The 69,844-nt window shown below is 40.6% G+C and overlaps 7 protein-coding genes, 1 long non-coding RNA gene and 1 pseudogene across 15 annotated transcripts; 4 read left to right on the top strand and 5 right to left on the bottom strand.

Moving 5' to 3' along the window:
• Positions 1-6,376: 6,376 nt before the first annotated feature.
• On the top strand, positions 6,377-7,428 carry LOC125313899. 2 transcript variants are annotated; one of them, XR_007197600.1, is made up of 4 exons: positions 6,377-6,391; positions 6,496-6,614; positions 7,048-7,149; positions 7,272-7,428. It is a non-coding gene; the product is annotated as an uncharacterized LOC125313899 (long non-coding RNA). The 2 variants fall into 2 exon arrangements; XR_007197599.1 differs by lacking the exons at positions 6,377-6,391; positions 6,496-6,614 and adding an exon at positions 6,772-6,981.
• A 7,128-nt stretch (positions 7,429-14,556) lies between these two features.
• LOC115743308 (1-aminocyclopropane-1-carboxylate oxidase homolog 12-like) lies at positions 14,557-16,942 on the top strand. Of its 2 annotated transcripts, none has more exons than XM_048285281.1 (3): positions 14,557-15,169; positions 15,381-15,707; positions 16,601-16,842. In XM_048285281.1, exons 1-3 carry the CDS (start codon positions 14,658-14,660, stop codon positions 16,824-16,826), a joined length of 1,065 nt encoding a protein of 354 aa, XP_048141238.1. In that variant the 5' UTR covers positions 14,557-14,657; the 3' UTR covers positions 16,827-16,842. The 2 variants fall into 2 exon arrangements, with proteins under 2 accessions (XP_048141238.1, XP_030533891.1); XM_030678031.2 differs by having other exon boundaries at positions 14,559-15,169; positions 15,381-15,702; positions 16,601-16,942.
• A 308-nt stretch (positions 16,943-17,250) lies between these two features.
• Positions 17,251-20,711, bottom strand: LOC115743310 (transcription factor bHLH104-like). The gene is made up of 5 exons (XM_030678033.2): positions 20,527-20,711; positions 20,288-20,383; positions 19,905-20,000; positions 19,415-19,577; positions 17,251-17,733 (listed from the first exon to the last, which is right to left on the bottom strand). The coding sequence occupies exons 1-5, from the start codon at positions 20,643-20,645 to the stop codon at positions 17,482-17,484; spliced, it is 726 nt and encodes a 241-aa protein (XP_030533893.1). The 5' UTR covers positions 20,646-20,711; the 3' UTR covers positions 17,251-17,481.
• Positions 20,712-21,774: 1,063 nt separating this feature from the next.
• Positions 21,775-25,150, bottom strand: LOC115743309 (electron transfer flavoprotein subunit beta, mitochondrial). The gene is made up of 5 exons (XM_030678032.2): positions 24,969-25,150; positions 24,598-24,882; positions 23,542-23,622; positions 22,644-22,738; positions 21,775-22,143 (listed from the first exon to the last, which is right to left on the bottom strand). Exons 1-5 carry the CDS (start codon positions 25,035-25,037, stop codon positions 21,918-21,920), a joined length of 756 nt encoding a protein of 251 aa, XP_030533892.1. The 5' UTR covers positions 25,038-25,150; the 3' UTR covers positions 21,775-21,917.
• Positions 25,151-27,413: 2,263 nt separating this feature from the next.
• Positions 27,414-27,932, top strand: LOC115743275 (ethylene-responsive transcription factor ERF096-like). Its single transcript, XM_030678001.2, has one exon. The coding sequence runs from the start codon at positions 27,414-27,416 to the stop codon at positions 27,873-27,875; it is 462 nt and encodes a 153-aa protein (XP_030533861.1). The 3' UTR covers positions 27,876-27,932.
• Positions 27,933-30,738: 2,806 nt separating this feature from the next.
• On the bottom strand, positions 30,739-31,274 carry LOC115743315 (ethylene-responsive transcription factor ERF098-like). The gene has a single exon (XM_030678038.2). It carries the CDS (start codon positions 31,199-31,201, stop codon positions 30,776-30,778), a length of 426 nt encoding a protein of 141 aa, XP_030533898.1. The 5' UTR covers positions 31,202-31,274; the 3' UTR covers positions 30,739-30,775.
• A 13,693-nt stretch (positions 31,275-44,967) lies between these two features.
• On the bottom strand, positions 44,968-46,371 carry LOC115743311 (annotated as a pseudogene).
• Positions 46,372-47,892: 1,521 nt separating this feature from the next.
• Positions 47,893-64,374, bottom strand: LOC115743312 (transmembrane protein 208 homolog). 6 transcript variants are annotated; one of them, XM_030678036.2, is made up of 6 exons: positions 59,810-59,814; positions 53,777-53,869; positions 50,974-51,167; positions 49,446-49,530; positions 48,397-48,462; positions 47,893-48,311 (listed from the first exon to the last, which is right to left on the bottom strand). In XM_030678036.2, the coding sequence occupies exons 2-6, from the start codon at positions 53,858-53,860 to the stop codon at positions 48,219-48,221; spliced, it is 522 nt and encodes a 173-aa protein (XP_030533896.1). In that variant the 5' UTR covers positions 53,861-53,869; positions 59,810-59,814; the 3' UTR covers positions 47,893-48,218. The 6 variants fall into 6 exon arrangements, with proteins under 6 accessions (XP_030533896.1, XP_030533895.1, XP_048130602.1 ...); XM_030678035.2 differs by lacking the exon at positions 59,810-59,814 and adding an exon at positions 64,357-64,374 and having other exon boundaries at positions 48,187-48,311; XM_048274645.1 differs by lacking the exon at positions 59,810-59,814 and adding an exon at positions 63,319-63,335 and having other exon boundaries at positions 48,187-48,311; positions 53,777-53,868.
• LOC115743307 (probable inorganic phosphate transporter 1-3) lies at positions 60,920-62,943 on the top strand. The gene is made up of 2 exons (XM_030678030.2): positions 60,920-61,699; positions 62,007-62,943. Exons 1-2 carry the CDS (start codon positions 60,920-60,922, stop codon positions 62,850-62,852), a joined length of 1,626 nt encoding a protein of 541 aa, XP_030533890.1. The 3' UTR covers positions 62,853-62,943.
• Positions 64,375-69,844: the final 5,470 nt, after the last annotated feature.

The following is a 69,844-nucleotide window of genomic DNA, read 5'->3' as shown; positions in this document are numbered from 1 at the left end:
CAACTTAGAAAGGATATTTCCTCTATCGTTCTTTGATTCAATGGAGCATCTCTTAGTTCACTTGCCTTATGAGGCCAAAGTTGCGGTCCCTGTCCAATTTATTTGGATGTATCCATTTGAGAGGTAAAATATTTTTTACATAAATGTGAATTACTTTATTACTTATAATGTTCTAGTAAACTTCTTCCTATTGTAACTAGGTTCCTATATCACTTGAAGAAAAAAGTGAAGAACAAGGCATGTGTTGAAGCTTCAATTTGTAATGCATATATTATGGAAGAAGTGACAACATTTGCATCATACTATTTTGAGCCGTACGTGCGGTGCAAGAGGCGGAGAGCAGGAAGAAATGATGAGGGCCCCATTGATCTAAACTGCAAATCATTCTCTATTTTCAATTATGTTGATTGACCAAATGGCGCATGTAAGTTTCGTTACTTAACAGATGAAGAATGGCGGGCGGCCCATACATATGTTCTCCTGAACTGTCCAGAAGTAGAGCCATACTTCCAAGAAATATACTTTTGGAAATATATTTATTGTGTGTCAAACATTTTCTAATATATAAAAGGTATTTGTAGGATTTTTCAAACTTCAATGTATGGACTACCACCAAATGAATTTGACCGTTTGTGCGATGAAGAATTTGCAGCATGGTTTGAAACACATGTAAGTTGCTTATGGACGAAAAACAAGTTATTAATATTTTATAAATCATTAATTAAAAAAATATTATTGACTTTGCGTGTGCGACTTTAGGTTCACAATAATCATGACGAAGGCGGAGAGCAATGATTGCTATATCATCTGTCATGGGGTCCACAATCAAGGGTACGAACTTGGCCATCATATTTCATAAACGGGTATAATTTTCATACTCGATAGTACGGAATGGGAAAGGCTACAATGAATAGTGGTGTGTGTGTTCGGTCATCTAATGGAAGCGATGCAAAAGATGATTTTTATGATTTGTTGGATGAAATCATATAGATAGAGTACCCTGGACCATTAATGCGGGTTGTGTTATTTAAGTGCATATGGTTCGACCCTGTGAAAGGAATGAAGGTGCATACGAAGTTTAATTTGGTTGAAGTAAATCACAAGAAAAAGTATATGAAATATGAACCATTTGTTTTGGCGCAACAAGCAATTCAAGTATATTATGCATCATATCCTAGTTTGAAACGTGACAAAGCTGATTGGTGGGGTGTATGTAAAACAAAAGCTCGAAGAAAAATCAAGAAACTCCGGAAGGATACGGCTTATCAACAAGATGAAGTTTGTAACATGGTTCAAAGCGAGGAATATAACATTCCGACTTTACGAGATCCATGTGGAGTAGTGATAGATGTGGATCCAAACTGAAATTCGTGAATCAAATGAAGAAGGTGTTGAAGAATCGATTTTGAGACGAGAAGATGAAGATGACAATGAAGATGAAGATCAAGTCGATGACGAATGTGAAGACGAAGATGATGAGGAAGATGAAGATTAGGATTTTATACCTTTTTACTAATTATGTGTAATTATTATTATTATTGCGACGTATGTTATTGTTGTTGACATAATTACTATTGTTATTTTCATAATTATTGTTATTATTAATGTAATAGGACGTCCGAAAAGTTTCGTTATTATTGTCGTTGTAGATTATTATATGGCCAGGTATGTTTTTATATTTCATTTTTTATTTTTCGGAAAAAGTTCGTCGCTAATTAGAATTTTCATCACTAAATCCGTCGCTAAATTCGTCGCTAAATCCGTCGCTAAATAAGCTGTCGCTAAATCGTTGCTAAACAATCCGTCGCTAAATTCATCGCTAAATAATCCGTCGCTAATTAGCAACGGAAAAAGTTTGTTGGTAAAATTGTCGCTAATTTAGCGACAAAATATATTATTCGTCCCTAAATTAGCGATGAATAATATATTCGTCCCTAAATTAGTGACGAATAATATATTCGTCCCTAATTTAGCGACAAAATTTAATATTCGTCGATAATACTACAAAAATTAAAATGAAGAATAATTAGTGACGAATTTATCCATGTCGTCGCTAATCTTCTACCGATCCATTTGCCACGAATGAGTTTTTTTGTGGCAAATTCGATTCTGAAAATTTAGCGACGAAAGGTTTCGTTTGTCGCCAATTAACAACGAGCGGTAATTTCGTCGCAAAATTAGAACTAAATTATTTAATTTAGCGACGAATGACTCTGTTCGTGGCTAATATGATATAAATAAAAATTAAAAAAACATTCAGCGACTAATTTGTCATTTTTGTGGCTAACCTACTAATAAGCAATTAGCAACGAACTACTTTTTTCGTCGCAATTTTTTTTTTCAAATTTAGTGACGAAGAGTTTATGTTGTTGCTAATTAATGAAGAACGTTGATTTCGTCGGAAAATAGTAGCGATGTAGCGACAAATTATGGTTTTCGTCGCTAATATGGGAGAAATGTAATTAAAAAATTATTCAATTTAGCTATGAAGAACTATGTGCGTCGCTAAGTTAGCGACGATATATATTTTTCGTCGCTACGTGTTTTAAATATAAATGAAAAAATATTCAATTTAGCGACGAATATATTTTTTCGTGGCTAATATGATATAATAATAATGAAAAAAAAATCAGTGACTAATTTGTTAGTTTTGTCACTAAGCTACTATTGAGCAATTAGCAACGAACTACTTGTTTTGTTGCAAATTCTATTCTTCAAATTTAGCGACACAAAGTATATGTCGTCAGAAAATAGGTACGATTTAGAGACGAATTATTATTTTTTGTCGCTAACGTCCTTTTGTGCAAATTTTTTTAAGTCCCGCGGGTAGCCCAATAATGGCATCTCTCCACTCTTGATTTTTGGCTACAGAACACCCTTCCTCTCTCTCCTCTTCTCATTCACCCCCCGCACGGACAGAACACACCCATTCCTCATCACGAGTTCCCCCAACTCGATCGGGATCCGTTCTGTCCTCCATCCGGGCGAGCGACCGACGTGCGACGGCGATGGTCGGCTGACCTTCAACCTTGCCCTTCCAATTTCACTTCTCGGCTTCCTTGCCTGAAAGTCATCTGACGCCCCCCCTCGCCCTGGATCCGCGACGCCCCCGAGGAAGAAGGAACGAACTCCGGCTCGGCGTCGAGTAGCCTTTTCTCACCCGAGCTCTTGGTGACATTTAAGGCAAGTTATTTTTATAGGTCGCTGCGTTGGTGCTGTGGTGTTGTTCTTCTTGCTTGTGGATTTAGATCCAACCCTCGTTTGGTCGGGTTAGTCCTTCGTGCTTGTTTGTTTGCTTGTTTATAGCATTGCGGTTTTCGTAGATCTGGTTTTTCTCTGGATTTGACTTGTTGGCTCAAGAATGCCCACGAGATCTCCATCCTCCGTGACGCCTCTCCTCCACCGAGGGCAAGCTCTTGATTCCTGGTAACGTCCCCCGCTCCATCACCATTCCTTCGTTCATCCAGGGTCGTCCGTTCTTGGACACGTGTTGACCGCTTTGAGTATTGTCTCGCCTTCGTGGTTTTAGTGGGTTGTAGTTCTACTTCGATTCTTGATGGGTTAGTCCTTCGTGCTTGTTTGTTTGTTTGTTTATAGCATTGCGGTTTTTGTAGATCTGGTTTTTCTCTGGATTTGACTTGTTGGCTCAAACTTAAGGAACGAACTCCGGCCTGGCGTCGAGTACCCTTTTCTCGCTTGAGCTCTTGGTGACATTTAAGGCAAGTTATTTTTATGGGTCGCTGCGTTGGTGCTATGGTGTTGTTCTTCTCGTTTGTAGATTTAGATCCGACCCTCGTTTGGTTGGGTTAGTCCTTCGTGCTTGTTTGTATATTTGTTTACAGCATTGCGGTTTTTGTAGATATGGTTTTTCTCTGGATTTGACTTGTTGGCTCAAACTTAAGGAAATTTATGAGTGAATGCTCCAATTTTTCTTGCCGATGGTGTTTAAAAAACCACTGTCTAGAGTGTTTAAAAAAAAATGGAGGTCACTATCTTCATGATTGATCATAGAGGAACTTTTGAATGAGTCTATCAAGCTCATGCTCGTATTTTTGTTTTAATCTTTTCGATGGTTCTAGATTAGAGAATGTGTTTGATTTCCTGGAAAACCATTACAACCCAATGACCTTAGCTTAGGAAGGGTAAAATTTGGGGGAAAGAGAAGACTACATGTCATCCGGTATTGCATTCGGACATTTTCCTACTGAATATCTTCTAATAAATGGAGAAAACCCAACCCATTTCTCTCTTTAAAGATGATATACTAGGGCAAAAGTAGGGGTGAGCATGGTTCCAGGGTAGAACCGGAACCTGTAGGATCCGGTCCGGTTCCAGGTTTCAAGGTATGTAGGGTAGGTTCCAGGTTCCAAAAATTTAGGAACCTGTTCTAATGGGTAGGTTCCAGGTTCCACTACTTGGAACCCGGAACCTGGACTCTAGATTTTAAAATAATTTTTTATATTTTTCTTAGTATATATTTTTGCATGATCCTACAATGTTCTATGGCGCCCGATGATGAATATATAATCTAGAGCCAAACAAAATTTTAGGTTTCAGATTCCAAAAAATGATAAACATGTTCTAATGTATTGGTTTCAAGTTCTAAATGTAATTTGTACGGAACCTAAAACCACTTACATCTACTTTCTCTTAGATGTTGTAGCGTTCATTCTTATTTTGCTTAACTAAAAATGAAAAAATAAAAGAAATTGATAGGTTCTCGGGTACCCTAGAACCGACCCTAGAACCTGTGACGGGGTAGGTTCCAGGTTCCAAGGTATGATGGGTAGGTTCCGGGTTCCAAAAAAAGAGGAACTCGTGCGGACGGGTAGGTTTCGGGTTCCGGGTGGAACTCGTGAGGAACCTGGAACCGCTAACCCCTAGGCAAAAGTCACTCACACTCTATACGCACCCAGCTAACAATATGAAAGCCAATGTTTATACGTTGTCCTAGTAGTGGCCAATACAAACTATGCTCTCTCACCATCTTTCCCAGTTTTCCTTTTCTTTCCTAAATATAATCGCATAAAAGAAAAGACAAAAAAATGGGAATAGGAAACTTGTCTCACTTATATAAATGAATGCAAACAGAATTTTAGACAACAATGTTGTTGTCTTCCCCTTGTCCCCCCTCATATTCGTGCGTTCCCGTCCTTTGCAATGCTTCCGATATTTTGAGGACTTAAGTTAGAGATTCTGTCGTCATTACAAATTTTGGACAAACAATGAACTTGTGATGACTTCGAAACTTTGACATTTTCACTCATCCGGACATCTATGTATGACTTCAATATTTTTTGCAAGTAATTTTCATTATAATGCTTCTTTTTATTTTATTTTTTTGGTTTTTGGCCATTGTCTTCTGTTAACTGGATTGCTAAACATTGCACAACTTCCTTTCCCTATCCCTTTGACTTTCAATATTCCTTGATCTTGGTAATGTCCATTGGAGGACATTACCAGGAATGAATTAGTAGCTATTTTCATCTGCGGAATACCCCCCTATACCACATATCTAAGCACCCTTCACATGTCATTAGTTAAATCATGGTTGAATGCTTAATTCCCATTATACATGGATGAAATGCAGCACGTTCTTGTATGAACACCGCTAAAATTGAGTGTTTATTTATCGTCTTCTTCAACGGTTTAAGCTGTTATTGAGTGTTCCTTTTCATGCACTCGCCGATACCAGAGATGAATCGCTCATCTCCTAAAATCATATATGACTACAATAACAAAGGTTTCTTGTTTACGCAAAGCACTTGATAGGCCCAGGTTCGGGATGGTTAAGAATGTCCTTCGTAGTGAAATCATCAAATGGCCTAGGAATTTCATGTAGCTGATGCTGATGATTTGATGTGTATGTTGGGCACTAATAGATGAGATTTTGTTCATGGATTGCAGCTTTTCATTTGGAGATACCATCTCGAATTTTTCTATAAGATAGCTTTTTGCTCTCCGAAACAAAATGGTAAGCTTCATGATATACGTTATTATGTGTCCCTAATACATGTTCTTATTCTTGTTGATATTTGTCTAACCTTCCTATGTGTTAGCCTCGTGGAGGTCACATCCGTGGTGCGGTTTCACAAGGAAGACCAGCCCCTTGCCCTTCTCGCTTCGCTTCCCCTCCCTCGTGCGCATCCCTTTCCTCTTCTCCTTCCCTTTCATCTCACCCTCAACCCCCACATGTCGATGGATAACATGGACACATTGGCCCTTCCTCCGACCCTCGAACACATTTCGGGGGACCACTTGGACACATCCGAATTGAAGGTACTTCGGTTCCATCTGCTTGAGTTCCACCTTCTTCGGTGGCACAATCGAATGATGAGGGAAATACAGCTGAAGAAGATAACTGGTTCATGATATACCCATATGGAGATTCGTAAGTAGTTCATTTTTTAAGTAAATGTAATATTTAGGGTCGTCCTTTCATTTGGGTTTTTCATATGGATGTGTACTGAATTGTCTATGTTTGCAAATTCACAGAAGCTACGTATGTTGTCCGGGAACTTAATAAAATAGTGAATAACTATTGGAGGGGGCCGTTGATTAGTTATAGTGGCGCTCCAAAACAAGTGAAGGATTTGTGATGGAACGAGTTCAAGGTCGGTTTTGTCATTCTATCTTCTCATAAACTAAGTTCGGCGTAAATAAAGTCGGTTGTTTTTCTATTGATTACAGCAAAAATTCACTTGGGATGAATCGGAAGAGGATGAAATTAGAAGAGTTTTTAAGAAGAAAGTCGGTGATCACATACGCAATGCGATGAATAAAGCAAAGAAAAAAGATGTGAAGCCAGATTTTATTACTGGTGACGATTGGGCTGAAATAAAGAGAACTTGGGAAAGTGAAAAAATTAAGCAAAGGAGTGAACAAAATGCCAAGAATTGAGCTTCTAGTTCTAGTGAAGGGTCTGCGTCTGCGACATATGCTGGGGGCTCTATCAACATTAGGGAGCATAGAAAAAGAATGGTAAGTCCGTTAAATATGTTGTAAGTAAATTTAATTCGGTTACTCATTTATGTTTCAATTTTGTAGGCACATCAATTGGGGACCGAACCGACATATGCAGCTACATTTGAACGCACATTTCAAAAGAAAGATAAGACATGGATTGGCGATTGAGCAAAATCTGTTAAGGTATGTAAGGTTATACTTTTAACTTTATGAAAACTAGAATAAAAGCCATGAATGCTTTCAATATCTATGGGAGTTCTATATATGAAGTTAATTTTTTTTTCATATCTATTTTGTGGATGTAGGAAAAATATGACGAGCTTTTAATGAGTACTGCTAGTGGCGGTGATGGTGGAGCTGCGTCGGAGCCAGCAGCTAACAATATGGCATTATGGGTGGAGGCATCGGGTGGAATGAAAAGAGAGAAAATATTTGGCATGGGATCCTTGTCGAGGATATACACAGCAAAGGCTGCTGGAAGTTCATCATCCAACACGGCTATTTCAAGGACGAAACGAGTCGAGGAGGAACCAACCGAGACATATACTTGTAGAGAAGGACGAAGAAATAAAAGCGGTCAGAGAACAAATGTCACGAAAGGATGAGCAAATCAGACAGGTCAATCGGCGACATAAATCTCCGGAGACTCGACATAAATCTCTGGAGACCGAACATAAATCTCTAGAGGCTCAAATGCAATTGGTCCTGCGACACCTCAACCTAAATCAACATCGGCTTCCTCCTGTACCTCCCACTCATGCAATAGGTGATGGCCACGATGATGGGCAACACAATGAGGATGAGATTCTCGCTACTAATGATGATTTTGTCGATAGTATCATGCAGCCCGATTTGGGCTAATTAGCACACGGGAGTTTTGCATGGTTCTTCTTCTTCGCATGTCGCCGATTGGAGGTTAGGGTTTCGAATCACTTTTTGCCTTGATTTGCTGATCCCCCACCCTTTTTTTGTTGTTGAAATTTTTGGCTGTATTGGTTGACGTGTGGATGGGTTGTGCGGGTACTCATATACGGACGGATGAAGAGGTCGCCATCAAGCTTGTGAGTGGTCTATAATCTTCTTCGGGCTTTGTCATTTTTGAACTTGTTTGACAAACTTATTACAACATAGTTTGATTGATTCATTTATGTTTCTGATTGATTGATTTTCAGGAGACAATTAAAAAAAAAAGCATCCTCAATTGCTACATGAAACAAAAGTGTATCGGATCCCGCAAGGAGGAAGTAATGGTTCCTTCTCCACGGCTTTAAATTCAATGTTGTTCCGTCAATGCTATTACCATAACTACTCATTCTCTGCCTTTTGCAGCTGGGATTCCGAATGTGAGATGGTCTGGTGTCGAGGGACAATTCAATATACTTGTGATGGATTTGTTTGGACCCAGTCTTGAGATCTATTTAACTTCCGTGGTAGAAAATTTTCCTTGAAGACCGTTTTGATGCTTGCAGATCAAATGATTTGTTCTCATCCAAGACCTTCAAAAGATGTCCTGGTATCCGCATTTACAAAAGCATCTCTTGAATAGAGCATATTTACATGCCTATAGCTTCATTTTCTTGAATAAATTTAAATTCCCATATCGCAAGCATGTTATGAAGATTAAGATGTTCTAGCAATTAAATCTTTTCGAGCTTGCTTGTTGATGGCCTGGCACGTACTTCCGCATATTGGGCATACAAATTTTGTACCTAGGGAGCTCCCCTTTTATGTTCCCTTTGCTGTCTTTCTGCAGACTAATTTGTTCTCTCAATATGGGGCTCAGGTGAAAATGGACTTAGGCGGTTGTCAAATTGTTGCTGCAGAGTGGCCCCAAGCATCATACCTTGCACCCGATGCAAAATTTTGTTCTACGTGGACTAGCGGGATGGCACACACAGAGGTGCGGAAAAAAGAAGAGGAAAGTAGGTTGAAAGTGGATTTTCTTTTCCTTTTTTTTGGGGGTGGGAGGAATTGATTGGTTAGAGAGCTAATAGGAGGGGTCATCAAGAAATTATTTTATTGTATGATCACAAATTATAAAATTTCATTGCAAAATTCGTTCCATGCCCGGTCGTTGCAAAATTCGTCGTTGAACAATATTTCTCGTGAAGTTCGTTGCTAAATTTATTCCCGAACAACGCTTGTGGCAAAAAAAAAAATTTCGTCGCTACATTTTCATGCAAGTCGTCGCAAGTAAGGGTACGAAATCAACTGCTCTTTGTCCGACAAAATTTAGCGACGGATTCAATAATTCGTCACTAAATTTAGGGACGAAATAAACTATTCGTCGCTAAAATCAACTATTCATCGACGAAATTCACTTTCCTCGTAACTGTTCCTCACTAAATTTAGCGACAGAAAAAATTCTTTGTCGCTCCATTTAGCGACGAATACAAAATGTTGTCGCTACACTTAGCGACAAACAATATTTTTCCATCATTAAATATAGCAACGAAAAAACTTTTTGTCGCTAATATTTAGCGACGAAATAAAATTTTTCATCGCCAAATGTAGCGATGACAACGAATATTCGTTGCTAAATTTAGCGACGAAATAATTTTTGTCGCTAAGTTTAGCCACTAAAACATGTTTTAGCGACGAAGAATGTTTGTCGGAATTTTGCGACGAAATACGCTTTTCGTCGCTAAATTTAGCTATGGATTGTATTCATGGCAAATTAGCGACGCAAATTTAATTGTTTCATCGCTATATTTTGCGACGCCGTATTAGCTACAAATACATTTTCGTCGTAAAATTCATGGCAAAAATAATTTAGCGACGAATTTTTCCAAAATTTTTCGTGGCAATTTTGGTCGCTAATACGGTCTAAAACTTTATAATTGGCCTTAGTTTTGCGACAAACGCCATTGCGACGAACTCTTGTAGTCGCAAATGTCGTCGCAAATTTGCGATCAACTACGGTCGTCGCAAATATCGTCGCAAATTAGTGACGATAATGTTTCGTCGCAAATTGGCCACAAACTGTGTTCGTCGTAAATTTCGTCACAAATTGGGGACGAAATTAAATTTTTTCGTTGCTAATATTTGCGACGCTGTATTAGCCACAAATTTTTTTTTGTGGCAAAATTCGTCGCAAAATCCATTAGCGACGAATTTTGCCAAAATTTTCGTGGCAAATTTCGTGGCTAGAGGCTTGTTTTTTTGTAGTGGTGTAATATATGTAAGCCGAATCGATCAGTGAACTTGTCTCGTATAGAAAGTATAAAAATGTTCACAATCATAAACAGACCCGCAAAGTCGTGAATCATGAGGAGGATTAGGTGTGCAACAGTCGACGTGATCTTTGTGAAAATAATAAGTGGACCTGCAAAGTCATGAACCATCGTGAAATTTTCAAGAGATATTTTAGGCCCACGGCATCACTGATGTTTTCGTTGGTTGTGTTTAGGGCGCTTCCTCATTCCACAAAATCATCCTCTCGTGAATATTGAGATCGAAAATCAAGGCTCCGTTTGTTTCGTGAATAATATTTCCCGGGAAAATATTTCGCTCATTTTCCAGCTTTCAGTTAACGGAAAAGGTTTTCCTAGCAAAGCTTGAATTTGGGAAAATGATTTCCTCTTTAAAAAAAATTGGAAGTCGTTTTTCAAAATATGACTAGGTATCGGCGCTTAGATCGGGAATTAATTCTTTGCTTGGGCACAAGAGCCCCAATGCTCGTTCCTAAAAATATTTTCCAAAAATGTCACGTTTTCTTCGAAACAACCTGAGCCTAAGAAAGAGTCTTAAGTTAAGACCAATCAACGGTTATGCTCCATTTATTCCGCGCAAAATATGATATTTTTGAAAAATATTTTTCAAGAGGTCATTTTCCAGAATACACCAGATTCGGCTCACTTATTGATTTTGTTTCATCGTTCGATATGGAAAATCTAATTTGATTTTCATAAATAAATATACATTATTCATGCGCTAATAACATGAGCATGGGTAGCAGAGGAACTAGGTATGGGCACTAGAGTCACATGTTCACTTCGATGGGCCCTCACCCGAGGGACGGCCTCGATGGGCTTGAGCACAAGCACCGGGGTCCAAGGTACTTGGGTCTCGAGCACGGCCTCGATGGACATGGATGCGGGGTCGAGGTCTCGGGCTTGGCCTCGATGGATCCACGCATGGTCGCCCCAGGATTCGATCGGGATCTGGACATGGGTACTGGGTTCTCGGGCCTAGGCGCCAAGGACTTAGGGACTAGCATTGGGATTTCCATGCTCAAGCGTAGAATTGATATCTAACCATATTTTGAAAAATGATCTCCCACAGCGTTCTGTCGAGAAATGGATAGTCTAACTTGGTCGAGCCTTTCCCCTAAATTCTCTTGATGATTCCGGCTCAGGCTCCGCCAGCTTTCAGATTGTATGATCTTATGGGCACAGTACCGGCCGTATTGTTGCAGTGGAAGCGAAAATTTCAACTACGCCTGCCGTTGGAGATTTCCTTTCCTTTTCTTTAGACTGAATTGGATGACGTTACAAGATATCATTTGATATATTATTTGCTATTTTGTTATCTTTAAGAATTCATAATTTACCCCGTGTGACTTAATAAATCACACGAAATCGTATTGCTATAAATCATACATCTAGTTTCTCGAGTCTGTCGCGAGCATGCATCTTGTCATGTCACCGCTCCTTCCTAAACTAGCAGAATGGGCATCCTAAATGCTAATGAGTTCGATCGAATGGAGGGGCTGAAGGACTTCGACATCACGAAAACCGGCGTCAAGGGCCTCGTCGATGCGGGGATAAGGAAAAATACCGAACATCTTCATCAGACCAGCCGATGAGCTCGCCGAGGATGACATCAACTTTTCCTTAGGCGACGTCCATCGCCCGGTCGTCGATCTTAGGAAAATTCAATCGCCTGAGAGGCGTGAAGCGATCGTTGACGAAGTCAAGACTTTCTTGAACTATAATTTCTTCAGGTTTGCAATCGGATCCCATGCACGCACAACTCTTTCTTGAACTATAATTTTGTGTTCCTGTCACACAATCCAACTCCAAAATGTTCTGAGATTGGCTTAGCTGTCGAGGTATGGGCTTGCGTGTGTGGATTACCAAAAAGCATACTTCCTTTGTCGGGGATAATTCTCATAAACATTGTGGGATGTGAAAAGCCGTGGAATAATCCCTTGCGACAGACGAAATATCGAATGCGACATGAAAATTTAACTCCGATCCTGTGTTAAAATATCAATCAAGATCTTGAACTTTAGCATGAATATATAATCATGGTACCCTAAAAAAAAAGAAAAAGTCATGCGGGTTCAACCTGTGATTTAGGTTTCGGATCTTCTTTAAATGAAGATTGAGATCCTCATCAGATCGAGAACTCGTTGATATATTGATGTGAGTGCGCAGCAGAAGTCCGCTAGTTTCGTCGGGGGAGATCACCAAAAGGGAGCCTAAATCCGAACCCGTTAACATATCTAATCAAACTCACCTTCACTCAAAAGTTTAAACTAATGAGTTATGGGCTAACATGAATATATTAACTGCTCTACACCATATCGATTCTTTGACGTGGTATTTCTTTAACACAACTCACTCACACGTGTTTCCTAACGTTAATATTAGTACAAATATCATCGAAGCCAATGGCGCTCTCCTTTTGACAACTTGAAATCAACAAGTAAACAAGGCACAGAAACACGTACTTCTGACCTAGCTGAAAATGCAGATCATATGGAGCAACAAATTCAGGAGCTTAGAGCACCGGGTACAAGCGAGTCGAGTGGGCCCAAGAGTTTCAGTGGCATTGGGCCCATTGGAGAAGGTCTTCGGCCCAATCAGAGAACTCATACCCGGAGAAAGCCCACCTTTAATGCAGAGATTTTCGACCGAGTGAATGTGCTTCCATGCATGTATCATCAGAAGAAGATTTCTTAAATAAGAGTGCAAGGGTATTGTTCCAATAAGGTTGTCTGTGTGCAACCCTAAAATTTTAGTGGATTATGGGGATGGTTACTTGAATGTGTTGATTCTTATAGGTTTTGTGAATTATATGAGGTTTAAGTGAACAATGAACACATAAGGCTTCACCCACCTTAAAATCAAGTGATGCAATCTTGAATTAACACTAATTAAGCCACTCAAACACATAATTTTCAAGAAATTTTTGGTTATTTTAAAAATATAATTAAAAATATATAAAAAAAATATCCACGTCGGCGCCAAATGTGTCACATAAAACAATCGATGTCTACATCAGCGATCGCAAGCCAAAATTGATCGAATTAACTCAATTGGTATAAATGCAAAATATTTATGATTGAATTGGTACTAATGCAAAGGGTTTGGGATTAAATTGACATCAATAAAAGTTTAGTACAAAACTGGTACCAATGCAAAAAATGTATGACTAAATTAGCATAACAAAAGGTTTAGAATTAAATTGACACTAATTCAATAGTTTAAGACTTTTTGATACTTTTTCCAATGCCAGCCTATTAACGTGGCTACTATAGTTTGCATAGTAGTAGAATTGTTAAACGAATGGATTGGGTTGGGTTTGGGTCGAGTCATAATGATCCGACCCAAATTTAACCCTTTAATCCGTTTATGACCCGTTTATGCGTAGTTTAAATTTCTTAACCCATACCCGAACTAATATATATTACTAAAACACTTTCATATTTAATACAATCTAAGAAAAATCATTTCTTATAAATTTTGGAAATATTATATTACTAAATTATTGGGGACAATTTTATAATTTTAAAAAAAATCTTAATCTTTTATTTCTTTTGAAAAATCTGAATTATTATTATTATTATTATTATTATTATTATTATTATTTATTTTATCTGAATTTTTTTATTTGAAAAGGTCTGATTTTTATTTTATTTCTTTTTTTTCCTTCTAAGACGGCGAAGGTCACTTGGTCACAAGGGCGGGCAAGGTGGTCGAGCTCTTAGGGGGAGGTGGGAAGCTCGATTCCCAATCTTCTCGGTGGGGTTGGGGATAGGAACACGTGAGTGAAGGAGCAGGACCTCGCAACTTGCACATAACACATAATGTATAGTAGGAGGGGGGGTGGAGACGAGTGAATTAGGGAGCAAGATTTCGCAACCTGCACACAACACATAACGTACACAGTGGAGTTTGTAAAATAAAATAAGATGGGATAGAAGTAAGAAAAGCTTTCTTAAGTTGGATTATTTTCGAGCTGACTTAGGCGCCATTTGATCCATCGGTTTGAAGGGTCTAGAAGTAAGAAAAGCTTTCTTAATATTATATAGCCAAGACGAATGGGCTAGTGAACTTGCCCGTTATATAGAAGCATGAAAATTGTTTGACTGACTGACAAAATCGCGAGCCGTGAGGAGGATCACGTTCAAGAGTCGACAAGATCTTGGCATGACATGAGGTGTATCCATTTTGGGAATATTTTAGAGTTTTTTTTTTTTTTAAAGGAATCTTTTTAGAGTCATCTCTTATTGATGGGGAGACATTGTTCGTCACCAAGTTCGTCACTAAGCTTAAATTATTGGAAAAAAACAATAAATTTATTGGGAAATTTCCAGAGTGTATACAGCTTGTCAACTTACGGTAAAGTTGCACGTTGTTTAACATATTTTTCCCCATTCTTTTTACCTTATGATAGATATAATTTGCACTTCATAAGACAGCAGCACGCTCACTTGCCATCGCTCTTCCTGAAACACCGTAATGGACATCCTAGATGCTAATGAGTTCGATCGAATGAAGGAGCTAAAGGACTTCGACGACATGAGGACCGGCGTCAAGGGCCTCGTCGACGCGGGCATAACGAAAATACCGAACATCTTCGTCCGACCGGCGAATGAGCTCGCTGATGACAAGATCGATTTCTCTTTACGCGACGTCCATCTTCCGGTCGTCGACCTTAGCCAAATCCAATCACCCGAGAAGCGCAAAGCGGTCGTCGACGAGGTCAAGGCAGCGTCGAGCGAGTGGGGGTTCTTCCGGCTGGTCAACCATGGGGTCCCGCACGGTCTGATGGAGGACATTCTGGAGGCGATCCGCGAGTTCCATGAGGGCGACCCCGAGGAGAAGAAGCGGCTCTACTCGCGAGACACGGCGAGGAACCTTGTATACTACTCCAACTATAGCTTCTACCATGCGCGGAGCTTGAGCCGGAGGGACAGCTTCGCTGTGATGTCGAATATGTCCGACCCGCTCGAGCTTCCGGCCACTTGCAGGTATCGCAAATTATTGAACTGTCAGCTCAGGCAGGGCTTTTGGTCGCTAAAAACCCTAATTTCTTATACACAAGGAAATCTCTAGGAGCGTTTCGCAATGAGAATAATTGTCACTGTGCAGTTACTAATACTAATTACCCGGGCCGTTATTCGAACTCGCTTGAACCGAAAGAAGTCGCAACGAGCTTACCTTGATCCGACGCTTGAACAGGGAGGCAATATGGGAGTACAGGAAGCAGATGAGAGAGCTTGGAGATCTGCTCTTGGAGTTGCTGTCCGAAGCTCTAGGGCTCAAGCCACGGCACTTGATAGAGATGGAGTGTGGCAAGAAACACGACTTGGTGTGCCATTATCATCCACCATGTCCGGAGCCAGATCGGACCTGGGGATCAACACAGCACAGAGACCCCTTCTTCCTGACCGTGCTCTTGCAGGACCAAGTCGGTGGCCTCCAAGTCCTGCATCAAGATCACTGGGTTGATGTCAAGCCTGTCCCTGGGAGCTTTGTGGTCAACATTGGGGACTTTCTACAGGTAAGGCATCGATTCACACACAAACTTTTCTTGAACTCTTGTTTGTGCTCCTGTTAGAGATAATCTAACCTGGAAGCTTATGAGGTTGGCGAACCGGTCGAGGCATCAACTTGTGTGTGGGCATATTAGTTGCAGGCATAGAGTCGATTGCTCGCTCGTACTGTATAGGGAAAACGGTGGTACGTGCAGGCAATTCATCTGGATTTTGGCTCGTGTCTTATCTAATTTTTGAAGTTAGTGGGGGTATATTATAAGCTCGAAGTTTACCTATTAAAAGCATACTTCCTCGTCATTAAAAGGGAACAAGCATTAAGTGAAATAAAAACATTTGTGAAGTTGAAGAACATGGAACAATCCATGCGACGGATAAAATAATAAACGCGACATGAAAACTTAAGTCCGAAAGTCATGTTAAAAAAAAAAAAAAATCAACCAACATCTTGAGCTTTCACATGAATGTAAGATCATGATACCCTAGAAGCAAGTCATGCGGGTTCATTAGGCCTTTTTGAGTTTTGCACCTTCCTCAAAAGAAGATTAAGCTGTTGGTCTGATTAGCGGCTTGTTGAAATTTGGGAAATAATTTCATAAAGCGGTAGCTAACAATTTTATAAAGCGGTAGCGTAGGAACTTGGAAAAGTGGACAGAAAAGACAGCTCTTTTCTTTTCTATTCTATTACTACTAGATTAGTATACTCTGACCCCAAAAAAAGTATTAGATTAGTCTCAGTTAGTCATCCTGGCTTAGTGAGTCCTTTCTTGATTCGATATTTTGGTGTTGGCGCGTCAAGTAAATATTACTACAAAATCATCAAAGTGCTCTACTTTTGTTAACTTGAAATCTACAAGTAAACCAGACACAAATACATGTATTTTCTGACCTAACAAAAAAATGCAGATCGATTATATCGAACAACATATTCAGGAGTGTAGAGCACCGGGTGCAAGCGAGTCGAGTGGGCCCAAGAGTTTCGGCAGCCCTCTTCATCACCACGGGATCAGGCCCATCGGAGAAGGTCTTCGGCCCAATCAAAGAGCTTGTGTCCGAAGAAAACCCCCCTTTATACGGAGAGTCTCGACCAAGTGAATACTTTTCCTTGTTTCAGCAGAAGAAGATTTCCTAAATAAGTCCAAGGAGCGAGAGCAACTCTTGCTCTTGCCTCCTGGAGAGACGGAGAACACAACAACATAAGTGCGGCTACTGTGATCATGTTCTAATAAGGTTGCTTGATTGTAATGTTCAAGTTATAGTAGATAACGGGGATGGCTGCATAAGCGTATTGGTGGCTGTAACTTTCGTTAATCATGAGGCTACTACGTACTTTCTTTTTTACTATTAAAGGCAAGATTGTGATACCTTGCGAGGAAAACTTCAGACTTCCATGCTCTTATAAAACTTTTATCAAGTTCTCCACATCCTTAACAACCTTGCGAAGATAAACGATTTGTCATATATGCCCTGTCAAAATTGTGAAACACTAGAGCAAATCGTGTTCCACCAGTATAGAAGACCCCATCTCATCATAATAGGCAGTTGGACAACAATGATTTACAAGCAAAAGAGACTTCATTTCTGATAACGATGAATCAATTGTCCATGCAATGAATGTCAGGAAACAGAAAAGGGGTGCAAGAATCCATTAGATGTTCTTTGAACAAAATGCATGCCTCAACTATCAAAAATGGGGCACGCCTTGAGCAATATATACATGTCAGAATATGAGGGAACCACGAGATTATTGTACGGCGAAGAATCAGCGAAACGACCAACCACCTTAACTAAGCAGCAGGAGGCCTCAGCTCATGATCGGATGACGTATCACGGGCAGCAGGGGGCATATATTGCCACATTGGAATGTATCCGTAGCTGGGGAATACGGGCATCTTATTCGCCCCAGCATGATATGCCGTGGCCGGATGAGGTGGTACAAACCCGGCAGGTGGGACAGTCATGGCTTTCAACTGCTGCTCCATCCTTTCTTTATCAGCCTTCAAGGAAAGTTTCTCTTCTCGAAGCTCATTTTTCTCGGCCTGTTATAAAGGAGAACAAAGCATCAGAGGCCAGTCAGCACAAGTGTGCCCTTTCAACTTTTCAGTTCTCGAAGGAAAAGTACAATCGATGAGATTTTCATTGAAACCACAAAAAATTCACGGAGTATTGAAGAACATTGATTGCTATGCTGCATGTGCTTAGAGTTTCAACCTATGTCACAATTGAAAATACTTAAAGAACTTCTAAGTGCAGGCCTCCAAGCAGTTAGGAGTAGTTGTCAACAAGACCCAGCTGTAATTTGTTCTACTTTCTAGTCAACTTTTTTCTGCATGTAGGAGAGGTCTTCGTTGACCATTCCAACGCATGTTTAAGACCCACCTTCAAATGTTCCTTGGGATGTGGCTGTCATGTGAAAAGGTGAATCACTTAGCCTCACAGTGTCAATTCAAGGACTTGTTTTAAGTTTTAAGGCAAACAACAAACAAAAGATAAGGCAAGTGAAACTAGTGCCTCATTTAATAACCTTTGCCTTGAGGTTCTTAAGGTTTTCTGCATCAAGTTGCAAGTGACAACTTGGAGGACCTGTGTCACTTAGCTAACTGTATTCCGTCTTATATCAGTTAGAAATCTTGCCATTGCATTTTCTTCAAGAAAATTGCCACAGCAGCCATAACGGCTTCCTATGAGCTGGAAACGATATTAGAAAAGTCAGACTAGCAATATATCACACTTCAGCCCAAACTCAGTCCAATAGGATCGCTAAACCATCCTATTGTTCTGAGTTTGCAAAATCCTACAGAATTTTCTGCTAAATAAATCAACAAAAAAGCTAATGTGCATGCTTTTTGACTAATTTTATGCGAACACCTTCGAATCTTTCCCTCATCACCAATAAATTGACAGGGAAAAAGGAGAAAAGAGCAGGAAGAAGCTAGTCCCGTACAAAACAGAGTGGAATATTTTGTATTCACTACAACCAAACTATAGACTTCCTAGCACTAAGTTGGCACAAACTTTTAAAGATAAGATTGACGACATCTGTTGTTCTAGCCAACAGTGATCATAAAACATCATATGCAATTTGACCATGCTATCTCCTCACAAAGTAGCATTAGGCATCTGTTGCTCTTGCCAACAGTGATCGTAAAACATAACATGCAATTCAATCTTGCTATCTCCTCACAAGGTCACATTAACGTTTAATTACTACTAGAACTTTAGGGGTCTAGCCAGTAGCTCGGCCCAAATTTCTGACCTATAAAATGTAAGAACATTTGTAGCTCTCGCTGACAGTGAGCATGAAATGTCATAAGCAAGTTGACCTTGCTCTCTCCTAAAAAAATATTTTGATTAATATTAAAAGATAAATAAAACACGCAATTTCTTCTAGTACCATTACATATTAGCTGACTTCTTCAACTATGTTGTTTGACAGGCTCATAGATAATTTTGTCTGAGTGTTTTGCAAGCCCAACCCCATGAGAAAATTCTAGCTCGTTTCAACTATAACAGCAATGATAGAACAGCAAATACCAAAAGGAAACACAAATTAGACCGTTGCCATTTTTACATGCATATCACATTGATAAGCATTACCAGGAGAGCCAAGCATGGATAACAAAAACATAACAAAAAACAGAAGAGACACTGATTAAGGTCATATAATCCCTGTTCCATGCCAAATAAAAAGCTGACCCTTCCAGAAATTTTCAGACCAACCTTCAGGCATTTTATTTCTTCTTGCAGCTTTTCATTTGTTTCTTTGAGCTCCTCAGACTCAGCTCTAAGCTGGGTCAAAACTCTAATAGCATCATCAAGTACGGCCGTTTTTTCAGTTTTGATTGATCTCCCAGGTTCCAAGATAGAGCTCAAGTCTAGAAATCTGCACAACATTGCCATGTATATCTTTGAATCAACTACATAAAATGCATGGAAGAAGATAGGGAGATGCAATATTACCCTAAAAGGTGCATTGAACACAGTGGTCAAATTATTGCTACTATCCGGCATAAAAAATGAGTAAAATACTAAAATCCTCACTGAATACCCCAGTTCTATAATAGATACATACATATCCAACTAAAAACCAGAGAAGTCCATCATTGCACATAAACACCAACGCCAAAACGTAATAATAGCAGACGATATAGCTTTTCAGAGAAGTACATCAAAGAGTACAGGCAATCACACACAACATTTAAAGTGAAACCTGTCATTCAGTCTCTCCCTCCGCAACTTCTCGCGGCAAGCTTTTGTGCGTGGCTGCGGCTGCGGCTGCGGCTGGTTGCACGCATCATTGCGTCCCCTGCAGATCAGCCAAAGGTAAACAATTACCGTAAACCCAACTGGAAGACGAAAACTACAACAGTAATCAACAAGCGCCCTAAGAGTGAAAAAGACAAAAAGAATCAGTAATTCACAAAAAAAAAAAAAAAAAAAGCTAATTTCATCAGACACTCGAAGCCAAAAGCTGAGATCCTCCGAGAAAACACAGCTCCAATCCAATGCAGTAATTTTCGTCACGCACCCACCGTCAACAACGCCGAGCTACACAATCACTCAAAACAGAGAAACTCATAGAAGATGAAATACCTCTTCCGGGGGCACTGCGCTCCGCCGAGGTCGTCTCCCGCCGATGCCACGCCGCCCGCCGGAAAATCGACGCCCACGGCGGCGGCGGCGGCGGCGCTACAACAAGGAACCGCCAACGGAAGACAATCAATCAAATCGATCAATGGAAACGCCTTCAGGCATGAAAACACACGCAAACGAGCGCACGGGGCGGAAGCGAAAACTCGGAACCCTAGACACGGAGGAATCGAACCCGGTACCTGGGATTGTGGGGAGGCCAAGGTGAAGGAGTGGAGGGAGCGTCGCCGAAGAGGGAGGCGCAATCGAGGAAATCCCAACAGCTCGGATCGTCCCCGAGCCCGAGCTCCGTCGAATCCATGCCTGAGCTGAGGAGCACAAATTGGTTTTCGCAATGATTGACCACGAGTTACTGCTGCTTTTCTTCCTTTTTTCTAATTTTCCTTCTGTTGGGTCAAAAAAGCACTAAATTTTATTTATTTATTTTGGCCATGGACCAGTGTGGTAGTGCCACGTGGAAGAATCGATGAGGTTGGTCGTGCCACGTGGCGCCTCCAAAATGGTGAACAATGCACATGTGGGGTTGTTTTTGGAAGAATCAATGAAAGGAGAACAAGTTCAGATTCTCTTCAAATTTCCCATGTGAGTGTGTTTTTTAACTTCTACATTTTGTTCTTATAAAAATAAAATCTTGTGGTTTTTCTATTTTGGTTTTCATTTAATTCAAAATACTTAAGAATTTGATTATCGGCATATGGAATTTTTTCTGGCTTTGATAATTTTCTACGATTTAAACGAAGTTTTTACACCAATAAGTATGCGGCCTTGCTGCTAAAGAGATTAAGAGACGAGGACGCTAATATTTTCAGACTTTTCGATCGAAAGAAATATATATTTTTTATGGACTAAAAAATAACGAGTTTAAATTGGAGAGAAGGAAATCGTTTTTCCAATTTCTTGTTAGGCATTACATGTCATTTTTAACAATACAAATTGCCTTTATTGGATTCATTTGTTTCCAATACCATAAAACCGAATCTTTTCGACTTGTTTTCGGTGACAAAAAGTTTTTAATGTAACCAACACATCCTATTATAAGTGTATTTTCCATCAAAAAGGCCAAAGCAAGATAGAGTTGTTATGTAATACTTATATGCTTAGCCTTGTGTCTAATGTCATTAGATAGCTGCATTTAAGCATGCTCAGAGCCTGGAAATTGTCTGGAGGTGAGATTCAAGTTGTCCTACCTGGAAAATCTTTTTGGATTGCCCCATTGTCAAAAGATCACTCCCTATTGAAGTCCTATCTTTCAGACATATAAATCTTCCTTCTATCCCCTGTAGTTCATCAGAACCAAATCGTCACTTCCCTTCGCAAACACATCGTGCGTACCACTCTTTAAGTGACCGAGACATCGGCCATGCAGACATGCAGCTCACTGTAGAATGTCGCTTGCTGCAAGAGCTGGCCAAATTGGTGGAAAGAACGAAGATATCAAAGATTGATCTTTATTAAACTGGAAGCATCATCCAATGAACAGATCACATACATGTTAATGTTCCTTTCATGAAGGGTATTTGACATTTCGTTAGAACAACCACAGAAGCTGTTAAGCTAGACATACGAGAAGGAATCAGATGACGCGAGCTTCGTTCTTCAGCTTGTCGATTAGCTCATTGACAGAGGAGACGACGACACCTGCTTTCCTCTTGGGAGGTTCCGTCACTTGAAGGACCTCCAGATCAGACTTGATCTCGACATTCAAATCTTCTGGGGTGTACTTCTTTATGACCTTGGATTTCGCTTTCATGATATTGGGGAGCGTCGCATACCTTGGCTGGTTCAGTCTCAAGTCGGTCCTGCATAAGAGATGTGATTTGAAGGTTGTTAACGTCGGGAGTTTGAGCATACATAGGAAGTGCGTAAAAGGCCAATACCACATGTTATAACTTCTGTTGCAATAACAGTCTAGGCCCAAAACTAGAAAAAAGTTTGCAACCCCTATCTCAATAAATTAGAGTAAGCAAAAAAGATTTGTAGGTCCTTGCTTTCCGTGGGCTGTTTGGTTATCATCGAATAATATATATACTAAATGAAAAATGACATTTAAACATTGCAGTTACCAAGCTAAATATTAAATTGGCAGACTTTTAGGAGCTTCCACGGCATGAAATTTTTCCATCCAACCAGACTTATCTCCGCATGGGAATTTTTTCGCCTTGAAAGAAAAAGAGGAAATCCATGATGCTAGGCACATGGTGATTGGTCAGGGTAGAGGAGGACACCTCGCTCAGAGAACACCTACTAATTTCTCAAGATTCAAAAAGACTAAAAAGTATAAGAAAAAAGTTGTTCTCACGTAATGACTGCTGGCAAGTCCAAAAGCACGGTCTCGATGCCACCATCCACTTCCCTATCCACAGTCGCAACCCGCTTTTCTTTGTCCAGGGTAACCTACTAAAAGGGCAGACACAAATCATCAACCATGAAAAGCACCAAAATGCAAGCGCGGGAAAGGACAGATGGCAAGAGAACATAAAGGAAGATGTGATCAAATCTGGATAAACACCAACAGGAGATGTAGATCTGGCAGAAATCAATTATCAGCATACTCAAGAAATCTTATCAACTTAAGTGTAAACTACATCAACTCCTGTATAACATTATATATCTTTCTTCTTGCCAAACCCCAAGAGAGAGAGTTAATTATCATCAGCTGAAAGTTAGAGGATGGTAAGAGCCACACATTTACAAAGGAAAAACAAAACTCCCAAAACAGCAAAATCAATACCAGAAGTTAAAATAAGGACAACAAGTGGGAGCATTTAAAAAAGAAGAAAAATTAACCCGCTCTAGATCTAAAAGATTAACTGCCAAAGGCTAGTTTCAAGACAATTAAGAGATTCCTATCCTGTGACCAGACTTTGTTCAGTGGGAGGTTACTTCAATTGACTATTACACAATGATCAAGAGTCATAGAACCCTCTAGACCTAAAAGATTGACCGGTGAAGGCACATTGCAAGAAATTGAAAAGATGGATACATTAGTGACCTTGAACCACTCCCTCGCCGACACAAATTAAACACTTAAAGACAGCAGATGGGGGCTCACGGAAGAAAATGTGGAAACAAGAGAAGTGAGACTATTACTGAAGAAAAGGACTATTAGAGTCCTTAAGATTAATGTGTACTGAAGGGACAAAGCCCCAGGAATCTTACACAACCGAGTGAAGGATCAGAATCATAGCAAATCTTACCTTAGAAGCAAAGGTTCCTTGTGGCCATTTCAGCAGCCCTGCAAGCATTTGCCCAGTTTGATTGCAGTCATCATCAATGGCCTACTCACAAATCAACAACATTAGCTCATACAGAATGGAGAGCATTATACACAGTGAAGGAAGCACATCAAATAGGTCAATGGCTCGAGACTTAACTCTAAAATGGTCATTGTAACAGGTAATCTATACAATCAAATTTGGATCCGAAAACAACAGAAAGTATATCAATTGACTGAGAAGTACTTGGTATCTCCAAATTTTTGCAACTTAGTCAAGATGAAGCAATGAGAGTTACATCTCAATTTTCAGAAATTAATGCCCCAATCAACATGGTTAATAGTTATAGGGACGCTTCATGCCAATCATTCAGACACTTGGAAGCTCAAACTGACTCCTTTCTACATAACCTCTTCCAAAGCTGGAGGAAGATCTCAAATCCATGATGATATACCATCTCTAGGATCTAAAGCCAACAACAACTCCAAACGTAAAGGACCTCAGCAAAACCAAATAAGAGCTACAATAACATCCCATTCATAATCTTACCCTCGATTTCTAGATAAACGATGAACTTGTGACTGGTCAAAAATGCTTTCCAAACATCATTTTGTCTTCTGAAACGGAAGATTGAAGCTTTGGCTTGATAAGTTGTCTGGCAGACACTGTTCCATGAACCGAGCTAAAAACTGTAGAATTACCAACTGAAAGCCTCAGACTAATTTCCTTTCGTATGAACACCCTGTGCAAAACCCGAAAACCTAGCTCTCTCTCTCTCTCTCTCTCTCTGGAAAAAGAATATTCGAAATGGACGTTAGACTTAGACCCATTCCTATCTAACGCATCATCATTTCAAAGGAGACCATCTTCGTATCCAGAACCATGTCATTCTAGCAATCTATCAAAAACATTTTTTTAATTCAATATAATACAAGCTTTTAGCACAGTCCTTCATCTTCAACAATGACCCACAATCTCTCAATTTCCACTTTCTCTTGATCTTTCAACAACAACAATAACAGGGCAAGAAACCAAGACCTGCTTGCCAAGAATGAGAAGCCCAGGCTTCTCGGCCTCCACGAGCGCTCTCAAGACCTTGGCAACGGACAGCGGATTCAAACCGTCCTTGAACTCCACGTGGATCCCTCTGTCCGCGCCCATCGCGAGCCCCGTCCTCAGCGTGTCCACGCACTGGGCGGGCCCGACGCTCACGGCCACGACCTCCGAAGCCAGCCCCGACTCCCTGATGCGGAGCGCCTCCTCGAGCGCGATCTCGCAGAACGGGTTCATCGACATCTTCACGTTCTGGGTCTCCACCCCGGTCTGCGAGATTGACGGGATTAACAAACTCGGTCGATTTGAGGACGAGGAGGAGAAGTAGCAACGGAGAGAGAGAGAGAGAGAAGTACCTTGTCGGGTTTGACTCGGATTTTGACTGCGTAGTCCACTACGCGCTTGACGGCCACCATTATCTTCATGGTCCTCCTCTGGCGCTGTGGCGAGAGAGAGAGAGAGAGAGAGAGAGAGAGAGAGGAGTTGGAAGGAAGGAGGAGATGACTCAGAACAGAAGAGATAAGCACAGTATTAACAAAACAAAGAGCAAGGTTGCGTTTGTTCTTCGAATTTCTAATCAACATGGAATTGAATAGGATAGGATAAAAAATTCAAAAATTTTATCATATTTTATTTACTATTTGATGAATTACAAATTTAAATTCTGATAAGCAGAAGTAAGGCACGGCTAGGATCGACTCTATGCTATTAAAATATCAAGATGTTTTAGAAATTATTCAATAATGAATTCTAATGACTGAGTTATTTTTTAGTAGAGATTTGTGCCATTTGAATCATGCATAACATCGACGGAGCAAACCCTATAGAATCGGCGATCTCAATTTGGAGTCGAATTCTTTGAGAATGACGCGTTGGCCTTACTCGTTGTCCCGTCGAGTGAGTAAATAAATGCTGAATAATCTAATTATTTGGCCTCTTTTCGCAAGTTGAAGATGCACTCATTCAGGTCATCCAAGAGAGCCCTTTCGAATGTCGAGACCCCTTTTAAAAGTTGATGATCAATCTCGAATTCTTCATAATATATCGATACTCCTTCAAATATTGGAAAGGTTCAAGCGGTTAAAAAATGAGAAATGTCATCTCATATAATGTCAAATAATCAATTAAAGAATAAGGTTACTGAAATGCCCAGCTTTGCGGCTAAAGATCCCAGCCTGGTGTCGCCGAAGAGGCGGCCCACTTGACACTCACCATCGCTAGAGAGGCGGTTGCCATGCTAGAGAAGCGGCTCGACGCGACGGAGAGGCGGCCAATGCGGAGGAGAGGCGGTGGTTGTGAGAAAAATTACATTCTCCTCGTGTCATTTATTTTGAGAAATCCTATCCTAGTCTATCACACCTCCTCCCCTAGGATTATTTTATCCCGACTATATCCTCTCTTTTTTCTATCCTAAACAGTTGCCAAGCATAGGATAGGATAAAATATTTTATCCTAGTTTATATCCCGACAACCAAACATAGTCCAAAAATTTAGGTGAATACGTGTATTAAGTGAATTCTTTTATCTTTTTTTTTATTTGCCCTTTTTCTTCGACAAGACTCCATGTGGCACTACAAGCACGCCACATAGATAATTTCGTAACTCGACAACGCTGATTACTATTTTAATGCTTCACATTTTGTGAAAGGTGAAGAGAAGAAATATAGCAAATTGAGGGCGGTAGAAAAATTGATCGTGAAATTTCATTAACAGGGGAGTTCCTATATGTTTAAATGAAAGTTGGAGGTATACTCGGTGTGCGTCTGGTTCAGCTTTTAAAATGGGCTTTGAAAAAATGCAAATGCCTTCAACCTAAAGGGTTTGCGAAAATGCTAATTTCTTTACAAAGAGGCTTTGAAGGCAATTTTCTATTTTTTTTTTATCAACAATAACCTTGGCCGGACCGGCGGTTTCAAGCCGCCGGCAATCAAGATGTGGCCCCAGCGGCCGTTGGCGGTTTCAGTGCTATTTTTCTTTTGTAAAGTCATGAGGTCAGGTATTCTTTTGTACGTATATATCTAAATATAGTGGATTTTGCCCGACTGAAATGAACTATCATTTGGCAAAACATAAGCAAAATGGCAATTTGATACGGGGATCTAGAAGACTAGGAGGCGTGCAAATCTGAGATGTGGACCGTTTTTCCCAGCTACTAAATTTTGGTCTTCGATCCTCTATTAAAATTTAAAAATGTCGAATCATAACTTTAGGATTGACTAATCTCCGTAAATGCTAGCAAACCTCGCCGGCATTGTCAGATAAGACACCACTCGTCGGCTTAACGAGAATAATCGCAAGAAATAAAATGAAAAAGAGTCTAAACCCAACTTTGGAAAAAAAAAGAACAAGGGAGAAATACATGGATTTTCAAGACATAAAGTAAGAAGATCGTAGTCTAAAGGACCAAAAGATCAAATTTTCATTCGAGGGTTTTGACAAAGATGTCCCTACAGAATGTCCTAATTGTTCAATTTGGGAGGGATTAACCAGGATTAATCGCCCTAATCTCCATGGCATCATTAATCTAGACATGCTGCTGAAAAGTCCAACAATTTTTAAGAATTGAAGGGACGCACGGAAAGAATTTAAAAGGGGATCTTCCCAAAGCCGCCACCTTTCGGGTACATTGCACCGGAAAGCAAAAAGCAAAAGCCGTCGATGGCTTCCTTTTTAGCTCTTTCTAGGGACGTGCTCACTGTTCTCAGCCACCTCGTGCGTTGACATGTTCATCTCGATTGCTCGTAAACTCGTTGTATAAATTTCAAATGTGATCGAGAACGAAATATGGAATGAAGACACACATGGACGACGAGAAGCCGAAAGGAAAGATCGAACCTGAAGGAGGAGGAGGAGGAGGAGGAGGAGGAGGAGATGGAGTACCTGAAGTGCGATATAGAGGCGTCCGGAGGCGGCCGTGGGGGAAATTCGCGGCCGAGATCCGCGACTCCACGAGGCATGGCGCTCGAGTCTGGCTTGGGACTTTCAGCACGGCCAATGAGGCGGCTCGGGCCTACGACCGTGCTGCGTACGCCATGAGAGGTCACGCTGCTATCCTCAATTTCCCTAATGAATTCCCTCTAGGATGTAAGGGTGCTAGTTCTTTGCCGCCGCCGCCGCCGCCGCCTTCTTCTGTTTCTTTGTCGCCGAAGAAGCGAGGCAAAAGCGCCCGAGGCCGCGATGAACGGGTAGTGGAATTTGAGTGCTTGGACGATAAGTTGCTAGATGAACTTCTTGAAAACGAAGAGAAAGAGAAGACGAAATGAAATGGCTGTTCTATGTTCTCGTTAATCAAATGTTGGGTTGTCCATCACCATGATTACACCGGAGATTTGGTGATTTCCCCTCTTCACGGAGGCTGTTTTGAAAGTTTTAAGCCAAAGGAGGTAGTCAAATCACACTTGTTCTTCTCTGTTGAAAAGTAGCAGCCAGTTGATATCACGATCCTTCACCGAATTATTAGAAACCTCGAATTATTCTTTGAATCTCAACCTAATTTGTCTACTTTGACAATCTCTTAATAATCACACATTTTGAACTAATGACCCGCCCGAAATGCTTTTGCTTTGTAGCCTCTTTTGCTATGGCAAGTGGTCCCAAATGTCGCGGGTAAGTGCTTCTTTTTATGTCTTAATCCTAATGTCACCTTATAAAGTGTTCTTTCTTGTATGTGTCCACGGAAGGTAGGAATTGCATCTCATATATTTGCTACAGCACAATTTGACAATCTCATATATCCACTAAAGCAATTTCGACATAGAAAACAGTCGATATGCACGGTCTGTTAGGCAAATCTACAACATACTACTATTTTCATTGAGTTGTTTGATGCTTGTGGTATACGATTTTGGAGCTTCTTGTTGTAATTTTTGTTGATTATAGGCACAAAATTTGTTATCACATGTAGGATAACCAAGAATGAGAAATTTTCAAATAGTATTGTGCTGATTTCTATTAGCCTTTGATCTGCTAGATTACTCACTTGATTTGGTGATTCTTTAATTTGGGTTAGTCACTTGAACATTTGTTGTTCAAATTGTTTTACAATGAAAGGAAGGTTCAAGAAGGGGAACCGTTTGGAGCATTTATATGCCTCAACCTGAAGAGCAATGCCATTAAGCAAAGGATAAATGATGAAAAAACAATTTATTTACTAGTTTTGGCTGGGCAATACAAGTAGACAATTGGACAATGTAATCATATTGGAGATTTTATAAGAGTTCCCCACATAAACTGACCAATTTGTGAGGATAACTTTAGGGTTTCAACTATTTCCAAAGACCCAACACCGAGAATTACAATTGGAATGCCTTTTTCTATTCGAAGAACCCAAAACGACCTTTATAGGGGTAAGTTTGTTGCTAGATTCAAGAGTAGAAAAGTCTAGATTTAGGCCCCATGGGGTGTAGCACAGTTGGTGGTGTTGCTTCAATTCCACCTATATGGTGTGATTGCGAATCTTCAGGCTTGCATTGCTTGAACTTATTTGGAATTAGGGGTGAGGATGCTCCTAACATCCAGTGAGGGATTTACCTGCCACGATTAGTGTAAATAAGGACGTTACGGATGCTCCTCGCTGTTATAAAGAAAAAGTCTAGATTTAGAAACAAAAATCGAAGGTCAAGATACAATAGAAACAACCCATTAATCATAAACAAAAAACAAAGGTCGAGATATAATCAAAACAACCATTTTGTCCATAAGAATGAGAAATGCCTAGAATTTCTTGGATGCACCGTGTCCATGTGCGAGTCCATATACATTCTAACCTCAGATCATGTCACGTACGAACATTGATGACTCATATGCTTCGAGCTCGTATCCATCCGGATCACCTAAGAGCTCTTCATGTTTACTGCACCAGCGACATCAAATCCACTTTTGGGAGAGCATCAATGGCCTTCGTTTTGGAAAGAAAGTCATTCTAATCACTAAGACAAAAGCCCAGATTGTGCAGGTAAACATGGAAACTGTTCCCTCTTAAATCCCTACCGCTCTTGCACCTGCTAGAGAATGCAATTTTCACTCATTTAATGATTCATTCTGCCTTAATATCATTAAGATAAGATTTTCCATGAAATTTATCCATGCAATCTTTCAGCAGATTTATGTAAACCTTCTTAGCATCTAGTCGGATCTGGATCTCCATAAGTTTCATTTGGAGATCTCTTAAACTAAGGTATATAGTGGTGATTAATGCAGCTGGGGATGAATGAATGTTTCCTCTCTCTACCAGCTCTTTTAACCCCATCACTATAAGGGTTTGAGAGTGGCTCCTCAGCTGCATCAAAAAGGAATTTAAAGCTGGCATTTGGTCCATCCGCCTGAACTACCATTCGATTTGTGTCCAACACCAGTATTGATTTTCCTCAGCTGGAAAGTTGCTGCAATCAAACATCAAGAACAAACTACACAACTCTTTTCTCCAGCTGTGCCTAAGATCTTTTGGTAATGAGAATATGTGTGTTTGGGCTCCTCTTAAATAACTTTGTCACTGTCCAACAATGCGTTGATTGTGCAAAATTTATCCTCCATTAACTTGCATTTGCAAAGGACATAGGAATGGAAATACATCAATGCAATGACCTAGAGCTAGTGGGTTTTTCCCCACCTCAAGAACTGGTTAAAAACTCCCACAAAACAGCATCTCTTACTGACAGAAAATAAGAAGATGTATGCCTGTCTTTGCAAGATTTAATCTAAGGATGCAAGTAACTCTTCCAAGCAATGCATTATCTAATGCCTAAATATATATATATATATAAAAAAAAAAGCTCATCAAGATTATGTCTCTTGATGCACCAAAAAACACTTGCAAGTGGCTTTTAGACTAGGGCATTCCTCAAATTCAGAGTGTCATAATATGATTCAACCAAACACTGAACATTTTGAAGTATTTTAGATTGATCCGTTGCCATTTTACCTTCAATTTTGCAGTTTTTCCACGCTAATTAGCAGTCACCACACAAACCCTAATCACCCAAAGTGAAGTCAGAAGTAGATCTGGCTTAATTACACGCCAAAAGGCTCCAACCGGAATCGAAATTACTAGTTCATCGATCCAAGACACTCGCACACTTCCGTTGCCAGAACTGGTATGACCATCGCTGGCAATGGTCATCAGGAAGGGGAGAGAGAGAGGGAGAGTACTTAAAACTTTACCCATTCACTTGTTTTTCCCCTCTTCTTGTTCAAGGAGATCCTCAAGAACCTTATCATCCAAGCACTCGAACTCGAAAACTTCTTTTGCTTTCTCACTGGAAACACTTCTCTCTCGAAGAGAACTCTCCCCGTAATCCACAGACGAAGACGGCGTTTGCTCCGGAGGATGTGTAGATTCCGCCCCACGAGTGTAGTCCTCGCTGGGAAAGTTGATAACAGCTTGGTTACCCCTCAACCGTATTGCGGCACGGTCGTAAGCCCTAGCAGCTTCTTCCGCGGAATCGAACGTCCCGAGCCACAGACGAGCTCCATGCCTCGACGAATCTCGAATCTCGGCTGCAAACTTCCCCCACGGCCGTCGCCTCACTCCTCGGTAGCGAACCGATCCTCCTTTTTCTTCATCTTCTTTCGCCTTTTGAGGGTTTTCCATGATATTTCCCTTTCTTTTTTTTTTTTTTTTGGTCCCTCGAGCTGCACAGGAAAAAGATATGTCGAAGTATGAATTATTGGTTTCTTCTTTCCTTCTGTTGGGTTCGTTTTTCTGTGGCGGAGTTTGAAGATATGTCACGCTAGTAGTAGTTAATATAAGACACGATGAGTGGCGGAGCTTTGTAATTTAAGGTTTTATTGTCAAAGATGTCGACGTTCTCTGAAACGTGGATTGACCATCTAGTGCTTTCAACGCCACTGGACTCATGACCATGTTCACATCTGCTTCCCGGAAAGTTCTTACAGGTTGGAAATCAAAATCTTGGGGACCATTTCTTCTGTGAATTCAACGTTGCTCGGGGGCGCTTTTTGAACTACTGTTGACTGGTAATTGTGTTTTCGTATGATTAACATGAATTCTAAGTGCCGTGGTTCTTGCGACCACATGGTTGGAAGGATTCTTAACTTTTGGGCCACGCCACACGTTCTACGTAGCAGCCGTCGGGCACTTTCTGTCATTTCTCTACTTCATGTTCACCACCATTCGCCGTTGCCAGCTACGGAGTTGGATTCAACTATCAACGATGGGTCAACTCGATCTAGATCACGTGGATAATATATATGCATTGAAAGAGAACTGGAGACGTGATTTTGAAACTGTTCTACAAAGATACCATTAAGATCGTTCCCTACCAAAGAGACGAGTTTTTTCTATTAAGATTAGGCGCACGAACACAATGAAATAAAGAGTAAATGCGAGAAAGAAAAATTGAAATATAAAAATTATCACGGTTCGCCCTTAAATTAGGGCTACATCCAACAAAGGATTCTTCTATAATTAGCACCCCTCACCTCTATGTTGCAACCCTCAATTACAAGAGAAAGAGATTATATATAACGATAGTTGTTCATTGACACAACCCAAACTATCAATAAAATACGGACTCAAATTGTAAAAACCCTCTAATTTTTTGGGGGCCCTCTAAGTCTCTCGCGCCTTCCCATCGATGGGAAATGTAAACCACACATCAACATTTTCGGGAAAAGTGAAATAAAAGTCTTAAACGTAATGCATTTGTGCCAAGTCAGTCATTAACATTTTATTGATGCCAATTAGTCCTAAACCTTTTGCATATGTGTCAATTGAGTCCATGTAGCTGATTTTTCTGAAAATCGCTGACATAAACGCTGGTCATCCCATGTGGCATGACAAATGCCGACGTGATTTATCTTCATATTTTTTCTCTTTCCTTTACGTACTTTTTTTCCTTTTTATTAAGTGTTGGCGAGGGTCACCGACCTACCATTGCTGACCCCAGGCGAAGACCTAGTGAGGGCTTTGCAGCCACGGTGGGGCATAGGTGAGGCCGCAATGCTCCTTGCCCAGCCACGGACGAGGGTGTCACGGCCCTTGTCCGGACCTAGCGAGGGTCAAGGACCCTCGCCCGGAGTCGGTAGGTCAATTGACAACCCTTGTTGGCCCTCGATAAAAAAAAAAACGCACAAAAAATAAAAAGAAAAAAAATAAAAACCCAAGAAATCATTAAAAATATTTAAAAAATAGCGATGTCAATGCCAGCCGTGCCACGTAGGATAACAAATGTCTATGTCAACGATTTTAAGCCAAAATTAGCCCGGTAGACTCAATTGGCGCAAATGTAACAAGATTTAGGACTGAATTGGTATTAATAAAAGATTTAGGACTAAATTAGCACTAATCCAATAGGTTTTGGACTTTTTTGACACTTTTGCCCAAGCTCGTACATTTTCCTCTTGGACTTCTAAGGCATAGGCCAGCGGCTTTGCTCATGATCACCTCTAGCTACCCAAACTTAATGTTGGCTGTTTAATTTGGTGCTATGGAGAACTTAGTATGTGCCTTATGCCTAATCCCCGCTATAAGAATGTTACCAACGAAGTAACGAATACAGAGTGCGTAAATGATGAGAGCTTTAGGATTTATTTGTATAACTTCAAAGAGGCGTTGAAGATTTCTAATAATCAACATGAGCTATAACTTCCTACTATCCTTGACGTACAATAGATCCAACATATAAGAACTCGGTCTATGATGTAGTAATTGTTTGAGATAAGCACAATCAAAATCCTAAAACTTGTCATGATAATACGATTAAGTTTGAAAACTTTCAATTCAATGCATTTCTATGACAAGTTTTGGTACTTTATTCTTTTGTCCATAATTATTGTTACCTCTTTAAAGTCGGGATAAGTGTCAAAAAAGTCCTTAACCTATTGCATTAGTGTCAATTCAGTCCTAAACCTTTTTTTTGTACCAATTTAGTCCTAAACCTTTTGCATTGATGCCAATTAAGTCTTAAACATTTTATTGATGTTAATTTAGTCATAAACCTTCTATATTGTTGCCAATTTAGTCCTAAATCTTTTATATTTATACCAATTGAGTTAATTCGGCCGATTTTGATCGAAAATCGCTGACGTGGACATTGGTTGTCCTATATGGCACAACTAGCGCTAACTTGGATTTTTTTAATATTATTTTAATATTTTAAATAATTTTTTAAGCATTTTTTTTGTTTTTTTTCAAAATTATATTTACAAATTATTTAAAATATCAAAAAAATATTAAAAAAATATCCACGTTAGCGCCAACCGTGCTACGTAGGATAATTGACATCCATGTCAGTGATTTTCAATCAAAATTGGCCAAATTGAGTCAATTGGCATAAATGCAAAATTTTTAGGACTAAATTGGCACTATTGTAAAAGGTTTAGGACTGAATTGACACTAATAAAATGTTTAAGACTTAAATGACACAAATACAAAAGGCTTAGGATTGAATTGGCACTAATAAAAGGTTTAGGACTTAAATGACACAAATACAAAAGGTTTATAACTGAATTGGCACCAAAAACAGGTTTAGGACTGAATTGACATTAATGCAATAGGTTTATGACTTTTTTGATACTTTTCCCCTTTAAAGCCACTACTATTGACATATTTCAATAGGACTTTATTCTACGTAAGGATTGCTAAGTTGGGTTAAGGGTACTTGAAACCATTGTGAATAATCAGAGGAAAGCCCCAAAAAAGTTGAAAGGGGATCATAAGTAACTGAGCTCGTGACTTCTAACCCTGATACGCACATAAAATTGATAGTATAATCATCTTCTTTGAAAGAAAAAATCAATATTAGATTATGGTGCAAGTTATATTTTATAGCCTAGCAAAGATGATGAGGAGAAATTTCGAAAAAATTATCCAAAATGTCATAGACTTATCGTACATTAGTCAATTCGGTTCCAAAATCCTTAATTTGGCTAATTTAATTCTAAGCCTTTTGACAATTTGCCACTTTTAGTCAGAAATCGATGATGTGAACACTAGCCATCCTACGTGATATAGCCAAGATCGATAGGGATAAGTTCTGTAACTTATTTAAATTTTTAATTTTTTCCTTTACTTTCTTTTCCTTTTTACTGTATTTCTTCCCCAAAGGTCACGAGATTACAGCCATTGCAGCTCTCGTGGAGCTAGAAATGTGGGGGGCGAAGGGCACGACAACCCCGACCTCGTACAGAGGTGAAGGCCATCGCGGCCCTTGTCGGCTCGCATAGACCCGACAAGAATTGTGATGACCTTCTTCTCGCTAGATTTGTGCAAGGCGAGGGCCATGACGACCTGCGATCACGGTCGATGGCATCACAGCCCTCACATATGGCCGGTGACCCTCACCCCACCCCCCCCGGGCACCCACCGCGCGGTGGCCCTTTGGGGAAGAATATGACAAAAAAAAAAGAAAGAAAAAAAAAGAATTAGAATATAGTTAAAAAATTACAAAATTTATCCGTGCACCTATTGTGCCACATAAAATGGCCAATGTATATGTCATCAATTTCCAACTAAAATCATGAATCCATTTTATTTTTTTGTTCTTTCATTCTCGGGAAAAGCCCTAGAGCCGGCTCGGAACCGCTTCCAATAAACTAGAATCGGTGGGTGCCAATCTAGTTGCCGATTCCATGTGTGGAACCGCCCACCCGCCCATCCGGATCCAAATCCTAAATCCCTAATCTCACTCCTTAGTTGTCTCGTCTCAACTCTCTCAAGCAACTCCCATCGACTCACGGCTTCGCCTCCCTCTCTCACTCTTGGTCGCCTCCGTTGCTCTAAGTAGGAAACCATATGCCATTTGTTCCTTTTTAGTTTCTTCAATGTACTCACTATTCGAAGTACTGAGAGGGAAGTCAAGTATTCTTTGCAAGTGTTTGAAGTTGTTTCAACAAACAACATTAAAGAGGTCTTTTTTTTTTTTTTTGCTAAAAAAAAGAAGCTTGGTGGGACCAGTTCATTTCTTGCTGGAAACAAGCAACTTATCATGTGAAACTTGGTAGAAGCAGATCCATGGACCTACTCGGAAACCGAACCGAACCGAACCAATTGGCGGTTCTCGATTTCAATTATTCGGAACCGGAATCGGTCTTTAGTGGGCGATTCTCTGTTCCAAGGTAAGAACCGTTCACCTTGAAACTAATCACCCCTAGCCAAAATGATTGAATTGACAAATTTTCAAAAGATTTAAGACTAAATTGGTCAAATTGAAAAGCGTATGACTAGATCAGTCATTGTGCAATAAAGTTAAGACTTTTTGGATAATCATCCCAGAAACTAGTCGAGGACGCTTCTCAAGAGAGTGAAGAGGCCAGAACTCTGACGGAGACCATGTCATACTCCACAAAGGGAAGATTCGAGGTGATGAGGCAGACCCATGATTGGAAATGATTGGGCTCTTCATCTAACTATGTTGCAAATCGATTATATGGATTCATCAAGAAGGATAAGGCCCAGCTTCGATGAGGAAAAGTTCATATATCGATCTAGTGGGTGCGTATGGTCCATACATCGATTAACCCGCCACGACTTGAAAAAGCCCGAATCGTATATGACCTATTTAGAAAGGTCCATTGGTCGAGGATCCACACTGTCTTATGCAAAGACCCAAAGCTGGCAGTTTATGTCTTAACACGCTTCAAGCTATACTTTTCCTTTCTCGTAAGCACCACGAGCACGTTCGTGAGGAGCGCGTGGGCCGATTTTGCATGGACAACCCGACATCGATTTCCAGAAATCACAAGCAGAGCCACAAAAAATGAGAAGTACGATGATTGTCGTCTTCTCATCATGAGCTTACCAGCACATGCTCCAGGTCGATTGATGTGCTAATTTGGTCGGGGTCCGCCAGCGATAGCATGGTCGCATTGGGGCCGCATGACCATTTTGGTGCCCATGTAGAGAAAGACATCTCACGGAGTGAACATTTGGTGAGGACCCATCGACATGTTTCGTTTTCTTTTTGGTCGGGAAGTGTCCCGCATTTCAGTTCTCAAGGAACTGAGGAGGAGTAGGAATAGGTAAATCTAGCCGCAAAGTATATTTACAACACGGTCGACTAAGATAAGAGTACCCAACCTCCCCAATCAAGATTTTACCTTTAGTCGAAAATTACCAGAAAAATCTTAAACAAATTGTATGGATACCAATTCAATCATAAACCTTTTAATTTAACCAATTTAGTCCTTCACCTTTTGAAGATTAGACAATTTAGTTCTTTCGATCAATTTTGGCTTAAAATAAAAAAACGTGGCACAAACAATTTTCACAACTTTTTAATGATTGTCTTTTTTTTCCTTTTTTTTTTTTCGGTTTTGATTGTAGCCGGTGACCCTCGCTAGATTTAGGCATGGTTGCGCCTCCAAGACCCGACGAGGGCATCCCAGCCCTCACCTTGGCCGGTGACCTCCGCCAACCACAGCGGAGAAGCGAAATAAAAAAGAAAAGAAGAGGGGGAAAATGGGAAAAAAATCAGGAAAAATCATAAAAAAATTACAAAAATTGTCTACGTCGGTGCATGCGGTGTCACGTCCGATGTTCGGCGTCCAAACTAGTGATTTTCGATCAAAATTTGACAAGATGGATTACACTGGCAAGTCATCAAAAGGTTTGAGACTAAATTGGTCAAATTAAATGTTTATGAATAAATTGGTATCCTATAGAGTAGGTTTAACATTTTTTTTGGTAAATACCCATACTTTTACCAAATTAATACTGTTTAGCCCTATCCTGATGAATGCACCCGCGGCCTCTACTTCTAATATGAAACTTACTCATAACTTGTGCCTTGCTTATGAGATGTGGTGACTTAGAATTTTTACCTAATGACAAACATAAATTCCCATCCCTTCCGGTTATTCAACAATTTTCGTACACAATTCAATATCTGTCATCATCTATACAGGAACATAACTTTTAATGCGAAAATATATGGTGAACAGTTCAATCGAAGAAACTCATACATGCTTGAATCTTTCTAATTTTTGAAACTCATGAGCAGTTAAGTTTATTATCCTCGTCCCGCCCCATTTTTCGTGGGGGAATTTGTCACGTTCGGGGCATGATAGCAACAAAGGAAAATAGCTTCGTTCCTCTTGAATCAGAACACAAAAAGAAGAGCCCAAGCAATTTTAACTTAGAAAGAGAAAGATGAGGAGAGTGAGTATGCCAAATAAGAAGTTGCTCTACGACGCTTAGAAGATAGATACAAGTCTCATGCACGTTAACTAGTCCCAAATCTAGGTGGCCAGACCAGACCCACTCCATACAAACCATGACTACATGACTTACGAATTACATGAACGAGACGATGTCGATATCATGAAAGCATGAGGAAGTGATTAAATCCAAGCCTCTTATTCTAGTACACCACATTCTGCACGAGCCATATTAGTTAGAAGCTGGTGGGTCGTGAGGTGGTTTGCCGGTTGGTGGCTTGTGGGAGTCCTCAACGTCCACCGTCCATGGCGGCAGAGGTTTCATCCATTGGAGGTTTCTTTTTCGGCGGTGGCTTCTTCATGAAAGGCCTGCCGCCGTCCGAGGTGGTCAGGGTTTCCTCGTCAAGGGCGGTGGCTTCTTCCATTGGAGGTTTCTTTTTCGGCGGTGGCTTCTTCTTGTAAGGCCTCCCGCCGTCCGAGGTGGCCAGGGTTTCCTCTTCAAGGGTGGTCGCTTCTTCCATCGGAGGTTTCTTTTTCGGTGGTGGTCTCGTCTTGCCACCGTCCAAGGTGGTCAGGGTTTCCTCAGCAAGGGCGGTGGTTTCTTCCGTCGGAGGTTTCTTCTTCGGTGGGGGCTTCTTCTTGGGAGGCTTACCGCCATCCAAGTTGGTCAGGGTTTCCTCATCAAGGGTGGTGGTTTCTTCCATTGGAGGTTTCTTTTTCGGTGGTGGTTTCTTCTGAGGTTTGCCATAGTCGGCGAGAGCGGCAGTGGTGAGCACCGCCGTAAGCAGGAAAAGCACCAAGATGGCTTTGGGAGACATAGTTTCTAGTATTTTCTACGGTTCTTGCATGGTGAGAAGTGGACGAGGTAGGTTATTTATAGGAGGATTGCACCTATCCCGTCTTGGCACGTGCCGTTGGATTTGCTTTTGAGATGTTTCATTCGGATTGCGGCACATTTCGAGATGAGGACACATAAAAGTAAAGGTTGTCCCACGCACTGAGCTGAAAAGTTTGACTTAATTAGCGTTGATTGTTGAAGTTGCAACTACGGCAGGTGAGGAAGCTTGACAATGCTCTTGATCTCCACCGTGTTGTGTAATATGTAGAAGTGATCTCACTTTCGAAAGCCGGTCTCGACGATTTTGTTCGCTTAGTGGCCATGCATGAAATCTTTACATATTTTCGTAGGAAAAAGAGCTCCTTGACATCGGCAACATCGTTTCAAATGATCCCCCCTCTCACCGGCATTCCGCCGGGCGGCGATCACTCGTGAGTTGCATGACCATTTTCGCTCTCTCGATAAAAGGCATTTTCGTACCGAAAATGTATGAAACAAAAAAAGACTATTCCCTTTCACCTTGAGCACAGAAAATTAAGCTTAAGCAGCATCGATTGCATGTGAAAGATGAGTCACGTCTTACGTTCACGGTTACACAACGTTTCAGAAGATCACTGAAGGGTCGGGCTTTGGCTTTATTCCCATAAGCAAACGTAAAAAGCTCTTTTTGATAATGGTTAAATTATTGCCTTGCAAAGCTCACTGAAGATGACATAGAAAAATCAGGTCGCAAACGCTCGTGGCATTTGGATTGGTAGTTGTCTAGACACGCGACGCTCTGCGGGAGTTGGAATCCCACAGGTAGGTGGCGGAGCGTGGAGGAGGGATTTGCAAGGGATAAGAACTAAGCGACAAGACAACCTCAATCAAGAGCTAATGACGATTTCGAGAATCACAGATTGCGAGCAACAATCATTGCCTCTCCAAAGTATCATCATGTGAAACGTACGAAATTTGTCCAAATGCCTTCGACCCCCTCGAATATTCGATGAGGCAGAGACCGTGATAGTTGCGTTGTTTTCATACTACGCCTATCGCCAACCCATTGAGTCCCCAACTAGAACCATTTTGTTGCTCTTCGAACATCCTCCTTATAGTTGCTAACAATACTGAACTTGACTCCAACTGCCTCCTCTGCTCTTCAGTGAGTTGTCTGGGAATATCGACTCTCTCCACCTTGATTTTGCTCCCCTGCTGCTTGGGCGGTCGATGACTTTGAGCGTCCTACCCTGTCATTGCTGTGCTGCCGTGATTGATTGCTATCGACGGCGTTTTTTTAACTATTATTCACATATCGTGCATCTAGTTTGCTGAACGTCATTTGCCATGAATATGTTTGGGAAGTGAAATTATCGAGATTTACCGGAATATGTAACTCCAAAAATTTCACCGATTTTAATAATCGAGCCCTTTTTATTTGTACTTGTTTTTAAAAAGGAACTACCTTTTTTATTTTATTTTATTGCAAAGGTTTAGAATATTACTTGGGCTCCAAAATAAGGTAAGAAGATTTGTGCAAAGATGAAAATGAAAAAGAACAGGTAAAAATGGTCGTAATATATTAGTGAAAATGTGTAAATTGGCATCACAAAGGACAAAAAAGTGACTTTTGGGTCCCAGCTCTAACCATTTGTTCTCCAAGAACAAGGTCGTGCTTAAGGCTATGTACGTAGCTACCCTCTCGTTCTCTCTCACCGTCAGCCCAGCCTTTCTCTCTTTGACTTGCCAAATAGAAATGTTACGAACTTAAATAATATGTTGACTAGAAATCTTAAAATTTCACGAAAGTGTAATTGCATTCTGAAAATTTTAAAAAGTGTAATCAAACTTATCAAATTGATACAATCGGATCTCTCTGTTAATTCTGTCCAATTCGGATAATAGAAAATGCTCACATGATTTTTTTTTATTACTTTATCTCTCCTACTTACCGCTGACATAGCTAAAATAAGAAGAATAAGTTCAAAATGACATCGTTTTGGCCCAAATTTGATTTTTAACATAAATATTAACTAAATAAGTTTAAAAAAAACTAGATTAAAAAAAAAAAAGCAAAACAAGCGAGGGCTTGTAGGGCCCTCACCGTCATCACCCCAAAGTCGGCGATGGTGGAGCGAGGGTTGGCCGGCGGCCTTTGATAGCAATCAAGGGCTTGCATAGATCCGGGCGAGGGTTGTCGGCCTTTGCTCGGATTGGGTGGAGGGCCGCCATTGGCGAGTCGCTGCCCAACCCCACCTTAGCCAACGGCAATCCTTCGCCCGGTTTGGGCTAAGGCTGGTGACCCTTGCCTAGATCCGTGCAAGCCCTTGCTCGCGGTCGGCTAGGGTCGCCGGTCAAACCTCACCCCACTATCACCCGCCCTTTCAGCATTTGTGGCCCGGGGGAGGGAGGGGAGTTTGTGAGGGCCTTGTAGGCCCTCATTGGTTTTTTTTAGAAGATTAAGTTTTAATTTAATTCAATTAATACATATATCAAAAATAAAATTTGGACCAAAACAACGTCGTTTTGGACTAATCTTTTTTGTATTAGCCATGTCAGTATTTTTCTTTAGCCGAATTGGACGGAGTTAAAGGAATAAATCGATTGTACTAATTTGACAAGTTTTAGGACTTGATTGCGGTTTCTAAAAATTTTAGGACTCAATTACTCTTTTCTGATAAGTTTTAGGACTCCTAGTGTATGTACCCAAATAACAACTTTGCTAGGCCGAAGGAAAAGCAGGTGAATTAGCAATTTTTCATATTAGATTAGAGGTTGGGAAAGATGTCCAAAAAATCCGAAATCTATCAGTCCTAAACCTTTTGACAATTTGTCAATCTAGTCATTCTCGTAAAGTTTGGCCGGCAATCGCCGACGTAGATGCCGGTGCCAACGTGAACAACTTTCTTACTTTTTATGACTTTTTTTTATAATATTTTTTTATTTTTTATTTTCTTTCTTCTTTTTTTTGTCCCTTCGCCGCGTTGACGAGGATAGACTTCACTAGGATCTAGGCAAGGTCAAGCCTCGGCGATAGTCGGAATGGTCAAACCTCACGGGCGTTTGCCTTTGGTTGGTCACTAGCCATTGTCGAGGCTCAGTGACATGCAAAGGGAGAAGGGAAAAAGAAGAAGAAAGAATAGAAAGAGAAAAGAAAAAAAAGACAATTTCAAAATTTTGTAAAATTTTAATAAACTAAAAAAATTTGTAAAAAATTGTCCACGTCGGCGTCCACCGTGCCATATAGGATGGTCGGCTTCCACATCAGCGATTTTTGATGAAAAGTGGCCAGAATGACTTCATTAGCAATTCGTTCGTCAAGAGATTTCAATTGAAGTCAAATTAACATGTGTAAGACGGAATTGACATCCATACTAGAATTTTTTTTTTTTTTTTGGGTATTTTCACATTGAAGGCCTGGGCAAGAATTCTTTACAAACTTTTGCAGAAGAAAAACTCCCTTAAAATCGGTGACGTTGTTTCACATGATCCGCCATCTCATTAAAGGCAAAAATATTCGTCGGACGGCGATCACATGTGAATGGCCCGACAGTTTTCGCGCTCTCGACAAGTACATTTTCATTCTGAAATGCACTAAACAAAAAGACCTTGAATTGAGCCACCAAGCCATGATCGACCACGGCAAGGATCACCTTCGCCCCCGGTAGAGGACCACAACCGTCGCTCGTGTCTCCGGCCCCGCGGGCTGAAGACATCGTGGCAATGCCTTGTTAGCTGCTTAGATGAGCGAATGGCAAATACGTAATGAAGATGGCAACCCTTTCACCTTTAGCACAGAAGATTAAGCACCGTCGTTTGCATGGGATGATGACTCACGCCTTCCGTTCACACAACATTGCAGAAGATCACTCAAGACTCGGGCTTTGCTTATCCCACAAGCAACGTAAACACTTCATTATAATGGTTCGTTAGTGGTTAATAAAGCTAACTAGATAACATTAAATATCGGGTACGGAGAAAGACACTCGTCGCATTGGATGGGTGGTTATCTCGACATGACACTTGTCGAGCGTGGAGGAGGGACTTGCAAGGATGAGAAACTAAATGACAACCTCAATCAACAGCAAATGGCGATTTCGAGAATCACAGATTGTCGGCAACCATGATTTGCCTCTCCAAAGTTCTATCATGTGAAGCACATGACATTTGTCCAAATGCCTGCGACCCAGTCGAATATTGGACGAGACAATTCTGTCATAGTTTATGTCTAGTGTCTCCCCAAGCGAATCGCGAGCACATCGAACCCCAGAAAAATCGTCCATGGATGACCCTAAGGAAAAGAAAAGAAAAATTGCGTAGGCGGTGTCTATTCTAGTGTTTTTGGGCCACAAGAGAGTCACAGCTGTTGCTGTTTAAATTGCTGAATTAGTTCTTCGAACAAAAATAAAAAGAACTTTAAGTAAGGTTGCTTGTATAACGTCTGTATGTGTCTTTGTTCATGCCTTTTCCCTATCAGTTCCTGGCTTCTGGGTGTTAAAGATTTGATACACCATTACAATGAAGTGAAGCATAACGAGAAAGAGAAAAATTGAGACACGAGATTTTATCCCGACTCATCATTAAACTAGGACTACGTCAAGTAGAGAAGTCTACTATAATTGGCACATCGCACCTCTCGCTACATTACTCAATTACAATCGCAAATAACAACAGCTACTCATGTGTCCAAATCCAAACTACCAATGAAAAAAATATGAGTTTACATCATAAAAACCCTCTAGCATCCGGGGGGCGCTGTCCCCCTGAGACCCCTACCGGGACAGCTTCCCTGGACCCCCAGCCCAAACTCAATCTATCAACGAAAAAACATGAGCATGACCTATGTGTTTTTTTGTCTTCGGGGAGCATGAACCGCATCCCAATACTGGGTTTAGTAGATTTTATTAGTCTTCTCCTTCAAAATTGTCGTTGGTAGATGATGTTTAAGTCAGGAGTCTCGATCATAGATTTAGGTGTATTGAGAAGATTAATACTAATCTATGTCTAGAAAATATTACGAGGATTAGGTACCGTTCGATGAGTGGCGTGATCTTTAATTGGGTTGATTGATCATGATGCATGGGGACCTTATAGAAGTCGTGAAATTATTACTGTGAGAATGGTAACAGTCATGCTCTTATGTATTCTTTTTGGTGAATGTAATTGTATTTGCTCCTAACCTATGCTATGCCATGCTATGGAAGATGAATGATGACTTTATCTTAATGGAACTCCAACAATCTAGTTTGAAGGCCGGTATAACTTACACATGCTAGACTATCGACAGATCTGAGTGGAGCCCTTGGAGAATAGAGCGGGATTTGCTTTTATTCCCCTTTAGAAAAGAAAAATAAATGGAGACAACATTGATCTCTATAGATGGTTTTTCTTTCCAGCGCCTTGGTTTGGATTCGCCTTCCCGGTCTTCCTTTTGAATAACGAGAGCAAGATTGAATTGAATCTTGATAGTTGATTATCTGATTCTCATTTGATAGAAAAGACAACTACCATGCTTGCTAATATCATCTTTACATTGTTATGATGCATTCCAGCTTCTTGAGACAGCACTTGAAGAAAGTGGTAATGACTTTGGAGTCTGCCACTAGAAGCTTGAATGAGCTCCAAATTTTGATGGAGTTACCAGCAACTAAATGTAAGGGTTTTTTCTGATGTGAGTTACGTTAATTAATTGAAATTGTAATTTGTTGTTTTAAGGAATTGGTCTAAAGTTGACTATTGGAGGAAAATATGCAAGCCCTACTAGTACAATAGTATAAGGAACTAAAGGAACTACTTGGCAATTAAGAGACAAAAAGATTCGGCTCATAAGAGATTCACTATTTTTTTACGATTCTTGATTAGTCTAATATGGTTCCGGCTTGTGTGAGCCAAAATATGATCGAAATTTGTACAGGTCGGCGCCGCCCGTACCACGTAAGATGGTCAGCCTCTATGTCCGTGATTTCGAATCAAAATTGACCAGATAGACTGAATTGGCAAAATGTGAAAAGGTCTAGGATTTAATTGGCAAAATTAAAATATTTAAGATTGAATTTTCAAAAATACAATTGGTTTAAAGCTTTCTGGGCTATTTTTTCGAATCCTATTCCATGCATTTTAAGCAAAGTATATACTATGCGTCTTAGCAAAGCATTTTAAGCACGACAAGTGATTTGACGATTTTTGAAGTGTCTCAAGCAAAGCATAATAAGTGCATTCTACGGTTAAAGAATTCCATTCCTCAAATCTCGAATCATTATAAGTTACTAGCAATATCATTCACCAAAGTTCATTTCTTTTTTCATTTCGTATGGTCACAATCATCCATCAAATTTCGAAGTGATGCATCATGATCTCACATTAGGTATGGATCTATTTTTTTTTTTTTTCATACAAAAGACCAATTAAAATGCACATCATTGTTGGGCTGAGCCGAGGAATTGCATTTTAAAACAGGGGAATTAAGAGTTTTAAACCACACATTCCCCACGCAATTCCTACATTTGTATCTGTTTCCTATTGCATTCCTAAGTTAAACCCGAAAGAGGAAAAGGACTGTACAACTTCCAAAGTGATTCCTAGATAAACAAGTGACCCCTTGTCGTAAGGATCTATGAATCTACTACTTCCCCTCTGGATTTTCGGTCTCCGTCCTAACAGTCGGATACCTAGAGAGAACCACCCGGTGAACTCCATTCGACGCCGTAAATGCGCGAGAGAATCTCCCCAAATCTCTAGCTACTCAATAGGAGACCGGTGTAATCCATGGCCGATCGTTTAACCGAGTTATCGCGGAAATAGTATCATCGTGGTCGACGCGATAGGAATCCTAAATCTTACCGGTTACCATTGTGTTGGGTCCCTTTTGGACGTATAATCCTGGCAAGGACTCCATTAACAGTGAAGTGATTGATCTTCCAGGTTCTGTATCTGTTGCCTGTACACAATCTTTTGCATGATGCTGGACGACTAGGAAGAGAAATAGGAGAAAACCAGCAACGCCTCAATAAGCAGAGCCAAGAAGCGTTTGACCACCCCCCATCACCCTCTTGAACTCGTCAAAGTTTTACCACGCCATCTCCATCCACGTCCACCTTCCTTATCATCTCCTCGCACGCCTCCGCCCTCTTCCCTTCCCCTTATTCCCAACAATGACAGGACCAGCCCTAATTCCACCACCGTTATCACCCCATCCCGGTCCCTGTCAAACACGTTGAACGCCTCCTTCAGCTCTGCCTCCCTAGCATCGCCTTCACAGTAATCACCGTCCACCTTCTTGGCCTCCCTCTCGTCCCCAATGGCCGTGGATATGGACTCCGGGAGGCCGCAGAACTCATCGAGGTTGATGTGGCCATCGCCATTGGTCTCGGAGCCGATCACCGCCTCCTCCAGCTCTGCGTCAGACACGGAGATCCCGAGGCCCCTCAGGGACTCTCTCAGCTCCTCTCTCATGATGAGCCCATCACGGTTCCTGTCAAACGTCGTGAACACCCTCTCTAGCTCCGCCCTCCTCTCGGCACTCATAATCGACCACTCTTCCTCTTCTGCAGCCCCGGCTGCTCTCGGGCCGTCGCCGCAGCGCTATCTGATTCACTACACGAACCTGAACCGAGCTGCGGAGTCAGGCATCCGGCGTAGAGAGGTTTGAGTGGCACGGGGGAGCTTCTTCTGGGGCAAGTGGAAGAGTAGGTTTGCGGGGGAAGCGAGGAAGACAAGGGACAACAAGAGTGCAGTGAGCAGCATGGTTTTGCGTATGGGAGGTTGCTGGGAAGAAAAGCACATCAGGAAGATGAGAGGAAGGAGAGAGGTGTGGATGAAGACAGAGAGAGAGACACTCAACAGAGAAACAAGTTATTTTATGTGGATATGGTGCTGACGACGACGAATGAGTTGTGGGGTTGGACGAGGAAAGGTTGGAACATTGACGTCCAACTTCGGAGGTACGCTGCATGTGGCGCGCGAGGGGTGATCCAAACCGCGTGGAACAAGAGCTAAAGACGCCAATCAGAAGATGGAATCTTTGGTAAGCATGGAGGGAGAAGAAATGTTGTGCAAAAGATTCATGAGGCTTGTTGTACGATATTGCATGAGTTTTCAGATAGTCGGATTTCTATACTCGGCCGCCATAGTTAAAAGAAGTAAAAAAGCGAAGCGGTCACGTATCTAGCGTATTGCACCGCTGCCCACCATCATTCTTCGCCACACGAGGCATCGTCGCGTTTTTCAGACTCCTCCACACTTGCCACCGCCATCCATGCCTCTCCTAATTCCAACGTCAGATCCGACTCCACACACATAAATTGTCGACTGCTACTAGAGAAATGACTATAATGAGGACAATCTTAATCTGAAGTCGTCAATGGGGGGTCTTAACTAGAAAACATGGGGACTAAGCATTAAAGTTGGACATAAAGATGGTCCATAGAGTATTAGGCCATCAATTGATTTCAAACAAAGTGTAGATCATTCTCTTGAATTTATCACGTGGCGTTAACAATGTCAAATTATCGACTAAATTAAGAGAATCATTGTTGACGTAGTTAGTAAAAAAGAAATTAATGCATCTTGACATCGCTGTTGACGTTCGTTAATTTGTAGAACTGAAAACTCTCGGTTCCTGTACATTAGTTAGAAGAATAGGCAGTCAGCACCGACAACACCTGCGGAAATCTTTCCTTTTTGTATTAATAAGATTGGCATCGGACTTTGATATATGAGCAACGGCTGCGAACGATCCGATCCAGTAGACGCAAATCTCCTTGCTAATGTGATATTCTGACGTCACAATGTCTATTCTCCAAATTTTTGTGGTGAAGGCCATTTTTAATCAGATTCCCCAAACTTCCTATGCTAATTTTAACAAGGGGTTTTCTTAAATAACTAAATTACAGAAATTTTATAGCTATTCGTGCATCGACAATCTGATATAATTTGCGATTGCTTTTTGAAAGTGAATCATTTTAAATTAATGCTTTAACACATGCTCCCTAACCACTCATCAATATAGTCCTACTAATAACCAGCATGTTTTCCAATCGAAAGGGAAAAGAGACTGAAAAGAAAGAAACACGGAATGCGATATGAGACGGCGGACGTTAACCTGTAAAAGGGCGTGATTCTCTTACTAGAGAAAGGAAAATGTGCGACCGAAATAAATGGCACTATAACACCAAAAGAGCGATAATGACGACGAGTAGAATACGACGACTAGAAAATTACTGTCGTGTGAGGAACATGACAATCATCTTTACCAAAGCTAAAGAGGAAAAACTTTACGGTTCGACGAAATTCAAGCTGTAGAGTCAATCAATCAGATTGATGTCCGACTGAAATAGTAAGGATACAAATTAAAGCAAATGCCAGAAGCAGCAAATGACTCAAAATAAATAACAGCAAGCCAAGGAGTAGTTCTCATTTCGAATCAGCACCATGAACAACATGAAGGACAGATGTCAAAAATTGCATCATCCATGGCATATGGGTGTGTGTGTGTGTGTGTGTGTGTGTGTGTGTGTGTGTGAGGGAGAGAGAGAGAGAGAGAGAGAGAGTACCGAATTCAATTTGACTCCCTGGATGAACAATTATGCTACTAATCCACCAAAGGAAAGCAACATTAAACTTACAGGCCAACTGCCATTTTCGTCCACTGAGTCTGCTGAACCGTTCACTAGACCTATCTAGCTCTTGTCTTAACAAACTTGTTTCTTGAAGCTCTTTTCTCCATCTTTTCTCTCTTCTTGCGAGTTTTATCATCTTCCAAGGCATCCTATATCATGCAAATGCGTGTTATGTGTGAATCCATAAACCATTCAATGGAGATATGCCCGAAGCTAAAGTATAAAAGGACATACCTCAGAACCTGTCGGCAGAAATCCTTTAACAAAGCCAAAAGATTTATATGCTCCAAATGCAGGAATCTGCAAAAGGACAATGTTATGCAGCAGTCAGTTGTGAGGCTTTTTTTTTTTTTTTTTATCCTTACCAGAAAACACAGAAATATCAACAAAAATGATGCAAAAGTTCCTGAGACTTTTGCTAAAAAAGACCACAAGTATCGACTTATGAAATGAGCCACTTAAGTATTAACCAGATGTGTATCTGCACTAGCTCTGATACTCATCTATGTATTTCAGGGTTCATTCATCTTATGAGTAAGATGGCAGGACTAGTTCAGTTTACATAGCAAGTGGACACAGTCATTAAATAAAACGCACTGGTTAACAAAATTGGACGAAAACTCGTTCTCAGCCTATTTTGTCAAGGCCTACTGCTCCCCATGTCATAGGATCAGCACTTTTAAGAGTTTCTTTTTTCCTCCTTCTCTTTTCGTTCCCAGCCTATACATATATTTATCGTGCATAATGTCACTGAAAATTGGGTTAAGGTCTGGAGGATTGAGGAGCATGGAGTAATTAGACTTTCACCAGTGTGGATCCATGATATTTATGCAGGAAAACCTCTTTAATCAACTTCTATGTTCAACCAGATGACTGGCCAATCAAGCTTTGACTCTAACATCCTTTTCAACCTCTTAACTAACTAATTAATCAATAGTGTCTCATAAGAACAAGTTTGTTTACAGCATCTCTGAATTTACAGGAATGCAGTTAGACTAAATAAAGCAACACTTAGAGCCCTAGAAAGATCAAGCATTGTCTTCTCTACTTTATAGCAACACTTTGTCCAAAATGAACAAGAAGTTAAAAATGAATGCGTCAAGAAACCTGTGAAAATGGTCACATAGACTGGTGGAGCCTAATATATAAGATACAGGAGCAACTAGAGGCAATTAAGAGTCTAAGACTATCTAATGAGCTGGCACAGAGAGTTACTAGATATCTCCACAAAAGATTTTCCCACCAAATCCATTTGGTAAGTATAACAGAAGAATGAATCATACCACCAAATATGTGTACCAGAATTTCCCCGAAATGATGGATGCCACTTGCACAAAACTCGTAATGAAGATCAGGTCATGCAGATATCTGCAAAGCAAGAATTAGCAAAGCAAACTACATCATTTTAATCAAATTGATATCATTGAAGAATGATGCAATCGACAAAATTGATGCTCATGAATAAATGAAAAATAAGAACCACCCAGAAGTAGCATGGCCATCTGGCTTCCGAAACCTCATTTACAATTGCATAAACTCACTGCAAAAACAATCATATTACACCTCTTATAAACCTCAACGCAATGCATCCTGATGAATCAAAAGTAACATGTCATATAGCAACTATTTCTAAGGAGCAGAAAGAGTACATTCTAAAACTTGAAGCAAAAGTACATTGGTGACATTAACAAGTCAAGTTTGTGTAACCATTAGTCCATCAATGAAAGACTTAACCTAGACCTTTTAATGAAGGGACAGACAATAACGAGAACTCTCAAGAAATTTGTTTCCAAATAAAAATTCCACTAAATAAATAAAGGTCTTGGAAATGAATGTTGGCTTCCATCCTGCTGATATAACAGTTGCATGGGAAGACCTAGTGGTGCCCTTTTCAATAATTTAATTAAAAGCTGATGAACAATCATATAATCATCTGTTTGATCACCATCTACCAAGCATTACTTCAGATTTGAAAAAATATGTATATCCAAGCAGACGTACCTCCTCCATCTAGTTATCCCAGACTCTCAGTAGTGAGATTCATTGACACAATAAGATTGCTAATTTTGAACAATAAGGGCATAACATGCTTAGTCATATTTTTATACGAGAAGGAAGCTCGTCTCAGCCAAGTAAAGCCCAACTACATTAAATACACCCATTAAATTAATGGACCATTTTAAGATACCCTTGAATAGGACAATTGTTTTTCATTTGCATTCTCTGGAAAGGAGAATGAGGCAGCGCCTTCAAATATCCTTTGGGCAGTTATGCGACTTAAGTATGGTACAAATTCCTAAGTGAAGAATCAGTGAGTCTTGAGCTAGTTAGGAACCTGGAATATCACCATCGTCAAACACACTACATATTTTCAACATTTAGACAAATGCTATTTTAATTTCTCAAGAAGTGAAATATATCATAGCGTCCAAGTTATATTGGGGATGGGAAAGGTATGAAACTAAGGAATCACATGAGATTTGTGTTAAATATTCGTTCTTTTATGAACGGTCTTCCAAGATATTTTAAGTTGCTGTAGAAACATTATGATTCGGCAGTCAAGTTTATGATATAGCATATTTTAAAACTCCCTACAAAACTACGTGAGATCTTTCTTAAGTCTCCCTTGAGAAGAAATGCAGCTATGGTGCAATGATCAAGCTTTGTACGAAAGATCAATACTGCGTGTGCCTATTGAAAAATAAACCAAACGACAACATGAATGTAAGGAGGTAATCACTATGTTCTGTCTGCATGTGCAGCTGGGTCAGTGGCGAGAAAGGGAGAGAGAGGGGTGGAGAGAGAGCTTACTCACAGACTCCACCAGTACTCATGTCGAATCCACCATCTAGAAGCTCTCCATCATTAGCATAAGTGGGCTTGGCCAATTTAGCAAGTTGCAGGTATGGAATTGCATATGCTGCAGAGGTGACAAGCAGCCCAATCCAATGTTTCCAGGTGAAAGAGGAGTGAAAGATGAGCATTCTCACTAAAATGTATATAACCTGCATTGTTGGGATAAAAAAAGAATATCAACACAGATCATTAGCCAGCTGCCAAGGAACTAATTCGACAAAAGAAATTGCATGATCATGAACTTGTCACCGATCCAAATATATATAAGGATTAAGTTAGAGTAGCATACAGATTGCATGTTGTTAATTGAGATATCTAAATGAAACTAGAATTTACCGTCACTGTACTGCAGCTAACAAAATCAATTCATGTTTCTATCAGAGAGCCAACTTGGTAAATCTTAATCATCATCTATAAAAGCTTGGCAGTACAAATCATTTAAAAGTTGGTATAAATTAGATGGCAATTGTTAGAATTAGGCGCACAAACAGAAGAAAATAGATAGTAAAGGCAAAAAAGGGAAATCAAGGCACAGGGTTTATCCTTGTTCACCCTTAAATTAGAACTACATCCAACAAAGAATTCTACTATAATTAGCACCTCTCACCTCTCTATTACAACTCTCAATTACAAAAGTAAAAGATTATATATAACAGTAGTTACATGTCCGTTCTTGTCGATGGGGAGTATGAACCATATCCCAACAGCAACAATCACAAGTTCAAGTACCAATATCAGTAAGACGCAGCCTTGGCAACACTAGTTCCATACCAAATTTCACTCTACATGAATGCATTCGAAAAAGTACCAGCATATGCTTGACATGGATCAACACCATCCAATATCACCGTTGGTGCTTACTCTATTAATACCTCCTTGTGTTTTAATTGATGGTTATTGGTTGATGTGTTGCCATCAAGCAAGTAGAGTTTAAGGAAAAAATGATCGGAGTAAGGACTTGAAGGAGTATCAAGAACTTGAGACAGAACGCAGAAATGTCATATTTACTTAAACCTTGGTGCAACTGGCTACACATTTTTTATATCTGCAACCACAGGAGAAATTAAAAACTACAGTAGCAAGATTAAGTACAAGTTTGGTCTCTAAAACTTCTTTTTTCAAAATGTGACCCTCTTGACTTGCACTGCAGTCGATTTTGGTATCTCTAACTCAGTTTTTCAGTAAACTTTGCAGATATGAATCTTTGGCAAATTTCAGCAAAGTTTGTCTATATGGATCATTAATCTTTGGAAAATTTCATTGAAACGTGCTCGAATTTGCTAGAACTCCTGTAAGACAAATGACTTTTCATGGTTTTTACTAGTCAAAGGTTAAAATTTCTCGGGAAATTAGAAAAGAATTACGCATATTGTGAAAATGATTCCAATAGAGGGACCAAATTCTTACTTAAACTAAAAACTGACAAAATGGGCTAACCAGATTCTAACTAAAAGAACTAGCATAACCAATAAAAGTAGGCCACTCATCAAATCCATCCCCTCAGGAAATTCTTCTCTACAGGGATTTGCTTCTATTTCTTCTTCTTCCTGAGTTTTTCCACATCGTGTCTAACATTACAAAAGGAATTCCAATGGCCATGGTCCCAATTCTCCTCCTTACCTCATGTAGTAAAGAGACTGCATAGGAAAGAGTCCTAAATAGATATAATCACAACCAATTGCAAGAAGTCCAGAGCTTGTGCACATGCCACTAAAGGTTCTTTCACAAATTGAAAGTCTGTTTTCCAACAAGGTACCCCTTGAAATCCTTAATTTCCATGTTCAACATGAGTATTCAAGCTATAACCACTCTTACCGAAGCATTATATGTTCTGTGATAATATCTCAATCCCATCTTCAAAATTTCATTGCTCTTGCAAATTTCAGCATTTCCCATGTACCAGTTCGAAGATATCTCCATCTCATCTTCAACCATGTAATAACCCTACAGCTTTTGAACATTACCAATGGAACATTAAAACTTACAGGAAGAAAGCATCCATGCCGATAGAGATCAAGCCATGAAGCGCCAAGCAGACTCTAACCGAGTAGGTTCAAAATGCTTTATACTATTATGTCTATGAAATCATCGTAATTACAGATGCAGACTGCTCGGTAGTCCTCCAAGAATCTCCAACGAAGGACCACTTTTTTCTTTGTCGCAATCAGGAAAAGCAGATTTCAAGGGAATCGATAGAATGAGGACAACTAGGAAGTTTTTCCCCGCCCAAAATATTTGCAAAGTTGTTCCTCTTTCATTCTCATGGCCGTGACTACCCGAGCCTATTCTCATTAAGAAAATTCCCATTTCAAAGTCTCCCATTTGCGCTTGCAAGCCAAAAAGTCCACCCACATATGCATCCACGCCAAAACAAACCTGAGCTCAGCTCCGAACATACAACTTTTGACGGCCATGACTACCGAGCCTATTATCACAAAGGAACTCTCATCTCAAAGTCTCCCGCTTGCTCCTAGCAACCATTTTAGCCGAAAGTTCACCAAAAATGCATCCATTTCGAGAGTAAGAGCAACCCCGAGCCACATAGCTCATCAGCTCCGAACACGCAATCTCTCGCCCAACCAATTAACTAAAGCAGCACCATCAAAAGAGAATCGAAAGATTGAAAGACCAATAAACGAACTTCAAATGTCCTAATCAAGTGTCGGCCCATCTGATTACCGATTCGAAGAGCAAATCGAAAAGTAGAGAGAGAGAGAGAGAGAGAGAGAGAGAGAGAGAGAAGAGGGGGACGACATACGTTGCAGGCGATGATGAGGTAGCGGAGCCTCGCCATGTGGCGCGCGTTCTCTTCCTTACGCTTCTTCGCTCCTTGATTCGCCATCTCTCTCTGCTCGCCCGCTTTGAGCTCGATAACGAAGGCTGCTTGGTTGCGCTTTAACAGTAGAGGGGAAATGAGCTGGTTTTTTTTTATTTATTTATTGTAAAATGTTGATCGGAAATCCCGAAACTTATCCTGCAAAAATACAATTAAGTCCTAAAACTTATTAAAATAGCACAATCGAGTTATTCTGTTAACTTTATCTAAGGTGACGATATGTTTTTAATAATTTTTCTCTCTTATGTAGCAATGATGCGGCTAAAAGGATGTCGATTTGGTCCGAATCTAATCAGGCCCTCCCGTGCGGTTCGCCCCATGATCGAGGCTCGGCAACACCCACCGACCATTTCCCCACCAGTCGCTGTGCTGCTGCTTCTGCTGCTTCTTCTTCTTCTTTTTAATTTTAGCTTATTTTTTCAATTGAACTTGAATAAAAATTATATTAAAAATCAAATTTGTACCAAAACGACATCGTTTTAGCCATTCATCGTCACATAGGAGAGAGAAACTATTAAAAAAAGTCACGTCGGTATTTTTCGTTAGCCAAATTGAACGGATTAACGGAAGGACTCAACTAAATTTGATTGTACATTTTTGCAAGTTTTAAGACTCAATTGTAATTTCATAACAGGTTTTAAGATTTCCGATGAACATATCTTTTTTATTATTATTTCTTTTTCACTTTCTTTCTTTTATGTCTTTTTTATGTTAGCCATACTTTGTTTATTAACCTCTAATTCTTTTCGGTGAATAAATTTTATTCCGCATGTAATTAAAATGATATTTCATTTTTCTTTTTTTTCAGCGTTTTGCGTGGCTCTCAAAATTTGATTGTCACTTACCATGAAATATATGAATGAATGAGCTGAAAATATACCAATAATGGCTTATAGAATTATGTGTAATTATGCCGTAACTTTTTTTAAAGTCAAAATTTTTCGTCCTAGAAGTCATTGTAGCTAATCTCGTTTGTGTGACGGTAACTTAACAAGCTAAGAATGGCATGGAAGAGACCGACACGAGCTCGAGTTTATATCATAACTCACGAGCGGCGCAAGGATGGTGAACCAAATTGGCGAGGGAGCCGCATGGAAAGTGGTTAGCGATCTTGTGATATCATTGAACTCGTTTATTAGATCGAAACAAGGCGTGAATGCTTTATTCCATAAGACCAACCGTAAGATTTGTGCACTTAGGAAATGATTTGTATCACAAAACTCTCTTTAATTTTTACAATATCGTTGTCTATTTGAATTTCTCAATTTTTGTTTTTGTCGGAGAAAAAGTACATGAGGGTCATTAAAGAGAGTTTTGTGATACAAATCCAAAGCGACAAAGCAGAATAAATCCCAAAGGGCTTGAGGAGGATTGAGTGTCCAGATGCTAGGTAGACTTCTTTTCATTTGAGCCTTCGCGATCCAATCTGCAACTTTATCGGCTTTTCTACTGCAATGGCCAAATTTAGGTTTGAAAAAGAGGGACAACAGATCACACCCTCTGGCGATAAGTGCGTCCGCCTCCCGGTTAAACTGAACTGTACTCGGTACGGCTTCGATAATTTCTTTGCTGTCTGACTCTTAGGTGAAGTCTTCTGCCTGTTCGTGAGGAGAAGAGAGTTAGGGTTTACGTGGAATGAATGATATGAAAATCGAAAGTTTTCATAACGACGATCTTTACCGTTTGCCCTAATGTGGACGCCTTCACCATTCGAAGTCTTCCCTAGGGGTCTTCATGGCTTTCGATCTTATTTAATAATTTGCAGCGTTAAGGTTGTCCAGCTACTGCTGAAACATCCTCCAATTCGTCGTGTTTGCACTTTCACATGCATAGATTCCCTTTAACGTAACTGCTAAGTTTCTGCCTACAACTGCGGAAGCGAAATTGTATTACAAGCAACACACATGAGTAGGACGCTCGAAGAGGATGACATTAAACATAGTCTTCGGTTCGGTGGACCTGTACAAGACCGATCTTAACATATCTAATACTACGCAAAAAGGATCGGACGTCCATATGAAAGCGTGGCCAACGGTGCTATATACGTCCCTGGACTTCAAAATGCTTCTCAAGAACGATAGCATTTGTATACTTTGAGAGAGAGAGAGAGAGAGAGAGACGTTAGTTTGATACGATTTGAAAATGGATTATAAGTAAGGGTATATGCGGCGTAGATGCTGGAGATGATGCTAATTGGTAGGTGGTTTGGAGTTCAATTTAAGGAAATAGCAAGCCAAACTCGAGCCTCCTCTGAAAATTACAAGCTCCTTCATTATCCTTATTCCTCATTTATGTTCTTTTGGGTCCTTTTTTTTTCCAATTTTTCTCAACCCAATTTACTCCTTTTCTTTTTTTAAAAAAATAAAACTTCGGTTATTTTTCTTATGAGAGATCGTGTCTCTTTGTGTTCTTGTTCTCTTCGGCAGGAGTCCAAGTCTGAGCCCATCAACATATCCAATTAAACCTATCTTCACTCAAAATACTAATTCAATGAGCTATAGGCTAACTTGGATATTTTAACTGATTTACACCATACCGGTTCTCCGATGCAATACTTCTCTAACCCAACTCACGCATGTATATCGACATTTTCCATCTATTAATTTGTGTCTTGGGCATTTTGCATGTTAAATAAACAAGACTAACCGATATGAAAGACAATAATCGCATCTTCATAGCTCTCCAACTCACAAGGGGGGACCTTTAATTTGTAAAGCCAACTCCTTGAGTTTTGCAAGGTCAAAAGATTCCGGCGATTAGGTTTTGCTTGCAAGATAAAATCTTGGTTTGCAAAGCATTCAATAAAAAAAAATATGCAATTAGAAAACATTTTTTGGCATCTCAGTATGACGAATGATGAGCACAATATGCGCGCCTTTGAAAGACATGTCCCCTGTTTTCACACTAGACAAGCAAGTTCAAGTACGCATTTTCACATTTATATATGGACTAATTATATACTACATTCTGATGAAAAGAAAAAAAAAATCCTAAGCAACTTATCTGCCATTGATTTGATGGTTAATTAGGGAGCGAGTGCATGAAATTCGTAAATTAAAGGTGGATAAAACCGCTCGTGTGATAATTTATTCCATCGGCGGTGTATGTCCTAATTTTCCTATGGCTTCGAACAGAAAGATCAAAAGCAAAAGTTGCCAGATCTAGTGTCGAAGCTGAGTATTCCGGGAAGGTTTGCCAGGTCTTGCTTTGGCATAAGGTTCTCTCGCCTCTTCGAGGCAGGAAAAGGCATGGAAACCGGGTCTGTTGCCAGATCTAGTACCCCTTTTTACACGAAAATCTGTCTCTTTTGAATTGTTAGAAGACAATTTACCGTGCACATGCTATCTCTGAAGTGCACGCTGCATAATTTATAGGATAAAAGGTTCACGGGAAAATGGCAAAGTACATCTTTACATGAGATTGGGCTTTACTGTGACGTGCAATTTCAGATAGAAGGGCTAGATCAGAGGGAGCAGGAGTGTATACAAGAAAGGCCGTCAAGTGCACAATCTGTGGTGGCACGTGACACAAGGCGATGCATCTACCTAAAGTTCTCCGGTCATCATCCTCACTGATATTATGGCGTGCTTTACATAAAATACTCATTGATTTGGAGATCATGTGATCAGAAATAACCGACAATATTATCATACTGTCGGGTTAGCAGCTTCATATCACCTTTTTACATAGTGTGTGCATGCCCATTTAATCCTAGACTCCGTCTGTTTTGGCGGAAAATGAATAGTTTGGAAAACAATTTTCTAAAAATACTCGATTGTATCGCTTACAAAAATGAATAAACAAGAAATAGTCTTATCGTCCATTAAAATATTCAGACATAAATTGCTGGTAGTAATGAAAACATTTTTCATCAACCAATCATTCCAAGACTAGCTTAATCTAACAGCAGACACACTCTGGCCTTACGAGCTTCAAGAACATTCAAAGTGTCGCTCGGAGCTCGTGTAAGCGAGTTTCTTCGTTAATTTTGTTCATGTTGATGTCCATGTTGATGTCTTATGGAGTTTTGCTTTATTTTTCTTCATGTTTTGAACTGCTGAAATATGATTTTAGTTGCTAACCTCATCCACCCTCATCATTTATACTCTCCTCCGACGATTCCTAAATGAGTTTCTTCAGCTTCCCAAAAGTTGACAAACATAACGCGGAATTTATTCTTGCTGAAAATTGATGATCAGAAAGCATGAGGGGGTTCACATGTTGCAGCCGCAAACAAAAAGCACCTTCATGTATTTCGGTCAACTCTGTATAAAGTTAATGTATTCGTGAGCTTCTTGCAGGCTGCAAATTGGGCATGGTTCGCATTTTTGCAAGTCTGACATTCTTGGTGTTCAATAATCTAGTAGACAACAAAGAAGTTTCGTTCAATTGTTTGCCGTCAAGGGCAAAGACTAGATATTTCGCATCTTCTTGCATTGAGATTCTGTTTGTTTCAAGAAAAATGAATATTTTGAAAAATATTTTCTTAAGATTGATCACTTGTATCGATTAAATAATTAGTCAATGAAAAATATTTTTTTTTATTGTCGACAACAATTTAGATTTGAACATTCAGTTCCGTAACTAATACAAATGATCATTTTTCACGCTCGTAAGTACGTGTTGGTAAGGAACAAAATATTATAGATAAAAACAATGAAATGGTGAATTTTCTCCAATTGGTTTATTATTGAAATTATCAATTTCTTTATTTCTCTGCCACTTAGATCTGAGAACTTATGGAGGAAATATTCAAATTTTCGAAAACCGCACGATGTGCAAATTACCAATTCTTTTACTAACTTACAATCTTTTACTCGCATAATTTATCAGCTTTCGGATTTACTATAACTTAAATGAAACTACCAACTTATATTAAAGTGGCAAAATGAAGAAGTAAACGAAAAAAATAATTAAAAATTTTAATTTTTTTATAAATTATTAAAAAAATCACTTTAGCACCAGATGAGCTACGTCGAACGAGCGGCCAACGTCCACATCAGCGGTTTCCTGTTAAAATTGGCTGGATAGACTTGATTGACACAATTACAGAAGGTTTAGGACTAAATTGATTCAACTAAAAGGTTTTGCTACTAATTGGCACCAATGCAATAAATTTAGTACCTTTTTTTTGTACTTTTCTCGATTTTGGTTGGGTAATAATCTATTTGGGTGATAACAGATGTGCATCCTGTGTTAGCTTCAGTTTATTCTCTATTTGGTCAACCTTTATATCTCACTTGAGTTTTACTTAAGACCTACCTTTCAGACAAATATGATTTGATTCTTGCCCAAAATTGAAATAAACCAAAGTAAATGCAACTATATCTTAGTTATTTCGGAAGAGTACATCGTGGATGTGATTAGTTCCAATACTTTGCCCTTATCGCCACTCATATCCAAGTCTAGATTTGACTAACTTAGCTATAACGAAACGGCAAACACGAATTTGACGTACATATCAACAAGTACGATATTGTTCCTAATTATATGACTAATAAAAGAATACAGCTGTATTCAGATCCATCAGAGAATCAGGATTAAAATATATCGAGCCTTGAAAACCGCTTAGAATGTGACGTGCATGAGAAATTGCCATTCATATCATTTGACAAGGACTCGTTGAAAAACGGGTTTTGCCAATCAGATAACTACACGTAGGTCTTTGTCGTCTGTACAAAAAGCATCGGACGTTGTGTGAGGAGTGATGTTCTGCAATACCAATCGGGTCAACGAGGACATAAATAAGCAAAACCAATGTGAATGAGAGAGAGTTAAGGATTGGCTTTTATTAACGTGCAAGTTTGTGAATGAAGGGTTGACTCAAGCGAGGAGATTTGGGAATATGCCAAGGAGATGCCCGAGCTCACATGTCTCTTCTCGGGGGAATGCAACCCCCCATCCATCGCCGCTTACTTTGCATCCCAACCAAGGTTGGCAACATTCTTATACGACTCTCTCTCGCTCTTCTAGGGTTAAGCAGAGTTTAAATATAGCCCCATCCATCACTCTTTCTCTCAGTCCCAACCCAGGGTCGGCTACATTTTTATGCAGCTTTCTCTCTCTCTCTCTCTCTCTCTCTCTCTCCCCTCCACTGTTGCTGCAAGAGACTGAGGTTAGGGTTCGTTGCTCTTTTTACTGTTGCAGTCGTTTGTGATGTGTGCTTCCATTCGCAGAAGACAAGTATGACTCGAGAAATGTGGTTTTTTTTCTTTTTCTTTTTCGTGCTCGACAGTTGAAAAGACAATCTTGTATCTTGCCATGTTTTGATCGCGTAGAATTTTAGTGCACCGACATCTCTGAATAATGATATCCTGCACTTTCTGTCGTAGATAATAGCATGGGACTGAATTATGTCGCTTGAAAGCATTATTCTCATGCTATATTCAGTACTGTTATATTGGTATTCAAAATAGCGTCTAAATTTTTTTAGACAGTTTAATCATCTGTAAATATCTCTATTGGTTTCTCCTAAGCATGAAATATGATTAAATATCTCTTGTGATTGAAGTTCAGAATAGTTTTTCTTGAATCAATGTCGTTTTAAGTGTTCTTATCAACTTTGACCTCGCTTGAAGATGAAACGAAGAATGATACGTTGTCTTTGTAAAGTAAGATACTTATAGGAGTAATGAGCTGACCGGTTGCCATCAAAGTTGCATCATCAAAAGATAATTGGCATAACTAGATCATTTGACCATGTTGAAAGAAGTACGACAGAAAGCCCTCCATCATAAATTGAAAGTTTAATTCTGTCCCCGCCAATAAAAATTCGATTACCACATTCTTTACATGTTTGTGTAGTTAAAATTTAAAAAATAGAAAATCTAATGTAATTATTTAGCCTAAAAAAATTGAACTAGGGCAGTAAAAACAATTTTCTTTACCCCATATGTTTACTGTTTTTATTGTTGGTTTTTATTGTTTTCCCAAGATAAAAGAAAAAAAATAAAGAAAGAGAATCATTCTCAACTTCCATGATCACTTGAGTTTAGTTTAATTATCTCTCTCATGGGCAGGAAAATCGGTGAGCCGGTTGGAGGGCATTGAACTCAAGCTTCGATCATGGTGGCTAACGATAATCTTGGAGTGCTGAATGCACTCGATGTGGCCAAGACACAATGGTACCATTTCACCGCCATCATCGTTGCTGGCATGGGGTTCTTCACCGATGCCTACGATCTCTTCTGCGTCTCCCTCCTCACCAAGCTCCTCGGCCGCATATACTACCATGTGGACGGTGCGGCGAAGCCCGGTACGCTCCCTCCGAACGTGTCTGCTGCTGTCAATGGCGTCGCCTTCTGCGGCACTCTTGCTGGCCAGCTCTTCTTTGGCTGGCTGGGCGACAAATTAGGTCGGAAGCATGTCTACGGTTTAACCCTCCTCTGTATGGTCATCTGCTCCATCGGTTCCGGCTTGTCCTTTGGGCATTCGGCGAAAAGCGTCATGGCAACCCTATGCTTCTTCCGGTTCTGGCTTGGGTTTGGGATCGGAGGGGATTACCCGCTCTCCGCCACCATCATGTCGGAGTATGCAAACAAGAAGACTCGTGGGGCATTCATTGCCGCGGTGTTCGCGATGCAAGGGTTTGGGATTTTGGGGGGCGGGATCGTTGCTTTGATCGTCTCTTCAGCGTTCGATCATAAGTATAAGGCCCCAGCTTATCAGGTCGATCCGGTGGGCTCAACTGTTCCTCAAGCCGATTACGTGTGGCGTATCATCGTAATGGTCGGTGCAATCCCGGCAGCCCTCACTTATTATTGGAGAATGAAAATGCCCGAAACTGCTCGTTACACCGCCCTCGTCGCAAGAAACGCAAAGCAGGCAGCTGCAGACATGTCTAAGGTAAAGAACATAGATGAGTTCTTTCTCTGGTCATGGAACAAATTAATAGTATTTTGTAGAATTATAAGTACGTTAACCGAGAATATAATCCAAGACTATTATGATGGACTTGACAATCCCGACTTTACTTTTTTGGATGTTCTTATTAAGTAAGATCACAGAATTCATTATTAAGTTTCGTTTCTCTTTTGAGTGACTTGAGAAATTTGACCAAAAAATATTTGGTCTTGCCTTCTTGTCATCACTTTCTTTAATTCAGTGGTTATTTCATGTAACTTCTCTGATCATATAGTGAAACCGTCAACAGGTAATGCAAGTGGATCTTGAATCTGAACAAGAAATGGTGGAGAAACTTTCCCAAAATCCACGCAGCAACTACGGCCTTTTCTCGAGGGAATTCGCCCGCCGCCACGGCCTCCACCTCGTTGGGACAACCACCACGTGGTTCTTGCTCGACATCGCTTTCTATAGCCAAAACCTCTTCCAAAAGGACGTTTTCAGCGCGATCGGATGGATCCCGCCGGCGCAGACTATGAATGCCATTCATGAGGTATACAAAATTGCTAGGGCACAAACCCTAATCGCTCTTTGCAGTACCGTGCCCGGTTATTGGTTCACCGTAGCGACGATCGACCACCTCGGAAGGTTCTTCATCCAAATGATGGGTTTCGCCATGATGTCGATCTTCATGTTCGCCATCGCCATCCCATATCACCACTGGACACTGCCTCCGAACCGGATAGGATTCGTCGTGATGTACTCATTCACCTTCTTCTTTGCCAACTTCGGGCCAAACGCGACGACATTCATCGTCCCTGCCGAGATCTTCCCGGCACGGTTGAGGGCCACATGCCACGGGATATCGGCGGCTGCAGGGAAAGCCGGAGCCATTGTCGGGGCTTTTGGGTTCTTATACGCGGCGCAGAACAAAGATAGGACAAAAACCGATGCAGGTTACCCACCGGGTATCGGCGTAAAGAATGCATTGCTTATGCTCGGGGCGATCAATTTAGCGGGAATGGTGTTCACTTTGCTCGTGCCGGAGCCGAAGGGCAAGTCACTGGAAGAGCTTGGAGGAGAGAACATGGACGAGAATGAGATGGGTGAAGATAGGGAGATGCAGCCTCCTTCATTGGGACCATTTGGTGGCTAGAGAAACAACCGGACAAAAAAAAAAAAAGAAGAAAAAAGTTTGGTTGTAGGAGAAGTTGGCTGTTTGTTCTCGAGTTTACTTTATTTTGGTGTAACATCGGTGTAGAAAAATTTCATCCACATTGTGATTTCTCCTTGCAAATGCATGGCATGCGTTGACTTTGTTTCATTGGTGGTGTATGTAATTCTCTATTTGCTTGGCTGATAACTGTTTTAATAATATGGATCAAAACGTGCATATTTGGTAAAGTCGGCTATTCTAATCAAATGATTAATTTGCCCTTTCTTCCTATCTTATTTGTGCCTTTTTTTTTAAGTCCATTGCTTTGTTGATTAATGCTTTAGTAATACTGATCAAGACGGCTATTCTAATCAAATAATCAGCTTAACTTTTTTCCCTATCTTATTCGTGCCTAGCTTCGTTATGAATCATTTTTCCTTCATGCCCACCGATGTTCTCTCTCTCTCTCTCTCTCTCTCTCTCTCTCTTGTACCATGGCAAATCTTGACGCTGTGAAGAGCTCCTACCAAATTTGGTGACTCTAGGTTTGGAAGCCCGACCTCCTTGGCTGTCAACCCTCTACATCAAGCTCAAATGGAGATGTACCACATCGGGCCTCTCCGCTGATCTCTGGTGAGGGACACCCAGGTGAGCCGGCGAGGGCGACCCTTGCCCAATCTAGCGAAGGGTTGCCCTTGCTAACTCCAGGCAAGGATCCCCCCTCGCTTGGGCGGGCGTGGTCGACCTGCATCTAAGGCCGATGACCTCCGCTGGCCATCGACGAGACTCGGCGATGGTCGGCGAAGGGAAAAAGGAAAAAAATGAAAAAAAAAATGAAAAACATAAAAATGAAAAAGTAATAAAAATTCGAGAAAATATTATAGTATCATTAAAAAATTGTCCTTGTCAGCGCTAGTGCCAACCGTGCCACCTAAAATGGTCGACATCGATGTTGGTGACTTTTGGCTAAAATCGGTCGGATGAACTCAATTGGCAAATCGTGAAAATATTTATGACTGAATTGACTAAATTAAAATGTTTACAATTTAATGGCAAAAGTGCAATAGATGTAGGACTTTTTGGATATTTTTTCCTTATATTTCATGTCATGTGCACATGAAATATATTATTTAATAGATCATATTATTAATGTCGATCGAGAGAGGGCACGTGTGCTCTCAAGTAGGGTTTCAATAACCTAAACAATACGCGAAATACTCTCTATGTGGAGAGCATGTCTAAATTGGCAAGGGTTTTCTTTGTAAACAGGCAGCTAGGTAACTCGATCGCTTTATCACCAAAGAAAAAGTCCAGATAGATTCTCTCCGAAGACGATGCGAGCGGCTATAATTCACCAAGCTATATACTTCAATGGCTGGACCATTGTTTCTCCCCTAAAAGCATCACCTACAATCACCATGCCATCCTTCGATAAATTTCCAAGATTCCGTCTAACTTTATGGACAAATTTGTGTGCTTTCTCAGCCTTATAAGTTACTACGACTCTCTCTCTCTCTCTCTTCCCCCTTCCTTTCAGATATGATAATGGAATCTTGACAGCCCATGATCGTGAAGGTTGATGTCTCATATCTCCAAATCTTTGTGCTCTTATGAGTTTTCCTTCCATGGACCAAGCTTGTGTCCGAGCATGCGCGAGCATGCACTAGGTTGGGGACCATTGCTTATGGTGGCTTGTTACTTATCTTGCTTCTAGTCGACTCTTCATGGAAAAGCAGACTCTTTCAGGTATAATCGACGAATTTATAGTTGGGCATGTGCACAAATTAAATAAATGCACATTGAGTTTTCGAAAATGTGGATTTACTATCTTAGAGAAGATTGTTTTCGGCCGCCAGTGGAGCTCGAACTATTCCATCTACGAAAAGTCAAACGAGGACGGTACAGTTTTTTGAATTCTTGCCCCAAAAAGCGATCAGAATATCAACATTTTGGGCTCAAATGATGAGATAGAGTATAGTTGAATTGGCGAACGGACATGAATTTTAAAGGGGCAACAGAGATTAGTGGTACGACTTTGCGATGCGAATGTCATTTCCAATTTGCTTATTGAATAGATGAGGGATCTTATGGAAACTATTTTACGTTATGTGACAATTTTCTTTGAAAATCTTAAAGATGCCAATGGTTGAACTCATCAGGAACCACTTATTTCAATGCCTAATTAAAACTTGCCGCTAGCTCAAATTAAAAACCCCACGCCCCTTATCATTCTGGGGGTGGCGAGGGAATCTTTTGGGTGGTCTTGATCTTTCTCACCCTTAAGATAGCTCAAATCTCCTACACGTGTAAACTGTTCATCAGTTTCTTTCACAATAAATGTGAGATAATCCCAACATGATCATGTTAACACACAGAGATTTCAGGGAAGAACGTAGTCCTCAATTTTCTGTATATCTTCTTTATATATTTTACAATGACCTAGAGATAGAGAGAGATATATATACAGAGAAAGGAAAGAATCCTAAAAAAAGCATAATCTTTAACCTAACTAATTACAACTCATACATATATTTTACGGTTCATTCCCACATATCGTACCAAGCCTTTTACTTCACAGCACAGATGTGAAATCCTGTGATGACCCCCACCAAGCCTATCGATGCCATTTCGCATTGTGCGTCAATAAAAAGAAGTCACTTTTTGGAAGGAGCATGCCCTTGTCAAAGCTAATACGCAGTGTTTACCCAATGGTGGATGACATGACAGACATGTCACAATATTTGCAAGAAAAGCTTGAACGCATAAGAATAAGCAGAAATTCTAAATAAAGAGCTCGAAGTGCTCTCATTTTCTCTAATCATGGTCCGAAATAAATATATTTCAAATAAAGGCCCGAAACACCTTTATTGTTTCAAATAAGGACTTGAAGTGGTAATATTAGTATCAAAAAAGGGCCTCTCACCAGTTGGTTAGGTGCATTTCCATCATTTATATTTTTTAATTTTTGTCTTTAGCTCTTTCCTCTTTTTGTTTTCTAAAAATTAAAAAAAAAAAATTAAGCACATGCCGGAGGGGCTGCCTCTGTGACAATAGGCGAGAGGGCTCGTCTGTGTTTCCTCTTTCTTTTTTCTTTTTTGTATTTCAATTTTTGGATTTTATTTTTTAATTTAATTTAAGTAAAAATTGCATTGAAATTGTATTTTAACGAAAATGCCCTTGATCGACCGGAATATTTAATCGGCCAGCCGGCAACGTCATGCCCTTATTCGAAACAAGCATAATTACTTTAGGCTCTCGTTTGAAACAAAAAGGGCACTTCATATTCTTATTTGAAATAAAGATTACTTTATGCCTTTATTTGAGAAAATGAGGACATTTCGGATCGCTAATTGCAATTTTTCCCGAGAATAATGAAGAGGGCGACGGCTGTGGAAGGAGCGGCGCACCCCAACACGACAACCTTCACATGGTCGGAAGTCTAATTGCTCACGATCTTAAGATACCCTTTTTGTGATGAGCACAGGATGATGGATTGATTGTTGTAATATAACGTGCGGAAGCTAACCCAGATCTTGCAAATAAGTCAATGCGAAAAGCACCGAGAAATAACGAGGAACGATAAATGACACCGGGGATTACGTGGTTCGGTCCGAATATCGGTACCTACATCCACGGGAGAGCCAGCAAGAACAATCCACTATAATCGGAGAATCGGAATTACAATCGCTCAATACGCTCGTGTTTCCCGCACCTAGATTATACCCAAATCCCAAAGTGTTTACAAATAAACAACTTAATTGGATATAACAAAATAAAACTCACGAAGCACAAATCCGTCCGCGTGTTCAAGCCCAAGCAACGGCTCGCGCACGGCCAAGAAACCAGAACGTCTCTTGCTTTCTTTCTCGCGCGGCTTTTCTCTGCTTGTTCTTCTCTTCTTTGTGCGGCTCTTCTCTGCTTGTTCTCTTCTTTTGGGTGCTCATTATTATATATGAGAAAACCCCTTCCTTCCTTCTCTTCCTCCTCATCTTACGAAGGCTTCTGCTAGGGATAGATTAAAAGAAAGAAAACCCTCTTTCTTTTACTCCATGGGCTCCACAACAAAATATATTATTTAAGCCCCTCTCTTGATCTACCATTACTCTCTTAATCTATCATTACTCTCTTGATCTATCATTACTCAAGAGAGAAGTGTCGAACCAAAATCTTGAGCAATGATCAAACGTGGTCCCCATATTTTGTCTTGTGGTGCCAATAACAATTTTAAACTCGAGACATATTTAACAATTCTCCACCTTGGCTCGATGTTTGAAGCCAAGTTAATAATGCTCATCATCCATGCTGCTCTCCCAACGCCCCCACGGGCGCTCACTCTCTGCAGACGCCAATAGTGCTCAAGCAAAGCTTGAGCTTCGCCAAAGGAACAGGCTTAGTCATCATGTCCGCAGGGTTCTCTGCTGTAGCAATCTTTTTCACAACAACCTTACCCTTCGCTAAGACATCTCGGATGAAGTGGTACCTGATATTGATATGCTTCGTTCGCTCGTGATAAACCGGATTATATGCCGGATAAATCGCACCTTGGTTATCACAGTGTATATCAACACTTTTCTGTTCTAACCCAAAGTCCATGAGCAAACCTTGCAACCATATCGCCTCTTTCGCTACAAAGGTCGGTGCCATGTACTCCGCCTCGCTCGACGACAAGGCTACATGGTCCCGTAAGGACGCCTTCCAACTAACCGCACCACCCGCAAGCGTAAATACGTACCCGGCTAAAGACCCGCACTCATCCAAATCACCCGCATGATCGGAATCTACATACCCCGTGGTCTTACTGCCATCACTGTCCCTCCGGTATACTATACCAACGTCCGATGTCCCCTTCAAATATCCGAGGATCCATTTCACAGCTTCCCAATGAGTTTTACCTGGACGCTTCATATAACGACTAACCACACCGACGACTTGTGAAATATCGGGCCTAGTGCATACCATAGCATACATAATACTACCCACGGCACTAGAATAAGGAACACGAGACATATGTTCCTCTTCCTCCTCGATCTGCGGCGATAACTTAACCGAAAGTTTAAAGTGCTTCGCTAATGGTGTACTCACAGACTTCACTGATCGCATATTAAAACGTGCAACAATTTTCTCAATATATTTCTTTTGAGACAAACGTAATAATCCTGCAGTCCTGTCACGCAAAATCTCCATACCCAATATTTTCTTCGCAGCACCTAAATCTTTCATCTCAAACTCAGCACTCAACTGCCTCTTGAAGACATCAATATCGGACATATTTTTCGCCGCTATCAACATATCATCAACATATAATAGCAGATATATCAAAGACCCGTCCTCCAATCTCCCGAAATAAACACAGCTATCCATCCGACTCTTTGAATAGTCCCGACCGGAATAGCAAATCCCTCTGTCTGCCTCATGTAAATCTGCTCCTCCAACTCACCGTGAAGAAACGCCGTTTTCACATCAAGCTGCTCCAACTCGAGATCCTGTGCAGCAACAAAGGCAAGTAAAACACGAATAGAAGTATGCCTTACCACGGGAGAAAACACCTCACCGTAGTCAATGCCTTCTCGCTGGGTATACCCCTTCGCAACAAGTCTCGCCTTATATCTCGCTGCCTCGACACTAGGAATGCCCTCTTTCCGTTTGTAGACCCATTTACTTCCGACAATCTTCTGGCTCTTGGGTACTTTAACTAACTCCCATGTCTGATTTTGATGGAGTGATTCCATCTCTTCACTCATAGCCCCTAGCCACTGCGACGACTCAGAACTAGCCATCGCGTCAGAGTAAGACGAAGGCTCATCTGTCTCCACCTCATCACCTACAATCAAAGCATAAGCAAAATCTGTATAAGCATAACGTACCGGTGGTTTAATTTGCCTTCTCTGTCTGTCTGCGGCTATACTATGCTGCGGCCGCACTGGTTGTTCACTATCACCGACTTCAGAACCGCGGCTTCATCTGCAGCCTGAACATCTGTTACCTCCGAGGTCTCCGGAGTCTCCACCTGAAGCTCCACCTCACTACTAACACCATGATCTGCCTGCTCTGCTGGTTGTGTCTCAGAACTCCTCTGTCGAAGCATTTCGGTCTCGTCGAAAATCACATCTCTGTCGATTAGAAAACCGGGTGATCTGGGATCGGTGCACCACAGCCGGTAGCCTTTCACCCCATGTGCATAACCCAGAAATATGCACTTCTTTGACCTCGGCTCAAGCTTACCATCACTCGCATGAGCATACACGGGACATCCGAATATTCGCAATCCGGAGTAATCAACGGGTTTCCCCGACCATACTTCCTCCGGAGTCTTCCACTCGATAGCGGATGATGGAGATCGATTAATCGGGTAACATGCCATGTTCACCGCTTCGGCCCAAAATTCCTTGCCTATTCCAGCATGCGAAAGCATGCTCCGAGCCCGCTCAAGTAAAGTTCTGTTCTTCCGTTACGCCACGCCATTCTGCTGTGGTGTCCCGTGTCTTGTGCGGTGTCTCACAATCCCTTCTCTCTCGCGAAACTCGGTAAAATCTTTACCACGTAACTCCATGCCGTTATCGGTTCTCGGGCACTTGATCTGTTTATCCGATCGCTTCTCAATCAATGCCTTAAATTTCTTGAACCGATCAAACACATCAGATTTGTGCTTCAGAAAGTATACCCATACTTTCCTGGAATAATCGTCGATAAATGTCAGCATATAACGAGCACCTCCTTTCGAAGGAACAGGAGACGGGCCCCAAACGTCCGAATGAATATATTCTACCGGTTGCTTGGTCGAATGAAAACCCGTAGCAAACTTAATCCCGCGCGGCTTCCCAAAGATGCAAAGGCTCACATAAGTCTAACTTACTTGTCTTCGACCCTTTAACAACCCTCTATCACTCAAAGATCGTCATACCTCGCCTCACTCATGTGCCCTAGACGCATATGCCATAAACGAGTTAGATCAGAATCTGACTCACCTGATGAAACCGCAGCAGCTCCTGTCA

Source organism: Rhodamnia argentea, chromosome 1 (assembly GCF_020921035.1).
Source record: "Rhodamnia argentea isolate NSW1041297 chromosome 1, ASM2092103v1, whole genome shotgun sequence".
NCBI classification, from domain to species: domain Eukaryota; kingdom Viridiplantae; phylum Streptophyta; class Magnoliopsida; order Myrtales; family Myrtaceae; genus Rhodamnia; species Rhodamnia argentea.
The sequence above is the reverse complement of the archived record's forward strand: the minus strand, read 5'-3'. Positions and strand labels throughout refer to the sequence as shown.

What these genes read in the sequence shown, in the direction of transcription:
- LOC115743315 (XM_030678038.2), bottom strand. Translation starts at nt 31,201, where the DNA reads ATGGAAAACCCTCAAAAGGCGAAAGAAGATGAAGAAAAAGGAGGATCG.
- LOC115743312 (XM_030678035.2), bottom strand. Translation starts at nt 53,860, where the DNA reads ATGGCGAATCAAGGAGCGAAGAAGCGTAAGGAAGAGAACGCGCGCCAC. An exon ending in ACCTCATCATCGCCTGCAAC is followed by an intron (nt 51,168 to 53,776) that starts GTATGTCGTCCC and finishes CCAACAATGCAG; the next exon opens with GTTATATACATTTTAGTGAG. An exon ending in AGTACTGGTGGAGTCTGTGA is followed by an intron (nt 49,531 to 50,973) that starts GTAAGCTCTCTC and finishes CTTGCTTTGCAG; the next exon opens with ATATCTGCATGACCTGATCT.
- LOC115743308 (XM_048285281.1), top strand. Translation starts at nt 14,658, where the DNA reads ATGGACATCCTAGATGCTAATGAGTTCGATCGAATGAAGGAGCTAAAG. An exon ending in GAGCTTCCGGCCACTTGCAG is followed by an intron (nt 15,170 to 15,380) that starts GTATCGCAAATT and finishes ACGCTTGAACAG; the next exon opens with GGAGGCAATATGGGAGTACA. An exon ending in GGGGACTTTCTACAGGTAAG is followed by an intron (nt 15,708 to 16,600) that starts GCATCGATTCAC and finishes AAAAAAATGCAG; the next exon opens with ATCGATTATATCGAACAACA.
- LOC115743275 (XM_030678001.2), top strand. Translation starts at nt 27,414, where the DNA reads ATGGACGACGAGAAGCCGAAAGGAAAGATCGAACCTGAAGGAGGAGGA.
- LOC115743309 (XM_030678032.2), bottom strand. Translation starts at nt 25,037, where the DNA reads ATGAAGATAATGGTGGCCGTCAAGCGCGTAGTGGACTACGCAGTCAAA. An exon ending in TCCGAGTCAAACCCGACAAG is followed by an intron (nt 24,883 to 24,968) that starts GTACTTCTCTCT and finishes TCAATCTCGCAG; the next exon opens with ACCGGGGTGGAGACCCAGAA. An exon ending in TTCTCATTCTTGGCAAGCAG is followed by an intron (nt 23,623 to 24,597) that starts GTCTTGGTTTCT and finishes ATTTGTGAGTAG; the next exon opens with GCCATTGATGATGACTGCAA.
- LOC115743310 (XM_030678033.2), bottom strand. Translation starts at nt 20,645, where the DNA reads ATGGATTCGACGGAGCTCGGGCTCGGGGACGATCCGAGCTGTTGGGAT. An exon ending in GCGCAGTGCCCCCGGAAGAG is followed by an intron (nt 20,001 to 20,287) that starts GTATTTCATCTT and finishes GCTGATCTGCAG; the next exon opens with GGGACGCAATGATGCGTGCA. An exon ending in AAGAAATAAAATGCCTGAAG is followed by an intron (nt 17,734 to 19,414) that starts GTTGGTCTGAAA and finishes CCTTTATAACAG; the next exon opens with GCCGAGAAAAATGAGCTTCG.
- LOC115743307 (XM_030678030.2), top strand. Translation starts at nt 60,920, where the DNA reads ATGGTGGCTAACGATAATCTTGGAGTGCTGAATGCACTCGATGTGGCC. An exon ending in CAGCTGCAGACATGTCTAAG is followed by an intron (nt 61,700 to 62,006) that starts GTAAAGAACATA and finishes AACCGTCAACAG; the next exon opens with GTAATGCAAGTGGATCTTGA.